Source organism: Pinus tabuliformis, chromosome 2_2 (genome assembly GCF_031772625.1).
Source record: "Pinus tabuliformis cultivar Carrire ecotype Pingquan chromosome 2_2, CPIR1, whole genome shotgun sequence".
Classification (NCBI taxonomy): Eukaryota; Viridiplantae; Streptophyta; class Pinopsida; order Pinales; family Pinaceae; genus Pinus; species Pinus tabuliformis.
In genome coordinates this window covers 257,158,422-257,230,510 of record NC_142300.1, presented here as the reverse complement: position 1 = coordinate 257,230,510, position 72,089 = coordinate 257,158,422, and the positions used below count along the sequence as shown (strand labels likewise).

The window sequence follows — 72,089 nt, the reverse complement described above, 5'->3', positions numbered from 1 at the left end:
TAGGCACTCAAATTACATTTTGGTAATTTATGATGATAAAATCCCTTCAATAAATATGATATTTATTATGGTTCATTAGATTTCTTTGTTTTGATGAATGCTCCTTAAAAAATTACTAGACACTACCTATAGTACAATGATTACTTACTATAAAATAGATACACTACCTATAGTACAACAATTAGTAGGTCAATAATAAGTCAATTCAAAAAAGCAACTTCAAACGGAACCTTAACCTATGTAAAATAACATAACATTTTAAAATTCTTATGGAATTTAACATTCTTAAACCTATAAGAAATCAAATTAAGTTAAATATATGTTTGTTATTAATAAATTTAACATAAAAGATTTAAATTAAAATATATTAAGTATTAAGAGCCCTAGTTATGCATGGTTCGACTGCCAAGGAGCCTCCACTTGGTACCCTGGTTGTCGTATGCCTAGGGTTATGCATGGTTCGACTACCTGCAAGGAGCCTCCAGTTGGAATCATTCCATGGGAATATGGATCGGTTATATGGTGCAGATGCCTCTTCCAAATGCAACGGTCGTGGTGTTAGATCCTGGTACATCATGTGTCTTGAGGTGATCTCCCAGGGTTGTCAAGCTGGGAGGGTTAGTCTGTCGAGTCCTCAAATGGTTCACTTCTGTCTTTCTCTATTATGGTTCTCTACCCGCTGCTTTACCTCGCCACAGTTTGCCTTTGATCAAGTTGCCCACTTCTGGTTGCCTTCGAAATTGGTTCTTTTCAGTGGTACAACACGATGTGCGCTGAGACACAGTCTCTGTTTTCAGAAAGGGTTTCCAGCTTGGATAGTATCTTCAGGTAAGCGCATATTCGTTTTACATGTTAAACTTAAATATTTTCTGAGTTTTACAGCTTTTCTCTTGTTTTGTCATCACATACTCATCTTGTTTTCTACTTGAATGTGCAACCCTGGTTGGCTATGGTGTGGGTCTTCGGAGTCATGCCGAATTGCGGTTGGGTCTACCAGTTTCTTGGCGCCCACTACCAGGTATGTGTTTGTTTGTCGAACTAGGCTAGGGATATTAGTTAACATCCTTCATCTGTGAACTGGATGGAATACTAACCCTGTAATGTATTTTTAAAAGGTTTCTTTGGCCTAAGGCTGAGGGTTTTGTTATAATAACTTAGAGGGACTAGGCCGAACTCAGACGAATAATTCCTCGTTTTCAGACTTTTTTTTTTGGTTATGAAATTGCAGTATTGTTTCCAAGAATGCGCTTGTGTTAAGTTATTGATCTATTAAAGCCACGAGACTAGGGTTTCTATGATGGGCATTAAGGGCACGAGGCCCAACGGCCGCAGAGTACATACTCATTTATTCGTTCGTGGGTGGTGGGAGATAGATATTAAGACCCTCATTCTTATGAAAAGTGGGAGACATACGCAGGAAATAGCAGGAAACAACGGGCTAGGCCATCTTAAAATGGAAACAAGACCGCTGAAACCATCGAAACTTGTTTGGTGTAGAGGCCGAAAATCTTTTTGGCGCTAAATTGTTTTAGTTTTTATATGCTGGGGCTTTCACTGTTATTTTGCAAACGAACTCGAAGCTGAGCTAGAACTTTCAAGGAAGACAGCAAAGGGTTTATTTTCCATAGGTATTTTCTGTTCAATTTGATGTATTTCCCTTGCAAAGATGTTGGCCTTAAGAAGTATTCTCTGCCATGAATTTAAAGAGTTTTTAGCTGCACTATCTCTAACTTCAAATAAAAAGCAGGATCTGTGATAATCTGATTTCTTCATATTGAAGAAATGTTTTGCAAAAGTTGTCTTTCCTATGCCACCTAACCCCACTATCCCCAATATCTGAGATTCCCCCTTTGATGTTGTTGCAACAAGACTATCTCTTCAAAATCTTGAAGCTTAAAATTCAAGCCTGTTGGATAGTCGGCCACGGGCAACTCTGCCTTTTTCACTATTTCTGACATACATTTAACCCTTTCGTCTTGAATTTTAGTGTAAATTTAGGGCAATAATGTTTATTAGGGCATAATGTTGTTTCTCTTTGTAAATTTATTAAATAACTTGGTGTTATATGGAATCTCGTTACATATAACATAGTTCTGAGCACTCATTGTTAGGTTGGACATGGAAGCCTGGTTCGATATGCTGAAAACCATCTACGAGGTTGAGATGACACTAAGTACATTTACTTTTAATCATTTAATGATGGCCCATTTTACGCTCAATAGGTATAAAGAGATCATGAGGATTTTCAGGTAAATGTTAGAGAAATTCCACGGCTTTGATCCACCTAATAAGTATGAGGAGGTCATGAAACGTTTCAGGGAAATGTTAGAAAAATGTCATGAGGCTGATCCTCCTACATATGCTACTACAGACCAGTAGCACCCCCAAGAATCTCGTGTGTCCTCTTGAAAGGTTTCGATGGAGTTGGTTGTTTTTGGATGTGTTTTGTTCATCTTACCTTATTGTTGAGTCAACAAGTTCTTTCTCGTGTTTCCAGCAGTACTCGATTTATTTCCATGGAAAAAACTTATAATTTGCTACAGTTGAATCATGGATTACGAGACAAATTTGTGATAATCCAATTTACTATATCAATCTAAATTTTTGGTGGATTTTCTGCATTATTATTGGCCCCTCAAAGGGTATTGAGGTTTTATTTTGTTTATCAATGGGAACCTTGTATTCTGGGGACCTTTATACATACATAACTACTCATTCTCAATCTGTTGTGGGTTTTTCTGTAGTTTGCTCATAAACCCATTTTAAAATTTTAGGTTGCACCAATTTTGTGGCCTCTCGGTCTTCCATGAGTTCAACACAAAATGGGTAGAGTTGAAGTTGGTAGTACATGGAAGGTCTATTCCCATATTTATTGTCGTCTCTCAGGATGGTTATGTATAGATGGAAAACATGGTTTATGAAGTTTTCTGGACAATGGAAAGGAGGAGAGCTTCAAAGATGCAAAAATCTGCATGCAGTGGTTTCTGAGAAAAGAATTGTTTGAAATGATGCCATATTTCCCTCTTTCAAACCTCTTCCCACACTTATCTTGCAAGATATGCTTGTAAGTTCCTTTATATGTTCAAACTAAACAACATAGCATTTTATATTTAGGTATTGTAACCATGATTAGGGTTTTCAATCTCAGTCTAAATTTTTGGTGGCTTTTCTGCATTATTATTGGCCCCTCCAAGGGTATTGAGGTTTCGTTTTGTTTATCAATGGGAACCTTGTATTCTGGGGACCTTTATACTTACATAACTACTCATTCTCAATTTGTTGTGGGTTTTTCTGTAGTTTGCTCATAAACCCATTTTAAAAATTTGGGTTGCACCAATTTTGTGGCCTCTCAGTCTTCCATGAGTTCAACACAAAATGGGCAGAATTGAAGTTGGTAGTACATGGAAGGTCTATTCCCATCTTTATTGTCGTCTCTCAGGATGGTTATGTATAGATGGAAAAAATGGTTTATGAAGTTTTCTGGACAATGGAAAGGAGGAGAGCTTCAAAGATGCAACAATCTGCATGCAGTGGTTTCTGAGAAAAGAATTGTTTTAAATGATGCCATATTTCCCTCTTTCAAACCTCTTGCCACACTTTTCATGCAAGATATGCTTGTAAGTTCCTTTATATGTTCAAACTAAACAACATAGCATTTTATATCTAAGTATTGTAGCCATGATTTGGGTTTTCAATTTTATGTCATCAGCCCCTCTCTAGGCACTTGGGTTTTCTTTGAAGTACATTTCTATAAATTAACATATACATTAGCCAAATCTATTTAAATTTAGGTTGGATATTTAGAGTTACAATAATGCATACATCGACCATTTGTGTGAACTCAAGATAGATATTCATCCTCGAGTTTCCTATGTCTAGGTGCATTCTAGATCTTGATTTACATGACATTGTGTTGATTTCCTTATTTAATGCGCCATGAAAGAGATGATGGCTCATCTCATTTCCATGAATGTTGTAGAAGGAACCTAGGCTCTTTTGGTGCAAACATCATACTGTTTAGATGTATCTGAGTTTACAATTTTTCTAACATGGATCTGAAATTTCACTTGGGAACTGGAAAAATGTAAATTTATTTCAACCTGAAGATAGTGTTAATCCCCAAATACAAGGAAGGAATTGGACTGTCTTTTTTATTCTTAGGACTATTGGATTTTGTCTCTTGAAATTGATTTCTGAAACTAGTTCTGATCTCAAAACTTTTTATTAAATTGCTTGGAATATTATGGAGGATATTTATAAAAACGTTTGAGTACAATCGGAGCTAAATTTACAGTAGGTAATATGGGGAGTAATCCATGGAATTGAAAAAAAAAAAGATTCTGACCCAATATTATGAATTAACAGGGGCTAGTGTATTTCCAATGAATCTCTAGCCATCCTTCTTGCAAAGATTCTTTTCCAAATACCAAGGATCTTACTAGTAGGAATGGAACCTCAAACAATTTCTTTGTTCTTAGTGACATTCATACTGGAATATTACCAAAACTAATTCTACTACAAGTTTCCCTATCTCATTTTTCTAACATATGGGTTCACAATATTCTCCATACTTTTACCCATATTATCATCTAGTTTTTTCTTAAAACATTTGGCCTCAAAGTACCTATTTCTCTATCTATCACTAGGTAGTGAATTTAGGTCATCTAGTCTAAATTTGGGGGACATATATTTCAATAGTATGGAAATATCGATTGAGTTAGGTGCTTCTCTTTTCATTGTATCTATTTTCAATGTTTATAATTTAGTGACATCAACATTATCATTTTGGTACTTGTTGTTTTGTATGTAATAGTCTTGATATATACTCTTTTCCATTCATAGTAGAGTAGTGCAAAGGTTTCAGCATGTTTACACCAAATATATTTGTCAATTTTAAAAGGTATGGGGCCACATGAAAAACAGGGTTAAAATCTCATTATTTTTTCAATGTTTTGTAAAAGTTGTCTTTCCTACACCACCTAACCCCACTATCCCCAATATCTGAGATTTCCCCCTTTTTTGTTGCTGCAATAGGACTGTCTCTTCAAAATCTTGAAGCTTAAAATTAAAGTCTGTTGGATAGTCGGCCACGGGAAACTCTGGCTTTTTCACTATTTACGACAGACATTTAACCACCTTATCTAGCAGCTCCATCTTCAGCTCCTTGCTAGTTGTTCAGAAGAAAATAAATATAACAGTGAGAAACAAATGTCTATGTCTATTTATCAAACATAAAATACTATAATTGATAGTGAAGGTTGAGTTTTCACCGGGTATTGCACGCCTCCAGCTCGAAACCACTAATGTCTGCAACACGAAAAAGTGAATTTCTCCAATCTTCAATAGTCTTGGAGTCAAATCATGGCTTCTCTTCATTAGTTTGAGTCACTTGATATCCACCATTCTAGGAGATGCACTGGGATGATCTTTTGCTTAGATATGTGATCATGTGTTTGGCACTAGACTCTAATTCGTTAGCATGAAATAGGTTTGAGAGGGGTGTTATGGAAATATGATTGATTCTCCTCTAAACATCTCAAATTTGCATAAATCTGCCCATAGGTATAATACCAAGCCATGATATTTGTAGCTTGGGTCTTTGAGAAGTATGAGGCATGAAATTGGCATTATTTGGTTTAATCCTGCACCAACATTTACTCATGAATTGATGAAACCAGAGCTCATGGGCATTCACTGCATTGTCATTCATTTGAATTCACTTATTCCATGTGTGGTTAACTATATTGGAGGGTTAAACATAATTCTGAGTTTTTATACCCTCTCTGCCACGAGTTATCTACATTATTTTATGTATTTTCATTTTCCAAGCATATTTCAAGGTTCTTTATTGCATATTGGTGCTCTTCTAAGGAAACACACCATATCGCTTCATCTACTAGAATAATTCTTTTGGCTCTGATTAGTAGTTTCCATGCATGCTTAATATGCTTCATATGCATTGCTTTTCAAATGCTGATTTCACAGATTGTTTGTGGCAACGAATCACCCCTAAGGTTTTTATGTCGCAGCAAATCATCTCGAGGTATGGTCTGGGGTTTTGAGGCAATCAAGATCTGCTTTGGAGTTGATTGTGGCTGCAATGAGATAGTGAAGTAATGTTTATAGGCAGCAAGGAGATATTCTACAGAGATTACATTGCATTATGCGACAACAATTTAAGACAGTGCATTACCCTTTGTAATATAATCCAAAGAACTCCTCAATGAAATTAGTATTACATGCATAGAAGTTTAAACCAACATATTTTAGAATAATTTTATGGTTTTACATGCTGTCATATATTTCAACATTTATTTATGTAATGATCCTAACGAGTGTCCACAAACTTTTCTTCATAGATTTCTATTACATTATTCTATACAAAATGGCAGACCAGGTATTTATGTTGCTTATGTTGCTTTTGGTATTTGTATTACTTATGTTGTTGATTTAGTTAGAGTTTGGATTTTTTTTTAGAAATTAACTTTAAAATGATACTTCAAAAGTTTGTTTGTGACTAGTTAAATGCTTGTCAGGACACTCTGATAAGCTTGCCTCAAAGTGTTGGACAGATCTTCAATGCTCACTCAACACATATTTGGTGTTACCGATTCTATTTTCTTATCGGTTATTTGATCAAGGTTTTCTTATTTTTATGTTATTATGTGTTTTTTTAAGAATTTACCCATGGGTGTTACTAATGCTACCATGGGGGTTCAATGATATTCACTACTTTCATGGAAATGTTAACAAATGCACGAGGGCAAGACACCGCTATGATGATGCATGGGGTAAGCTTGAATATTGTCTTTTATATTTTCAATTATCTTATATTCCTTATTATATTATGCTAATTTATGTTTGTGGAATGCAGGCAATTGCTAAAGTGATTCCAACCCCTATAACACCTTATAAAACATCTAAGGTAATGATAGTGGTAAAACTTGTTCAATATTTTTGTGCATTTAGTTAACTTATTTCACTATATATATTTATTAATATTTGTGTTTCTACTAAGTGTGCATTTTGTTGGCATGCAGGATTCATTATGCCCCTCAATAAAACCAATGTTGGCATGCAGGGATCGTTAATGCCCCCATATACATCTAATGTTATGCAAGATGTAAGATTCAACCATTTATTTATGTGAGTTTTATTATGTTATTTGTTGAGAAATCTAGGGCATATATTTAATAAAGTTTTTGCACAACGACTCCATTATTTATGAGGTGTTACGAAGAGCTACATCATCCCTTCAAATGGATCACCCCGTATGTTTTTTTCTTCTTGTACATACAATACTATTTTAACAAGTAACCCAAGCAATATGTTATTCCAAAACATGATGTCAAGTTACTTTTTTAGGGTTTTTATGTAATCAAGAGGCCTTTCTTGGGTTTCTTAAATTCAAACATTAGATCATACTCTTTTCCCTTTATGTCATTCTAGAGTTTATCCCATGCCCTAGAAATCAAATCATAGGGAACAAATACCTTAAGATTAAGGTTTCTAAATACTAGGGTATTTCTTAAAATATAAACCCATAAATTCAACCCTACTACATCTTATGATGGACCCTTTAAAAGAAAATTATTATACATACCTCATGGACACCTATCTGTACTGATTAGTATTTTGGTTGCCATGAATATTTGCAACTTTACACTACATTTCATTGATCATTTGCCACCTTCATGACCTTCTTTTAATGAGTCTTCCAAGATATTGTCATTCTATAATGGGACTTGCTTCTTCATGTGTTCATGAAACCCATGCCTCAGTCATAACAAAAATAATCTTCTTTTTCCTTTTTTTACATAAATTACATAGAATTGTGATTAGATATGTCATTATGAAGACCGAACCTAGTTACATATTTCAACATTATTCATATACTATTCCATCTTATTATTTATATTTGTGCCTTGTAGGATGTTTCTAGGGTGACTCCAACAAGTATACAATCTGTTGGTATAGAGGGTCATGTTATGCCATCTACACCTAGACCAGAACCCCATAACATTCCCTCTACATCAAATGTGGGTCTAGTCAGCATTCTCCCACCAGGACCAGAACAAGTTTCTTTGAGGAGTCTTATAGACTCACAAACAAGAATGTTAAGGCTCCTACCAGATATTCCTGCAAATGTTCAAATCAGACAAGAAATAATTGAACAAATTCATTTATGGGAAATGTCATTGTTGGAGATTGTAGCTCCCACAACAGATCAACAGGTAAAATTATTTTATTTTTTTTATAATTTCATTTGTTATGTTTAGGATCATTATTTTAGATATGAAAAATAGTTTCATATTTTGGTTGGGTTCTTAATAGTTCCACAATTTCATTGTAAATGCAGGAAGTAAGTGACACAATGCCTAATGTATCTATAAGGGAACCTTCCTCAATCCCCAAGACTACAACAATATCATCGGTGACCACAAAAGGAATGCAAGAAATACAATCTTGCTCACTTCAGAAGGAAATGTCTTGAAGGATGAAAAAGGGCTGAAATTTTATCACTTTATTTTTCGTCGTGCAGAATAATTATTTGGAAATACCATCCAAATGGATTGGAGGAAACAAGCCAATGCCAAAAAGGAGGAACTATTTGAAGATGTAGTAATAGCATTTGGTAATCCTGGATTTGATAAGGAACTTATTTTACATATTGCAAGTAAATACATGCACTCAAAGAGGTCCAATTTAAGGACAAAGTTGACAAAAAACTTGATGTATCCACGTCCAGCTTGGATCAAAGACCAAGTGACGTGGGATGAACTTATGAAAGATGCCAAGTTTAAGAGGAAGTCCTCAGAAATCCAAACTATACACCATCTGCACAAGGAGGAGCTAAGAGACGCCTACGAGATACAAGAAAAGCAACCAAAGATAGGGTGTCAAAAATTGGATCTCACAAATTAGGCTCTGGTGGATATATTAGTATTCGTGGTGGTATGGTAAGTGATATTTCCATCTATTATATTTTCTATTTTAGGCAAAGTAACCATGGTCATGTTGAGTTAATTGTATCTTATTAGTTATTTTACCTTATAGATATGATTATATTTGTTAATGTAGGTTCACCAGTCTCAAAAGGAAGCTTCAGAGGAAGACCTAAAATATGATGTATTACATGGTTCCCAAGGTCTTCGCCAACACATGATAAATCGAGGGGAAAAAATAATTACTGGTTATGGATCCGAGGTTAGTTGTTTATAATATTATATGAATAATGCAATAAATCAATTGGAGGTTTTAATGTTATTATAACAAGTTAAAGTGTGTGGTGTATAGGAATCAGGTGAAACATCTGGGAGTGAGCATGGGGAGGAGATACAAGCACATGATGATTTGCTTGTTGCACAAAATCATCCAATAGTCATTCCTGAACCTTGGAAGATTGTTGAATTTCAGCGAATGGGAGACAGAAATAATGAGGAGGGTTTTCAATGTGATGAGCATTCCACACCCACAATTAATGTAGCTCCTCCCAAAAAGAGGGCAAAAAGGATTGATATGTGTTAAATTTTAATAACTTGAACGTGCATCGCTCTAGCTTCTAAGGAGCGCACTAGGTTTTGAGGGTCCAAACATAAACTAATTATGTGTGCAACAAAACAAATTTTGAAGATACTTTGTTTTTTTGATGAGTACTTACATATTAAGGGCATCACTAAGACTGTTTCAGGTCCTAACTTGTATTATTTGTTTGATTATGATCAATTTGATATGCTTATATTTGTGTTGTATGTAGATGACCTGGTCCTAAAAGTTAGTTAAAAAAATTCTAGTTAGTTAAAAAAATTCTATCCCATGGTGCAAGAAGAAACTGGCAAGTGAAGTTGACATGAAGGATATACACCTCATGTGTTATTTCTTGGTCTTGGAGGTTTGGCTGAGTTGTGGTGAGGTGGTCCTCGAATAGGGGTAAGTAAGCAATTGAGATTCTGAAGAAGTTTCAGATAATGGACAATAAACCATAGGCTACTTTTATGATACATATTTTGAATTTATCAGTAGATTAAGATTCAAATTTGGTTGATTCTTCAGCGTACAAAAAGTATATAGGTTCCCTAACATATTTGGTAGAATTTAGCAGTCAAATTGTTGTGTGCATGAGATCCCTTGTCTCACAAACAAGGGGGGCACAGACACCAATTTATTTTCCAGCTTGGTTTCTAATATATGGTTGAGCTAAGGTTGCTGCAAATATGCTCCATGGTCTGAGGTATGCGAGGTACTTAAAGGGCACACTGGCATAGTGCTTTGAGCTGCTGCATGCTTTAGTGGATTTTGACAGGACCGGAGATGCAGGTGGCAGGAAGAGTGATTCATGGTTTTGTTTCAGCTTGGGTTCAAATATAATATCTTTGTTAGGATAGGATACCCATGTGTGCAAGTTGAAGAAGTCCCTTTCTGGGCTAAAGTAGCCTCTTATGCTTGGTACTCATGGATTTATGAGTACTTACAGATTATGGGCATCACTAAGACCGTTGCAGGTCCTAAATTTTATTATTTGTTTGATTATGATAAATTTGATATGCTTATATTTGTGTTGCATGTAGATTACCTGGTCCTAACAGTTAGTTTAAAAAACTCTATCCCATGTTGCAATAAGAAACTGGCAAGTGAAGTTGACATGTATTATTTCTTGGTCTTGGAGGTTTGGCTGAGTTGAGGTGAGCTGGTCCTCGAACACAGGTAAGTAAGCAATTGAGATTCTGAAGAAGTTTCGGATAATGGACAATAAACCCTAGGCTACTTTTATGATACATATTTTGAAGTTTTCAGTAGATTCAGATTCAGATTTGGTTGATTCGTCAATGTACAAAAAGTAGATAGGTTCCCTAACATGTATGGTAGACTTTAGCAGTCAAATTGCTATGTGGATGAGATCCCAATACATTGTCTTAGTCATCTTAGCTGTATAATGCACAGTTGTACGTTGTAACACTAACATAGGCATTAGAAGCTATGCTACTAGAAAGGATTAAAAGTAAAGTAGGATGCTAAGACATTAATGTCTTTGCATGTCAAACACTATGCTGATACTTATTTCATTATTTACTTTTGAACCATCATATGCTAACCATTTTCGATGATGCTAAATTGAATGCTCTTTTTCCTGTTTCCTAGGGCATATTACCAGAGATCCTAGAAGAGTTACTGGCTGCCAGGAAAAGAGCCAAGGCAGACCTAAAGGTGGTGAAGTAAGTGCTTCCTATGTTCATGTTACATGCTTGTATTTTTCCACTTAGCATCTCAGTTTTTAACTTCCTGTAATCTTGTTTAGGAGGCTAAAGATTGGTTGGTTGGTGGAGGTACAACTTTATTCCTATGCTAGTTCCAACTTCCATTTGTTGTCAAACTTAGATCTAAAAGAGATTTATATGGTCTATCTCTTAGGCTTGACATCAAAATCTTAAAATTTTCAGGTGCATTCGGAATTGGAATTAATGCCAGAGACGTTGTATCTCACTGTGAACATCATTGACAGATACCTTTATATTCAGAGTATTGCAAGGAAGAATTTGCCATTACTTGCTATCGCTGTAATGTTTATAGATAGAAAATATGAAGAAGTTTGTCCTCCACAGGTAGGATGACTTGCTGACATCTGTAAGAAAGGATGTGTATATATCTAGTTAAAAGAACACTTTGATGGCTGTATAAAAGTACATACACCAGCAATATCTACTCCTACAGAAGATTACGCTTTATACTAGAATCAACACAAAAATTATATTATAATAGGTAACACAATATTGATAAGAGCTGGTTTATACTTGGCTACAGGTCAATGACTTCATCCGCATCTTCCCAAATGAATGCATGTCAGAACAGATAATGGCCATGGTAATTAGCTCTAACTGATAATTCTTTGCCATTGATTGCAACATAGTCTCCAAACATTTAGATTGACTGATCAATTGATAATAACTCTTCGCAGGAGTTTAAAGCAATTGAACTTCAAGCTTACAGTTCCCACTCGGCCATACGTATTGCTCCTAAGGTTTCTAAAGGCAGCTAATTCCAACAAAGTGGTAAAGTTTTGAATGACACCACTTTTTATATTGTTGAAAGCAGCCTGTGTGGCATTGATCAAATCTACTTTTGAAAATGCCTCATAAAATCTAGCATTCATAAAATAGATTGTACTGACAAGTCGTACTATCTATTATTCCGATGGAAAATCTAGCATTCTTCTTGGTTGAACTGTGTTTACTTCAATACATAATGAGCAAGTACAATCCATAAAATTTGTGTTAATGGCTTTGAACACTTATCCGCTATGGAAGGCTTGTTTGTTGATGTGGTTTTTGAAATATTCAATGTATTTTTTAAGTTGTTTGTGCAAGTGTTTTCCATAACAATAGTGAAGGCTTATCTGGATCTCAAAATATTGTGCATAGGTGATGCTTTTCCCTCCTCTAGTTAGTTCATTCTTGTTTATTGTGTGCTTTTACAAACATTTTGCAGTATGGTCCACTTTTTATTGTTTTTGATAATATATCTCATGTATTTGATACTTGTATACCTTTAATCCATAAAAAACAACCCAAAAATATCAGAAATAGACACCTATTAATATAAACTAGTCATCAAATTTCAAGGAATATTTTTTCATGGGGCTGAAATCCTATTAAAATTTGGAACAAAATGCATATTTTCATATTTATGAGATGTATACTTTGTTTACTGAACTAGATTTGTATGTGTTCCTATTGAAATCTTGTTACTATGTTTTAAATTGTGAGAAGCTTGATGGCTAAATCTTGTTTGCTTTATGATCCTTAGTTACCATTTGTGAAGTGTTTTAAGTAACTGGTTACGGCTGATGTTATGCTGGATCCTTTATCGAAGGTTCTTAATGTAGGTTCTGATTATAGCCGGTGTGATAACTTGCCAGGTACCGAAGGGACTATCACATGCTTTGCATCATACTTGGTGTACACCTCAATTTTCAATTCCATTATGGCATTAGCTGGGAATATCAATGTAAGACTTAAATTCTAAATACTGGGCAGCCAGACATTATGTTTATTTTATCAGCATTTTGTATCTTAAAATGTAGTTTGTCATCGTTGTTTTATATATCTTACGATATTAGTTTTCATTATTTTGTTTTATATTTTGCAGTACTATGATGTTCGGAAGGAGTGCAATGGTGGCCTGTGCTATGATTTTTAAAATATGGAGAATTACTTAAACTTCCATTAGGGATGCCCTGGGGGTTGGTAGCCGAAAACTTGTCTCCTGTAGCCCCTTGGTTTATGAAGTTATGCTTACTTCCTGGATGCGGAATATGGAAGTTGGCATTCCAACACTCTTGGAGGATGGTGTTAAGTTGCTAGTTTATGCAGGAGAATATGATCTCATTTGCAATTGGTTAGGTAATGATACTGTATACATATAACATATTTTTTTTGTTTTGGAGAATGACTTTATGATTTAGGTGTTAAGTCTGTTATTAACTTATTTGCAGTTGTGTTTTTCAGGCTTGTCAGTCTAATCTTCAAAATTGAAAAGTTAATTGTTCAAATTATGTGTCTTTCAGGAAATTCAAGATGGGTGAATTCCATGGATTGGTCTGGAAGTGAGAATTTCAAGAAGGCACCTACAAAATCCTTCCTTGTAGACGATAAGGAAGCAGGTTTAATAACCAATTATGGACCACTCAGCTTTCTCAAGGTAAAAGGCACTCGATGATCATCTTTGATTTCGTTGTACAAGTAGATAATTTCTTCCTTACAGAATCTTCTATTTTGCTGCACCAGGTTCATGATGCAGGTCATATGGCCCCGATGGATCAGCCAAAAGCAGCCTTGCAGATGTTAAAACACTGGACACAAGGAAGTATTACTGACGACAATTCTCAAATTTTAAAGATAGTGACGGAGATGCCAGAGAAGAATTTCGAGAGTTAGTTATCTGCTTAACTAGGAGAATTGCTCTCTTCACCTAGATTAATGTAAATATTTCTAGATTTGCAGTAGTGTGCATCCCCAAAGATGTGTGTTTTCTGATTTGGCAAAATAATTGTGCATTGGGACCATCAGTCTTGCTAACTTGTGTCAAATCTTTTGATGGACACTTTTTAACTGTATAGAAATAGTGCTTCTTATTGCTTACCAAGCATTGTGGAATTATGATTATACATGGTGTTAAAGTTATATTCAAGAACATGAATAGTATGTCCTGTGTTCTTATTCCAGCATGTTCTGATGTCCTAATGGCTGAAAGAAATTGTAAATTGGATGAAAGAAATTGTAAATTCAACAAAAATATTTGGTTAGAGTCTCGGGGAATTCAAAGCATGATGCTCTTAGCCTACATTCAATTTTATTGACAATGACATGAAAACATTTATGTTGTTTGCAATCATACAATGGATGCCAGTATTGTCTACTTATATTTGAAGTGGAGGCTATGTGGTTTGGCTGTGTTTCACTTCTCGTTCGTTCTATTATTTTATTGTTGAATATGCCTGTTTCCTCTTTTTGCCTCTTATCCCTTTATAAGCCTATTGGACATTAAGTGCTTGGCATGGCAAGATATGTCCATAAAGCGCATGGACTATCTACAGTCCATCAATGCTTGCTGTTGCTGCTGTCTACACTGCTCGATGCACTTTGAGGAAGGATCCATGTTGGAACAAAACACTTACCCTTCATATAGGCTACTCTGATGCAGACCTGAAGTAAGCCTTAAAATTTTTAAAGCACCATGCTTTTAATGATTTTGCACTTCTAAAGAAATCCTACTCCTAGACATTTTAGATTTCTTCATCAATTACAGGCAGGCATTGTTCATCAGCTACGGCCAGAACATTGTTTCTTGATCAACTATATGTTGGAACTCAGATACTAACACCCTGTCTGAATTGAATCTTTATCTAATACTAATGTGCATACTAAGCGTCTGGAGGCGTACGCACATTTTGTTAACTCTGTACATTGAGGTAATTACATTTATGTGCATTGTTCCAGGGAATGTGCATATTTCATGGTTAATTTTCACCTAAATACAGGAGGAAATAAGCTGAGAGCTATTCATAAGAAGTATTCAGATCGTTGTAGCAAGTCTATCTTTTAGAAACTCTCAGAATTTCAGAATGAGATTGCATCACATGACATCGGCTGACATAATACATGTTAAATGGTCTTTTTTGGATTGCAGAACTGATGCTTATGGGATTCATCTTGTTTCTACTGACCATTGGAGAGAAACCCATTTCTAAGATTTGTATACGGAAAGGAATGGCTTATAGTATGCTTCCATGTCAAAAGGAATAATCAATGGCTCCTGCTATCGATCATTGTTCTGAGGTGGACACCAAGCTCTATGTTGCGTATTCGAATTTCCCAATGCTATTAGATGTTACTTAGATCGTGTTAGTCCATTTGATATGATTCAAGATATTTATGATAGTTTGATAATTATTCATTCCCTCTTGATTCAAGGGTAAGTATCCTCTGGTCTCCCTCACTGGCATGAACTAGCTCCACTACTTCATCTTTACGTTGGCAACTGTCCATGCGTTATATAGTGTCCTAAACATCGCCCTAGCAAGGGAAAAAGTAAGTGCCATGGGAAATAATTGATCTTCTCCCATGTCATTCAGTTTAAATTTTTCTCGGTTTGAATTTGCTTTCATATCTTCATGCGTTCGAAACATATTTAACTCAATAGTTTGAATTATGGACATTTAATTTTTTTAAATAATTTTTTATATTGTCTCTAGAGAGACAATAGTTTGAATTATGGACATTTATTTATTTTTAAATAATTTTTTATATTGTCTCTAGAGAGACAATAGTTTGAATTATGGATATTTATTTTTTTCAAATAATTTTTTATATTGTCTCTAGAGAGACAATAGTTTGAATTATGGACATTTACTTTTTTTTAAATAATTTTTTATATTGTCTCTAGAGAGACAATATTTTGAATTATGGATTTGTCTCTAAAAAGACAAAAATGTAATTGTCTCTAAAGAGACACAAATGAAATTGTCTCTAGAGAGACAAATCAAATTGTCTTTATAGAGGCAATAATAATATGTGTTCTATATTGTCTTTATAGAGACAAATTTTTGAGACATTATATTTTGAGACACTCGCTTAGAGACAATATTTGAGTTTCTTTTTATCTTAAGTTAAGACAATTGACTCAAATATTATCTTAAATATTGTCTTAAAACCCCCCTACATGTAGTAGTGCCTGATGACACCCAGAAGAAGTTAGATTCGTCAAACTTTTCTTAACACACCACCTTATCCAAACATCAATGTCCTCTCCTCTATACTTGTCTGCGTGTGTGCAGGGGAATCCCAGAGCTCGCAGATAACAGGGGGGAGGGGTCTCAAACTCTTACCCCCGGGCCTTTCATTATACCCATTCCCCTTACTATGGTTTATATGCAAGTCGTCCCGCTGCATCTCAAGCCGAGCCCGTAGGCCCTTCCTAAATCTGGCAGGACGCTTGAATTGATTCCATATTCTTGCACCCTTGACTTCCAGAGAGAAGTCATGGCCTCACATGTCCCTCTGGTAAGTTTTCCACACACGCTTCCTGGCTTTGCCTGAGAGCCACTGCTCTAGTTGTAGCCCCATTGATGGGACCAACCCAACACTTTACAGTCTGTCGTAATTAAAATGATTAATGTGGTGATTATATGTTTGGTTGAATAATTCGGTTGTGATTACGCGTGGAAGGAATGCGCCATCAGATATTTTGGGTTTGTATTATGTGGCATTCAATTACACAAAAATGAATGGGTACTTGCCTCGGATTTCGTATTCTCGCTCATTCCTATGCCTGAACCCTTTGTTCGTCGTTCATTTTGGTCATTTGATGTTGGCTTGTCAAGGGTTTGCTTCGCTATGCTCTACAAGTTTTGTTGGGTAGCTTTGCTACGAGTCTTAGGCGCACCTCTGGTTGTTTTTGTAATGTCTCTTTGCTGTGAATGTGGTTTTTCTTAAACCTTGGTTCGTTGGCAGTTGTGGTTTGCCCTATAGCCGCCTGGGTAAGTGATATTTCTGTTGTGGTTTGTTTTCCTTCTACTGTTGGTTCAACATGCTGCTGTATTTCAAGTTTTGTGCTGGTATTTCTCATTCTGGTTGGCAACATATTGATTGGATTGTCTCCAGGCTCAATTCGATGGCATTCTTTCGTCCTCGGCTTAAAACAGAGGTGGTCTTCCTTCTCTGTTTCAATTTGTGATTCTCTTTCCACAGCTTATGACCTGGTTTGCTCCTTTGTCTCCACAGTTAGTCGGAACTTTGGGTGGAATGTCTGTCTTTAGCTCTCACTACAAATTCTCAGGTAAAGTGGATGCAACTTTCATTGTTGGTTCTCTCCAGGTTCTGTACTTTCACTTTGGCAACATTACATTTGCTAACACCTGTGTGTCATTCGCTGTACAGGTGTTGAGGGTTTGCGGTTGGAGGTCTCGGCACTGTATGCCTCGGTCTGGTCCAGTAAGATTTGTTTCTTTGTATTTTCCTCAGTCTTGAGTCTTGTTTTAGTTTAGGCTGTCTGGTCTTATGGCTCAATGCTTGTCGTTTGACTCACGCTGTGAGTGATGCTCTATCGTTTTGAGGTCTGGACTTCCACTATTTCGTTGACTGCCATCTTATGTATGTGGATGCAATTTTCTCTCGAAGCCCGCACCTAGGGTTTGTTGTTCACGGTTTGAACGTTTAGGGCTCTTTTTTTACAGTACTACTATGTAACTACTATACACTAGACTTTGCAATTTTGAAAGAAAAATCCTTCTGGAAAATATAATGGAATTTGGTTTTGATTTACCTGAATGACATTTGCTTTTGGTTTACTCTGAATGCCTGGCCTGAACTGTAGTTATGATTCTTCAGTTTTGCTTGTGATTATATGAACGTGCACGAACGCTGTAGATATGCTGGTAATTTTGTATGAGTGTCAACTTATATGTATGGTGGAAGTTTTCGTTCGGCCGTGTGTTCTTGGCCTGTATCGAAACTGTTTGTATCACTGTTGGTCTATCTTCACTGTTTTCTACAAATGAATTATAAACCCTCGTATTGTATCTGTTCTTCTGTCTCGTTATGGGAACTGGTTCTTTTTCTAAGGAAAGAAAAAATAATTAATTTCAAGAATCTATGTACAGTTAGTTGTCTACTCAGATAGTCATCAATTGGAAAACACAATAGAGTACAGTAGAACATACAGATGGAAAGAACTTAGTTTCTCTGTTATTGTTATTATTCAAGTGCGAGAGGTATTGAACCCCTCACATGATTTGTCCTGTTACATTTATATGTTTATGGTTCCAGTTAATGAAACTGTACAATTGCCTTTCAGTTATAGACTTTACAGTTATATGGTTATTAGTCATTCGGTTCTGTCCTTATGACAAGATTTTCCTTTTAAACACATTTGTCTTTTTCTTTTTAAAACTAATGAGGACAATTATTAATTGAAACATGACATTCAATCATCAGCAACCAGGAAGGAGGTCACCCACAGAATCAACGCGCTTAACCCTAACCGATCAAACCTACCCTTAACTAATTTAGAGATTAAAATAAAAATAAAAATCCTACCTCCTATTCTGTCAACTAACATAAAGACAAATAAAAAGTTAACTCAACTCTTCGACCTAGAAAAGACCGACACTTGGTCATGGTACCTGAACTGGATGCTCCTGCATCAGGCTCCCGGGCAAAAGAAAATCATGACTCCGGTCCATGAGCTCCTCAACTGAAGAACCTGTCTGCTCAATCTGCCTGGCATCGAGCCACGAACTGTCCTCGATAGGACGATTCTTACACTTGACGAGGTATTGCAGAAACTCCTTCCACCGAGTTCGTTTGGCCACCTAAGTATCGAGAATGCACTCAATCTCAGGAGGCTGAACGTAAGGCCTCGGTCTCATCCAAGCTTCTCCTCCATGCTGGGTATTCCATGTAGGCAACGTGGTTCCATCTTCTTCCTTCTCTTCTGGGTCAGCCGTGTAGGGAAACAGATCTGCTACATTAAATATAGGTGAAATGCCTATTCTGGGTGGCAGCTGTATCTCATAGGCATTTGCCGAAAATTTCTAAAGGACTTTTCAGGGTCCTATATTTATATACTTTAACTTATTGTATGTACCCCTAGGGAAGTGTTCCTTGCGCAAATGTGCGAGGACTTCATCTCCCACATTAAAATGTACTTCCCTTCTCCTCAATTTTTCTTGTTGTTTATACTTTAGGCTGCTTTCCTGTAATTTGATTTTTACCTGCTCATGAAAATCTCTCATCGCGTTAGTGAAATCTTCCCCATTTGCGCTTTGCCTCTCTTGCAGCCCAAGATTTCGCAACTCATGCACTCCGCGAGGATGCATGCCGTACAGGATTTGAAATGGACTGAAGCCTGTGTTGCGGTTAGGCGAGTCGTTATAAGCAAACTCTACCTGTGCCAACAATCACTCCCACATCTGCAAATTCTCTCCAACTAGGCTTCGTAGCAGGTTTCCTAGACTCCTGTTTACAACTTTTGTTTGTCTGTTGGTTTGCGGAAGATAAGCAGAACTGTAACTCAACTGTGTATCCATTTTCTTCCACAGGGTATGCCAAAAGTGTCTTGTAAACTTCACATCCTTGTCCAACAGAATAGACTTAGGCAACCCGTGTAACCTGACAATCTCTATAAAAAACAAGTGGGCCACGTGAGTGGCATCGCTGGTTATTCTGTAAGGTATGAAATGCGCCATTTTCGAGAATCTATCCACTACTACCATCACCGAGTTGTAACCTCGCTATGTCTTATATAGACCTAAGACAAAGTCCAAGTTGAATGAGTCCCACGGTCTGCCTGGAACAGGTATCGGTGTGTATAGTCCAGTGTTTTGACTGTGACCCTTCGCCAACCAGCACACTTTACATCCGGCCACAAATCACTGTAAATCTCTTCGCATCTTTGACCAAAAGTAGAAATGACTGCGCTGCTTGAGTGTCTTGTCCATGCCGAAATGTACAGCCAGACCTCCCCTATGCTTCTTCCGAATAATATTCTCTCTCATCGAACAGTCAGGCATGCATAACTGTCCTCCCTTAAACAATAGTTTCTCCTATAGGTTGTAATCCAACCATGGACTGTTATCTCTCACCAAGGGATTCTAACATGCATCATAGGCCTCCTTAAAATCTGTATTAGTCTGGTATAAGTCTTTTAAGTGCTCAAAACCCAGCACTTGTACAGTGATTTCCTGCAGAAGTAGAGCTCTCCTACTTAGTGCATCCACCACCTTGTTGGCCTGCCTGCTAATATGCTTCAATATGAAGTTGAAACTCTGCAAATACTCCACCCATTTGGTGTGTTTGTGGTTCAACTTGTGCTATTTCATTACATACTGTAGTGAAGAATTATCTGAAAATAGCACAAATTCGTTTCCCAACAGATAATGCCTCTAGTGTTTTAATGCTTGTATAACAGCATAAAACTCCTTATCATATGATGAATATTTCTGTCGACTTTCATTTAACTTCTTGCTGAAGAATGCTACAGGCTTACCCTCCTGGCTGAGTACAGCTCCAATAGCTGTACCGCTAACATCACAGTGAACCTGAAAAAGCTTCTTGAAATTTGGAAATCTCAGGATCGACCTCTTACTGATCTTTCTCTTTAATAACTGGAAACTTCTCTCCGCTGCATCTGTCCATCAAAGAGGCTGATTGGCCTTTTTAATGGTGTCCAACATAGGTGCACAAATTTCGCTAAAACTCCTTATGAATTTTTGGTAAAAACTCACTAGTCCATGAAAGCTACGTACCTCGAATAAAATTTTCGGAGATGGCCAATTAACTATCATTGCAACCTTCTCCGGATCCATCTTCAATTCATTTTCCGTTATTACAAAGCCCAAATAAATCAATTCCTTCTGCAGAAAGGTACATTTCTTCAAGTTTATTAGCAGTTTATTCTACTGTAATTTTTCCAGCACCTTCCATACATGTTGAAGGTGTTCTTCCCTTGTCCTACTGAAAATTAGTATGTTTTCCAGGTACACTATCACAAATTTCTCGATTTACTCCTATAGCATCTCATACATCAACCTCATAAATGTACTGGTGCATTGCTTAGTCCAAATTGCATGACCAGCCATTCATACAGTCCCTCATTCATCTTAAAGGCTGTCTTCCATTCGTCCCCCTCTCGTTTCCGAATCTGATGGTACCCGCTCTTCAAGTCTATCTTAGAGAAATATGCTGCCCCGCTTAAACAATCCATCATGTCATCCATTCGTGGCAATGGGAACCTATATCGGATGGTGATTTTGTTGATGGCCCTTGAGTCTGTGCACATCCACCACTCTCCTCCCTTCTTGGGGGCGAGAACCGTTGGGATTCCGCAAGGGCTCAAACTTTCCCTTATCAATCCCTTGTATAGCAATTCTTGCACCTGCCTCCTAATCTCTTCATTGTTCTTGGGGCTCATTCGATATGCCACTTTGTTTGGAAAACTGGCTCCGGGTATGAAGTAAATATGATGACTTATACTCCTTTTGGGGGGTAATTTGTCTCGCAATTCATGCACCACTATATCCATAAATTTCTGCAACATTTTCTGGATTTTTGTAGGTAAGTCTGATACCTCTGTATGCAACAACACTACCCTTGCTTTCTTTACAACTGCATAACCCATCTCATTGTCCTCAACTTGTTTCAGAAATTGTTTTCCACTAACCAACAATGCTCTTGGTTCACTTTTCCCTGTTATCCCTTCTTCTTTGATGGGCACAAGTGTATACTTAATTCCATCCTTGACAAACTTATAACAGTTCGTCAATCCATCGTGTACCACTTTACTATCGTACTACCAAGGCCTGCCTAGCAGTATGTGACATACATCCATCGACATGATGTCACAAACAACTTTATCTTTATATCTGCCTATTTGAAACTCCACCTCACACTGTTCATCCACTAGCAACTGATGGCCTTTTTGTAGCCATGAGACTCTGTAAGGGTTGGGATGTTTCAAGCACTTCAATTTCAACTTTTCTACCATCTTTGTGGACACTAAGTTATGAGTACTACTGCTGGCAATAATTAACTTACAATACTTACCTCATGACTTACAAACTATTCTAAACAAAGCCTTCCGTTGTGTCTGTTCGGTGACCTCCTTGACTGGTTTTAACAACAGCTTGTGTAGCACCAGGCCTTCCCCTATCTCTAGAGCATTTTTTGCTTCTTGGGGAGGTGTCGCTGCTTCTTCTGGTTGTGCAACATATGCACCCCGCTGTCTAGCTTGATCTGCCTCTGGACATTCAAACGATCCATGTCCCCATTTATGAAACTTGTAACATTGATAACCAGTCCCTCTTCCTCGGCCATTTCTCCTGCCTCGCTGTGATGACCGACCACCTCTCGCATTATCACCTCTGTCTGCTGATCCAAAAGTTCTGGAACTGTTGCCTTCCTTATAACTACTAGCAGCCCACCCTCTGCCATATGACTGGCCTTTTCCCCTTCCAGCTCCTCGTCCTCTTCGAGCATTCTGCCTTCTAGTAATTTTCTCTTTAGATTTCATCGCACTCTGATACACTTCTTTAGTGTTCTTTGGAGATAAAATAATGATTTCATCTAAAATTTATAATCTTAACCCATTTACATACATGGTTGTTCTTTCCGCGGTATCCTCTGTATATCTGGTTCGTAAGTTGACTCGATAGAACTCCTTCGTGTACTCCCTTACCGTCATTCCTTTCTGTCTTAGATTCTACACTTACCTGTGTAGTGCAATCTGATAATCTTTTGGCAGAAATTTGCCCTTCAACATGGCCACCATCCTTGACTAGGTTTCAATCGGCATCTTGTTCAATCTCTTTCTCTGAGTCTGGACACTATCCCACCATAGGGCTGCGTGTCCCTCCAATTTCGTCGCAGTGAACCTAACTCTGCGGTCTTCGCTGACCTCCTCACACTTGAAATATTTATCCATCTCACTGGTCCATTCCAATAAAACCTCGATAGACAGGCTGCCGTCATAGGTTGGGAGTTCTGGTTTGGGTTTACTGCTTGCCACTAAAACAGACCTCAACAATCTCACTTCTGGGGTCTCACCTTCCGATCCATCTGTTGTTGCTTCAGTTTCCTCTTCGCTGTCATTGCCTACCTCTGGGTCTCTTCTTCTCCCTGCCTCCACTACCTCCAAATGGGCAGCAAGAATTATGATCTCCTCTCTCAGTCCTTCCTCCGCTATCCTTCGAGTAGCTTTGCCATGACTTTGCCTTCCTATTTCCATGTCTTCAATCAATTTCACCTTCTCTGATACCACTTTGATGGGACCAACCCAACACTTTACAATCTGTTGTAATTAAAATGATTAATGTGGTGATTATATGTTTGGTTGAATAATTTGGTTGTGATTACGCATGGAAGGAATGCGCCATCGGATATTTTGGGTTTGTATTATGTGGCATTCAATTACACAATAATGAATGGGTACTTGCCTCGGATTTCGTATTCCCGCTCATTCCTATGCCTGAACCCTTTGTTCATCGTTCATTTTGGTCATTTGTTGTTGGCTTGTCGAGGGTTTGCTCTGCTGTGCTCTGCAAGTTTTGGTGGGCAGCTTTGCTGCGAGTCTTGGGCATGCCTCTGGTTGTTTCTGTAACGGCTCTTTGCTGTGAATGTGGTTGTTCTTAAACCTTGGTTCATTGGCAGTTGTGGTTTGCCCTGTAGCTGCCTCGGTAAGTGATATTTCTGTTGTGTTTTGTTATCCTTTTGCTGTTGGTTCAACAGGCCGCTGTATTTCAAGTTTTGTGCTAATATTTCTCATTCTGGTTGGCAACTTAGTGATTGGATTGTCTCCAGGCTCAATTCGATGGGATTCTTTTGTCCTCGACTTAAAACAGAGGTGGTCTTCCTTCTCTGTTTCAATTTGTGATTCTCTTTCCACAGCTTCTGACCTGGTTTTCTCCTTCATCTCTGTAGTTAGTCTGAACATTGGGTGGAATGTCTGCCTTTGGCTCTCACTGCAAATTCTCAGGTAAAGTGGATGTAAATTTCATTGTTGGTTCTCTCCAGGTTATGTACTTTCAATTCGACAACATTACATTTGTTAACACTTGTGTGTCATTCGCTGTACAGGTGTTGAGGGTTTGCGGTTGGAGGTCTCGGCACTATATGCCTTGGTCTGGTCCAGTAGGATTTGATTCTTTGCATTTTCTTTAGTCCTTGGTCTGGTTTCAGTTTAGGCTGTCTGGTCGTATGGCTCAATGCTTGTTGTTTGACTCACACGGTGAGTGATGCTCTATCGTTTTGAGGTCTGGACTTCCACTGTTTCTTTGACTGCCATCTTCTGTATGTGGATGCAATTTTCTCTCAAAACCCTCACCTAGGGTTTGTCGTTCACAGTTTGAACGCTTATGGATTTGTTTTTATAGTACTGTTATGTAATTGCTATACACTGGACTTTGAAATTTTGAAAGAAAAATCCTTCAGGAAAATATAATGGAATTTGGTTATGATTTACCTAAATGACATTTGATTTTGGTTTACTCTGAATGCCTCGCCCGAACTGCAGTTATGATTCTTCAGTTTTGCTTGTGATTATATGAACGTGCATGAACGATATAGATACACTGGTAATTTTGTATGATTGTCAACTTATATGTATGGTGGAAGTTTCCGTCTAGCCGTGCGTGCTTGGCATGTACCGAAACTGCTTGTATCACTCTTGGTCTATCTTCACTGTTTGCTACAAATGAATTATAAACCCTCGTATTGTACATGTTCTTCTGTCTCGTTATGGGAACTGGTTCTTTTTCTCAGGAAAATAAAAAGAATTAATTTCAAGAATCTGTGTACAGTTAGTTGTCTGCTCAGATAGTCATCAATTGGAAAATACAATAGAGTACAGTAGAACATACAGATGGAAAGAACTTAGTTTCTCTGTTATTGTTATTATTTGAGTGCGAGAGGTACTGAACCCCTTACATGATTTGTCCTGTTACATTTATATGTTTATGGTTCCAGTTAATGAAACTGTACAGTTGCTTTTCAGTTATAGACTTTACAGTTATATGGTTATTATTCATTCGGTTCTGTCCTTATGACAAGATTTTCCTTTTAGACACATTTGTCTTTTTCTTTTTAAAATAACAGGACAATTATTAATCTATGACTTATTAGCAACAGACAAAAAAATAACCCTAACCAATCAAACCTACCCTTGACTAATTTAGAGATTAAAATAAAAATAAAAATCCTACCTCCTATTCTGTCAACTAACATAAAGACAAATAAAAAGTTAACTCAACTCTTCGACCTGGCAGAGACCGACACCCGGTCATGGTGCCTGAGCTGGATGCTCCTGCATCACCCATCCCCCTGCCCACAACTCTTCCCTGACTCTCCCTAAAACTCCCAGCCCCCCTGGAATTGTCGTGCCTCTATCCCATGTCCACTTGGCCTTAAAAACTAATATTTGACCAGCATAGCCCCGCAACCCACTTTTGGCCCCCATGCAGTCATGGTTCTAGTCTAATTGGGAGAAAATATATATGCAAAACTAGGCCATGGCCTACAGTTATAGCCCCCATTTCCACCCATAACATTCAATTCCCCATTGCGTGGGATGCTTGCTCCTTCCTTCCCCCTAGTAGAACCCCAACCAGAACATAGATTCAATACTGAGGCACGGCCAAATTACATACCCGGATTCACACATCTATCCGCAACCAAGGTTTCACTCTTGCCGTTGACCTTCCCCGTATTTGTATTGCCACCCTTCTCCACAACCTTTCTCACCTGCCCTGGATGTCGAATAACCTTGCCTACTCCACCACCTTACCTTAATCCCTTCCACGCCACCTTGCCCACTTACCAAACATGCATTCATTTCGAAGGACACTGCACCCCCTGCCTTGAGCATGTGGGCGGCGACGATGATTATGGATTGAGTACTACACATCTGCACCCAACCTGGCCTGACTCACACACCCGCATCCCAATCGGGGGTGATTAATAGTAATATTAATTAATAATAATAGTAATATTAATTTATAATAATACTATTTAGTAATAACAATAATTATTTTAAAATGATTATAGTAATCTTTAATTAACAATAAATATCTTTAATTTACAAAATATTTTATTTTTAATTATGGTTAATTAAAAATTATTATAATCATTTTAAAATAATTATTGTTATTACGATTATTATTATTAAAATATTAAATAATTACTAATAATAATAATAATAATAATAATAATATTTTTATTGTAATAGTTTTTTTGTAATATTATTTTTATTATTATATATTTATCAATGGTAGATATAAATGAAACTTTTGGCGTATATCACCAACATTAATATTTTTAATGTGGTTATGCTAGTATACCATATGTATCATTTATGTTGAACATATCATATATGTATATGGGAACGAGTTTTAATAATAAGATATTGATTAGTAAAATTATAAGAATGAAAAAGTTAATAAATACTATAGAAACAAGGTTTTATGGTTAAGATTAAAAAAATTAATTAAATTATAATTTTATTATTAAATATATATATATATATATATATATATATATATATATATATATGATTTTTTTATTATGAATATTTACTCAAATTTTACTACGAAAATATTGGACATGTAAATATATTTTGTTACAATGCTATGAGTTAATACCATAATTTATTATAGGTTATTAAAAACATAATTCGTGTTTATGGCAAATATGACATTTTTTAATTAGTTAATTAAATAAAAAATAGAAAAATTTTAATTATTTTTAATATAAACTTTAATTTTTAAGTTTGTAAGAGAGAAAAAAAAAAACCTTTGCCATCCACCTAATAATTATTAATATTTAAATTAAACTTAAAAAACTAATTCTAAAATAAATAAATATTATAAACAACATATTTTGACGCTGATAACTGACATCCCACATTGTTGGGTCATCATCTCTTTATGTGATTGTTGTTTTGAAAACTCATTCCACATTGGGTGGCATTATCTCTTTATGTGATCACTGTTTTGAACACAGGTTGTCAATTTGGAAAACTTGACCCAAGAATGGATGACGAAAAGACTTATCAGTCACGACAATATCAATGGGAGATGCCATACACTAGTGGCTAAAATCTGTTTCTTTTCTAGAGGCGTGGTTTGACAATCGAGAATGCCGAGAGTTGTTGCTGTTACAGAGCACTTGGGTTCTTCAGTGAATCATCCCCACTGATTTCATTGATCTGAAAATCTACCTAGTTGTTCAACTAAACGAATGAAGTCGCTCCCCATCCTTTCAGCAAGGGTATTGTAATGTGGTTGTTAAATGTTATAATAATTAATTAAGAAAATTATATTGCTAATTGTCACGATTATTACATTAAATAGAAACAATAATCACATTAATTATAATATCATAAGCGAATCTATATTCCATCCAGCATAAAAAGTGGGATCTTATTTCGAGACATTAGTCATAGGGATTCACCAAATGATCCCTCGGTGAGGTTTGGAAAATAATTATTACTAGGATGGAATTTGATACTAAATTGTTATTTAGTGTGGTTTGTTTGTCATATTAGTTGTTTTTAGTAAGATTTTTTTGGAAATTTTTGGGTGGATTTTTTTGTCTAATTTTTCAGTTGGAATTTATGGAAATCACAAATTTGATGGGTAATCAGTGCACAATCAAAGTTCCCTATGGGTTTTCAGTGTGTTGAATCCATATATACAGTCAAAAAACCAATGTGCTGAAAATTGACCATGGTCAACCATTTTTGAACATCACATTGTGAGAAAGGTTGTCTCAATGTGAAAATCAATCATGGTCAACCATAGTCCAACGTCGCATTGTGACAAAGATTGTGTCAATATGAAAATTAACATTGGTCAACCATGTTTATTTTAGGGTTTATAATATTTATCTTAGGATTTATATACCTTGGGTTTATAATATTTATTCATTGGGTTTAATATTATTTTCTTGGGTTTATAATCTCTTAGGTTTTTAGTATTAATCCTTTGGTTTCATTATTCCCTTGTGTTTATAATATCTATCTTAGGTTTTATATATGTTGGGTTTATAATCTTAATCCCTTGGGTTTATAATATCTATCTTAGGGTTTATATATCTTGGGTTTATAATATTAATCCCTTGGGTTCAATATTATTCCCCCAGGTTTATAATACCTTGGGGATTTAAAATTAATCCCTTTGGCTTATAGTCATTGCCAACTATGTGCAACCATGGTCCAATGTCACATTTTAACAATGATTGTCTCAATATGAAAATCAATCATGGTCAACCATCGTCAAATGTCACATTGTGAGAAATATTGTTTCAATACAAAAATCAACCATGGTAAAACATAGTCAACCATGTTTTTTTTAAGGTTTAGAGTATTTATCTTAGTATTTATAATATTAATTCGTTGGTTTTTTAGTATAATCCCTTATATTTTTAGTATTAATCCCTTGGATTTTTAGTATTATTCCCTTAGATTTTTAGTATTAATCCCTTTGGTTTATAATCATGGTCAACCATGGTTCAACATTACATTGTGACAAATATTTTCTCAAAATGAAACTCAACCATGGTGTAACATCACCATGTGATAAATATTGTCTCTATGTGAAAATCATTCATGATCAACCATGAACAGACAAGGTCCAACGTCACTTTGTGACAAATATTGTCTCAATATGAAAATGAACCATGGTCAACCATGTTTAGGGTTTATAATGTTTATCTTAGGGTTTAGATACCTTGTGTTTCTAATATTAATCCATTGTGTTTAATATTATTCCCTTCAGTTTATAATACATTAGGGTTTTAGAATTAATTCCTTGGTTTTATTATTCCCTTGGGTTTATTAATCTAAGGGTTCATATTCTTAGGGTATTATATTATTCATAGGGTTTATAATATTAATCCTAGGGTTTATAATATTAATCCTAAGGTTTAATATAAATCTGTTGGGTTCACAATAATGTTCAGCCATGTTCAATGATGGTCCAATGTCACATTGTGCCAAAGATTGTCTCCATACAAAGATCAACTATGGTCCAAAGTCACATTTTGACAAAAAAATTCTCAATATGAGAATTGACGAGGTAAATCATAGTCAATCATGTTTATTTTAGGGTTTATAATATTTACCTTAGGGTTTATATACCTTCGGTTTATACTAGCACAACGAGATTAAAAATATTAATATGGTTGATATATGCTAAGGGCTTCATTTGCATCTACCATTTATATATAATAATAAAAATAATATTAAAAAAAACTATCATAATAAAAATATTATTATTATAATTAATAATAATTATTAATTTATATTAATTATTATTATTTTAATTTTAAATTATTTATATTAATTATTATTATTTTATATTAGTTTATATTTACACATTGTGAGACAGATTATCTCTTGTTCCAACATCACATTGTGACAACCACGGTCATCCATGGTTAATCGAAGTCCAATGTCGCATCGTGGCAAAGTTTGTCTCAATATAAAAATCAACCATGGTTAACCATTGTCCAACGTCACATTGTGACAAAGATTGTCTCAATATGAAAATCAATTATGTTCAATCATAGTCCAACATCACATTGTGACAAAAATTGTGTTAGTATGAAAATCAACCGTGGTAACCATGTTTATTTTAGGGTTTATAATATTTAACTTATGATTTATATACCTTGGATTTATAATAGTTATCCATTGGGCTTAATATTATTCCCTTAGGTTTATATTCCCTTAGATTTTAAGTATTAATCCCTTGGGTTTATAATATCAATCCCTTGTGTTAAGCCCTAAGGGATAGTTCATTTGGTTGAGTTCCTCTTGCTAAGTACCTCACTTATTGGGAGGTCACGGGGTGAAATATCCTTGATGCCCTTAGAGTTACGCCTTGCTAATTTGGTCAACGGTTAGATCCCTTCAAGTTGATCTACCTAGAATGTCCCATGGATGTAGTGGTCACTAAGTGTGTGTGAACCACATTAGAAAAATATCAATCCTTGGGGTTATCAATCTACGGGTTCGTATTCCTAGGGTATAATATTATTCACAAGGCTTATATTATTAATCTTAGATTTTAATATAAATCCCTTGGGCGTATTATTTAATTATTAAATATTATTTAATTATTAAATATTATTTAATTATCAAATATTTTATAATTTTTTAATATTTAATTTAATTTTAATATTATTTGATTTTAAATTACCTAATACTATTTAATTATGTAATAATAATATTAATTAATAATAATAGTAATGTAATAAGCATGTTTTTCAGATTAATCACATCAATATTATTTGGTCGACATTTCAAACCAACGAATGTGGTTCATCCTCATGATAAATGTCGATCAAATAATAATGATGTGATTAATCCGAAATACATGCTTATTACGTTATGGATCAGAGAAGCCTAAGATCTAACATAATAATAGTAATATTAATTTATAATAACACTTATGTAGTAATAACAATAATTATTTTAAAACAATTATAGTAATCTTTAATTAACAATAATTATCTTTAATTTACAAAATATTTGATCTTTAATTATTGTTAATTAAAACTATTATAATCATTTTAAAATAATTATTGTTATTACGATTAATAATAATAATATTTTTTTTATTATTGTTTTTATTATTATATATTTATCAAGGGTAGATATAAATGAAACCTTGTGCCTATATCAATCACATTAATATTTTTAATATGATTGTACTAGTATACAATATGTATCATCTATATTGAATATGTCATATAACATGCATAATTAATATTGAGTATATATATATATATATATATATATATATATATATATATATATATATATATATATTTGTGTGTGTGTTTTAATAACAAAATATTGATTAGTAAAATTATAAGAATTAAAAAGCTAATAAAACCTATAAATTTAAGATTTTATGATTAAAATTAAAAAATTAACTAAATTATAATTTTATTTTAAATTATTATTAATAAAATAATATATATATACACGATTTTTTGTTATGAATATTTACTCTCATTTTATTATAAAAACTTTTAACATGTAAATACATTTTGTTACAATACTATGAGTCAATACCATATTTTATTATATGTTGAAAAAAACATAATTCATATTAACCATAAATATGAATTTTTTTTAATTAATTAATTAATTGAGAATTAAAAAACCCTTAGTTATTTTTAATATAAATTTTAATCTTTATTTTTAAGAGAAAACTAAAATAAAATCTTTACCTTCCAATTAATAATTATTAATAATTAAATTAAACTAAAAAAACTAATTCCAAAATAAATAAATATTATAAAGGAGATATTTGGAAGCTGATCCCACATTGTTGGGTCATTATCTCTTTATGCGATCATTGTTTTGAAAACTCATTCCACATTGGGGGCATTATCTCTTTATGTGATCACTGTTTTGAACACTTTTTTTTCAGAGGAAAAAACGAGATAGATTTTGAACACACGTTGTCAATTTGGAGAGCCTTGACCCAAGAATGGACGACGGAAAGACTTATTAATCACGGCAATATCAAGGGGAGATACCATTCAGTAGTGGGTAAAATCTGTTTCTTTTCTAGAGGCGTGGTTTGACACCAGAGAATACCAACGGGCCGAGGAAAGTGGCATATGGGACAATCGACATATCTATCGCTCAATCGTGACCAACCGACACAGATGAAAGCGCGAATCATGGCGTTGAGTAGAAACGGGACTTGTTGCTGTTACAGTGCACTTGGGTTCCTCAGCAACAGCATCACCACTGATTTGATTGATAGAAAAAACTACCTAGTTGTTCAACTAAACGAAAGAAGTCGCTCCCCATCCTTTCGGTGAGGGTATAATAATATGGTTGTTAAATGTTATAATAATTAATTAATAAAAATATATTGCTAATTGTCACGATTATCACATTAAACAGTAACGACAATCACATTAATTATAATATGAGAAACGAATCTATTTCCATCTGGCATAAAAAATGGGATCTTATTTCGAGAGAATCAGTCATAGGGATTTACCAAATGATTCCTCGGTTCCATCTGGCATAAAAGGTGGGATGTTATTTCGAGAGAATCAGTCATAGGGATTTACCGAATGATTCCTCGGTGTGGGAAAATAATTATTATTAGGATAGAATTTGATGGTAAATTTTCTGTTAGTGTGATTTGTTTGTCATATTAAAAACTTTTTAGTGAGTGTTTTTGGAAGTATTTTTGTGGGTTTTTTGCGGTTTAATTTTTCTAAAATCTGTAAGGAATTTATTGAAATAACAAGTTTTATAAGTAATTTTTACACAATCAAAGTGCCTTCAAATTTTCAATGTGTTGAATCCATATATATAATAAAAAAATAATTTAAATAACACAAATCAAGATTTCCCATCAAATTTTTCCCAAATCCTAACAAAAAAAATCCAAAAATTCATATTAAAAAACTCAGTTTATGAAATGACATTAATGATTAAAATAATTGAAACAAATATTACTATGCTTCATATTTGACATTCCTACCCTGATTAAGTATTGCTATCACGATGGTGCCAATCACGAAGCATTTACGAAGGAAATTAACCTGCCAGGCTGCTCTGATCTTCTACTATTAACCCCATGATGGCCAGTTTGTGAACGCACCATAACTCACCTTTTGAGCGCCACTATATATGTAGTCTTTTCCGCCGCCATATTTTCCACTATGACCCCAATTATGGATAGTCTTTTCAAGCCACCTCTTCTCTTTTGGATTTCTCTATCCGTCTTTTAGTTGGTGTAACCCTAGAGCAACCATCGGAAAGAACAACTATGCAACTTTTATTATACAATCCGAAACCCCAATGCCCACTATCAGTGGTTTTCTGAGTTCTCTATCCGTGTTTTAGGTGAAACAGTTATGCATCTGAAATATAGCAGTGAAGCTAACGGTTTGATTTCTCTCCCTTTAATAACATTGTCAGCATATTCCAAAACCTATCATAAAGTTAAGCTCAAATCATTTTTCAATCAGAGTGCCCATGTGTTCCATTATCTGCAATAAAATTATTTTAAAATCATTTTTATTTTTTACCAATCACTTTTACAATACTAATTTTTTTTAGTATACTAATAATTAAGTGAGAATATAAAATATTTTTAGACAAAAATAATTAAAATAAAATATTTATCAATATTTTTTTTAGAATAAATGAAACAAAAATATTTACATATACGTTAATATAAATTGTTTTGAGTGGGTTAATGATTAAGAGTATGTGTTTGTTTCTAAAAATCACATATTCAAAATTAAAAAGATAAAGTGTGTGTTTTAATAAACATAGCAATCAAATCCCTGTAAGAAAATATGGAATCAAATCCATTTACTGAAATGGTTCCCTTATAATAAATGAAACAAAAATATTTACATACATGTTAATATAAACTAATGAAACAAAAAATATTTACATATATGTTAATATAAACTGTTTTGAGTGGCTTAATAATTAAAAGTATATATTTGTTTTTAACATATTCAAAACTAAAAAAATAGTATACATTTGAATAAACATAAATCCCTGTAAGAAAATATGGAATCAAATCCCTTTACTGAAATCGTTCCCTTAGAATAAATGAAACAAAAATATTTACATATATGTTAATATAAACTGTTTTGAGTGGCCTAATGATTAGAAATATGTGTTTATTTCTGAAAATTACACATTCAAAACTAAAAAGATAAAGTGTATGTTTTAATAAACATAGCCGTAAATCACTGTAAGAAAATATGGAATCAAATCCCTTTACTGAAATGGTTCCATGGTCCCAAGAACAAAATGTGAAATGCTATGTTGAAATGGAAATGAAAGCCTGCCTGTCTTGCCGTCAGGAGCATAGCACGTCCGAGAGAAGCTTATACCGACGACCTAATCCACCTTTGGTGGTGCTTCTCTGGCTAGGAGTATGGGGTACGTTTCTGCAGCTTTCACTAGATAACTTGCATTCTTCTGCGAGACTCAATGACTGGTTCTCGTTGCTTCCCCCAATTTTAACCCGGAAATTAACGCCCTTCGCATTACCCTTTCTGGAATTCGCAATGGTTACGGATCTAAGTTGCTTTATCGCAGTTGTGGATGGCAACATGGAAATTTTTTGACTGCAGGCATCTACCTTCTTGGCCTTCCCGCTTCGCATTTCCTGCAATTCTACTTTCCTTTTCTGTCTTGCTTGGAAGTCGAGACACCAGTCACATTCATTTAGGCCATCTAATTCCAGCTGATCAGAGTACAACCTGCTACAATATCTGCAAGATTTTCTCCATAATGCGCAAATCCGAGTTAAAACAACTAATTTACTGAATATCAGAGGGAATGACTATAATCGAATCGAAATTATTGGTATAGAGAGAACTCACATGTGTTGAAATCGGTGGTGGCATCTGTGACATCTGAACAATCTTTCCTGAAATCCGATGTCGCCACACATGCAGCATTCTGTTCCTTTGTGATTCATAGTATTTCTGGAGCTACTGCATTTAATTGACTTTCGTTCCTGATCCACTAACGAGCGGGAGCGATCGTCTTCCATGGCTGAAGGCCTGCACAATATACTACCAAACTCCATGCTGCCATTCTGTTTTGTAAACATCATCTATGCGCGTAATTATATCAAGCCTCAAAAAAAATATCAAACTGTATTTGCGCGTATGAAATGTCAAATTAGACATAGATAGCGATTGAAAAGCACGTGAACCTGATCGTTGAAAAAACCCGAGATTTAAAAAAAGCTTTACTTGGTTCCCACGGTGATAAGCGTGTCGGTAGATCCTTTTGAAAGCGATGTCGAGGTTCGCACGAAGTTGCTTTGCATTTTTCTTCTCCAAAATCGATGATGTGTCTGCTGCTCTTGACACGTACTTAATAAGACAACCCTGTCCCGTTAACCTAGACAGGTGGCGTGGGTCAAGCATCTTTCGCTTACGCGTAGAACAGGTACACATAACCTCTGGCCCTTGCTGTTGCTCCAGATTGTCATGTATAACCATTCAGATTTAACAACAACATTCTCAGAAGTCCAACTATGCTTCGGAAATGTGGTAGACGCCAACTGTCGATACTACACATAGCTATTTATTTTACTTTTAAAAGAAAATATATATTTCTATTTATTTTCTTTAAGAAAAAATAGATTTTTGATATTTCATAACAAATAAAAAAAAATAATAACAGTAAATTTCATATAAGATATTCATATATATCTTATATGGTAAGTATATCTTCAAATTTAACTATATCTTATTTGAATAGGAAAAGGCAAAGCAGAGGACATGACACATTACTAGTAGATAGTTTTGAGATGGAAATTAACTGGACATCTAATAAAAGAGCTTTTTTGTATAATATATTTTTTATGGTATTATTTTTCATAAATGTATGAAGGAATTCCACATTATCATATTGCTCTTATAGGTCGCTGATTTCCTTTGCCGCGATTCTAAATGAAGGATCGTTAAGCTAACTCTTCCATAGAACGAGTTCACAAGGATTTTTGAATCCCTATACATTCTGAATAGTTTTACGTGCTTCTAGCTGTAAATTTTGTGCCTTCGCTAATACCTAGTTTGCATTTAATTATCAAATTTTAAGAGAAAAAAATGACTATACCTGCACCACAAACATCCCTTTGACTGGCTCCATCAAAGAATCTCCATATTATACTAGTCGACAACTCCATATCTCTAATAAGCCTTATCTTCTTCTCTTTTAGTTGTTTCACTTGCTCAAGATAAGATACTTTTGCATTATGAGCAATAACTTCAAAGAACCACAAATTCTTCAAATAGGCAGTGGCTTTTCCCTAGCGAAGTTCCCCACAATACAAATATTGAAAGGAATTTAAGGGAATTGGAAATAAACTTTTGATTCCAAGTGGAGAGACAGTCTTCAACCGAGCTTCCTTTCCACTGGGCATCAAGGTTAAAACAAGAGAAAACCACCTTCCAAACAGAAATTACAAAACAATAGTGAATAAATAAATGAGCAATAGACTCCTCATTCATCTAACATGGAACACAAAATCCAAAACCTTCCTATCCGTGCTTAACAAGAATATCCCATGTCAATATTTTTTCTTCCAACAACAACCAAAGGAAGAACTTGCATTTAAGGGGGCCTTGTCCCTTCCATACTGATATGTGCCACTATTTTGAAGAAGCAAGAGGACTATGTTAAATCAGCACATCTATCTAGATCTGGTTGTTATAATTAGACTTTGTTTATTCTTAGACCACCTATTGATGTCTTCCTCCTCCTAATTAATTATAATACCGACATTAACCTAATTCACATACATAAACATGAGAAACACCTAAATCTTAAAATTAAAGCCATTCTTGACTATCCTGAGCTACGTCTTCTCACCTAGAAACGTCAACGATAATAATATAACATGAATGCTTTAAGAAGTCAACCAACGTATCACAGAGTTTACGACAACCATTACATCCTATCGAGTGATGATGACCATGAAAAGTTTTAGCCCCATTCCCAATCTTCCATAAAAGCTATTTCTCCAATGCTTGTAGACCGCTTATCAAATACCTCCAATTCATAGAACCTCCCCTAGTCACATTTGGCTCTTTTGTGTGAAAAGCAACAACCAACATGTATTTCAAATATGTCTCCCTCATTACCATACTCCACAGACTATTGTGAAGAAACATACGCCAACAAATCTTGGGTGCAAGTGCTAGTCCAAATTTCTCCATATTACGTAAGCCCAAACCCCCTAGAGACTTCAGAAGCACCAGATTATTCCAAGACACGAGAGTTATTCATCTCACCTTTCCATTCCAAATAAATTAAATACATAACTTTTTGATAACACCTAAAATATTTTTAGGAATTTTTACTAAAGTCAACTAGAAGACCGAGATTCCTTCCAAGACCGATTTCATTAAAGATCAAATGACCTCCTAACGAAATCCAATGGTTGCACCAATGACAAATGCATTTTCCCACCTTTTTAACAAGCCATGACCAATTTCCAATTTCATAATTATTAGGGTCTAAGAACAATTGAAGATATTTAAAGACATCATTTAAAGAACCAAACCTGAGAGGAAATATTTCTTGGATCAAATTTACTTCGGCTTCATCCAAATTGTTGTTGAAACAAGATGATTTGTCTAGGTTGACCTCCATGCCCGAAAATGTACAGAAACAATGGAAAATACCTTTAAAGCTTTTCTATTCATAAATAGTCCCCCAGCCAAAGAACAAAACACCATCTACAAATAAAGTCTGAGTTATCGCCATTTCCTCACCAAATGCTACTTCTTTGATTCTACCCTTTGATTTTACCTCCAAAATTACTCTACTCAGTCCCTCAATTGATGGGTAAAAAAAGAAAAAGCGATAAGGGGTGACCTTGACAAATGCCAGGTGATGATGTGAAAACTCTAATAGTTCACCATTAACCAGAACAATATAATTGGATGATCTTGAACTAACCCAGTTGTAACAACCCTCGTGAAAACCTTGTAATAAAAGTTAAAAACAATAACCACAGTCGATGGGACACTTATGCCAAGCTAAATGTTGGGTAGGACATCCTAGTGGGTGTTCATTTAGCTGTTTATGGCTAAGGAAATTGGAAAAGACAATGGCTAAGGCTTTGGAAAGGAAAAATGGCATTTTGGCACAATTATTTATGAAAATAATGGAAATTAGGAGAAAAAGGAGGTGAAAGGTCACATGTTGCATGTGAGGACGAAAATGAAGGAAAATAATGGAAAATCAAGAAAATAGAGGCCTCATTCATAAAAAGGCTTCTGAGGATCAGTTGGTAACCTTATGTCAGTTTAGTGTTGGAGCTCTCTCTCATTATTCTCTCTCTCTCTCTCTCTCATACTCTTGGATACTTAGAGTTTTCTTGGATCACTCTTGAATGGTGTGATATACTTGGATTCTTGGAGCAAGAAGCAAAAGGAAGAGAAGGAATGCATAAGAAGGCATCGAGATCAGCAGCTGCATCATATTTGTTTTGCAAGTACGGATTGCATATATGATTTCTTCACTGGTTTTGGAATGCATGGCATATGCATGTGGTTTCTTGGTCGTGATCCATCATTTGCATGAAGGATTGCATGGATCGATAGTGAATTGCCTAGCCTTTCCATTTCTTGGATAGCCATTGTGTTTGTGGGCTTACTTACATTGTTTGTTGTTGGTTGGTTCTCATGTTTCCTTAGCATGGGTTGAGTTATTAGTTCCTCGAAGCCCTGGTTAGACAAACGCTCTGGAAGCCTTGTAACAACTTGGGTTGTGTTACTAGTCCTGGAAGCCTTGGTTGGAAAAATGCGTTGGAATCCCTTGGTGGGTTGAGTTACTAGTCCTGGAAGCCTTGGTTGGACAAAAACTCTTGAATCCCAACGACAACTGTGGGTTGAGTTACTAGTCTTGGAAGCCTTGGTTGGAACAAACACTCTATAGGCCTTGGAAAGCTTGGATTGAGACCAATTTGATGATGGTGTTGTGATGTCTGACCATGAGGTGGAATCACTATTTTATTGGTTGAGGCGGATGGCCTCTCGAAGCCCTGGATGAGTTTTTTATTGATGTGTTCTATGAGATCCCACATTCATGCTTGGAATATGGCATGGGGGTGATTGGTTGAAGACAGACTTGGCTCAACCAATCTATGGTCAGGTGGAACATGGTAGTCCCATCTCCAGTTGGTTTATTGCATTCATTAACTATAAATTCATTCCCTTGATTTTCATGTGTAGAAGTACTGATGTATACATGGGTTTCCATGGTTGATATGTCCATTGTATTTTCGTTCCTATTATGTTGGTTATATGTATATTTTGTGATAGCATCTATGTATGGCTGTTATCATGGTTTTACTTATATCTGAATGGATAATGTGTCTATGATATAATAAATGATAAAGAAACAAATTACATGAGGAAACAATGGTTCATGGCGATTCTCAGGTAAGTATGAGATCCCCACACGTAATTATGTTGTTTACACATGTAGATTACATATTGATGATATGTTTGACAAAATTCATGCCATGGCTAGTGGGGGTTTGGTTATGGCCTTGTTTAGCTTATTAATTTTGCATCCTTGTTTCCTTGTATTCTTACCAATTTTAAGTGATCATTTCATTCTAGGAAGTGTCCTAGGCATTGGGTTGAAAAAGGTGGCTCAAATCCTAGATTGTTAACAAACCAGAGCGTTAGCCCACACACTAAATCACCTGGGCAGTGTCCAGGGAGAATTATAACTCGCGTGGGTAGTGTCTGGGGAGAGTTAGAACTCATGTTGGAAGTTTCTAGGGAGCATTACTCTGGCCTAAGTTGGTTAAAACAGTAGTAGGACGGAGCAAGACACTGTTTGAATGGATGACTTATCCACTGAAGGTTCTGTGGATGATGTTGGATGACTGTGTGTTATGCTCTATCGATTCCACTTCCTTAAGGTCACATAGGAGGTCGAATCAGATCATAGTAGCCTCTTGTCTCATGTTTACTCCGGTTGGCATGGTTACTTGGGTGGATGTGGGAGGAGGGTGTTACACTAGTATCCATAAAACCACACCAAAGTTCAAACCAATCTGAATCAAGACAGATGTGAGAAAGTGATAGGTCCTTATAATACTAGCGTAACCCCTTTTTGGTATTAGTGAAAACCCCTTATTATATTGTTGTGCCCATGTAGTCCACATATTGTTATTATTGTGCCCCATAGAAGCCCACTATTGTTATTGTTGTGCACTTACATTATTATTGTTATGTCAACTCTAATTATATTATGACCCCTTAGACTCCTATATATAGAAAGGAGCTCTTTTCATTTGTATCATCCAAGAATTGCTCATTTGTGTAATGTAAAGGAGGTTTCCCCTCGAAGAGTCTAATTTCTAAGTCATTGATATATCTTTTCTATCTTTTTGTGAGTTGGGTTCATAACATTTGTTATCAGAGCATTGGATTCTAGGGTTTCACTACTCCAAAAAAGGTCACCGTGGAAGTTTCGCTATAATGTTTGTTTTGCAACGTTTCAGAAGAAAAAAAAACCCATTTGAGCAGAAATCTCGTTGATCCTCATGTTTGAAGTTCAAATCTTGTCTCACTATATTTTCAGATATATGATCTGAGGAATTTAGTGCTTTTGCAAGCTCCAATTCCATCTCAAACAGGTCATCGTGGAATTTTCGCTATAAGTTGTTTTCTACGAAGTTGGAGAAACTGAAATTAAAATCCATTTGAGTTGAAATCTTAATTACGCTTGGGCCCAAATTTCAGATCTTTGTTCGCCATATATTTGGTGATAAGGTTCAAGACATTTAGGGCTTTTGCAGGCTCTCGAATTACATCCCAAACAGGTGATCTTGAGAAAATCATCATAACTTTCTCTTTGAGTATCAGATTGAAATTTCGTAAAATGTTATGAAAAGATGATAGATTTTAGTTTTCTTAGCATTACTTTCAGGTCTGAAGGTTGAAACATAGACATGTGGAACTTCGTAAAATTTCGCTCTACTCAAAGAGTGTATAATCATGTCATCTTGGGAGATTGGGCATAATGCTTTCTTGGAGAATCAAATTTTGATCAGAGTGGTGGCGTTGGAAATAGGACTCAGAGGGCTACCGCATTTCTCAATTTCAAACCTTGGAGATCTGAAATTTCAGAGATACATCAGATTCAATATCGAGCACCTACAAGGTGAAAAAATGTGTGTAGTTTTTTTTAAATTTTGCATAAGTCTAGTTTGAAACATTAGTTTGAAGGAATTCAAAGAGAATAGTGAAGCATAATCATCATTAATTGATGCCCTGAAGAAATAAAATGGAAACACTAGTAAGGATCCTGAAAGCTCTAGCATGACTCATGAAGAAGAGGAAAAATGCAACATGATATATCAAAATTACAAGACCGAGTGCAACAAATTTCAATCTCACAAAATGTAACAGAAGCTAAGATGGATGGTTTAAAGAAAGGCATGGAAGATAAGATGGATGGTTTAAAGAAAGGTGTGGAAGCTAAGATGGATGGTATGAAAGAAAACATTGAAGATTAGAAGAAGGACATGGAAGGCTCAAAGGAAGGTTTGACAAAGTTGCTACAAGAAAGGCTTCCTAATGGAGAAAAGGTAGTAGAGAAAATTCAGAATGGGAACACAATAAATGTTAATCATGATTAAAAGAATTAAAACATTGAATATTTGATGAAATACGTGGAAGGCTTGAAGGAAGGTTTGACAAAGTTGCTACAATAAAAGCTTCCTAATGGCGAAAAGGTAATAGAGAAAACTCATGATGAGAACAAAATAAATGTTAATCATGATTTCATAGACTCTAATGGTGGATTGAAGACCCACCATATTCCAAAGATAGATATTAGGAAGTTTGATGGCAAGGATCCCGTAGCTTGGATACTACAGATGGAGAAATATTTTGATCTCCATAATGTGCAAAACACACAAAAGGTACGTAAAGCAACTTTATATTTGGAACCAAAACAATTTGTATGGTATAGATTGCTTTGCTCTTGTAAACAAATTGTCACTTGGGAAATTTTTACGGAAGAAATGATAGCACATTATGAGGATACAAAAAGAAACACTTTTTTTAGCCAATTGATAAATCTCAAACAAAAGGCTTCAATGATGGAGATGGAGCACATTGAGGACTTCCAAAAATTGAATATAAGGGTAAAAGATATTCCACAGGAGCATAGGATTGATGTGTTCATAGGGACTTTAAAAGATAACCTCCAACATTAGGATCGCCTCTGGGAACCTGATTCATTGGAGAAGGCATTCAGGTTGGCAAGAAAAATGGAAAGAAAAATTATGGCAACAAGGAAGCCTACCAGTCATAATTATAAATATGGAAGTGATGTTTCCCCTAGCCTTCCACAACCTACAAGGTTGACACCACAAAAATTGGAAGAAAGAAGAGAAAAAGGGCTTCGTTACAGTTGTGATAGCAAATACACTAAAGTTCATAAGTGTGCTTTGAAGAAATTATTTTGCATATATTGTGAAAAGGAGGAAGAAAAGGAACAAGAAATGTCAAAATAAGAGGATATAAATGAGGAACAAACCCTAGAGAAAGAAGAAATGAATCCAACCATATCGTGTAATGCATTAGCCGACATTACCACTCCTCAAACTATCAAGATAGAATGACATATCAAGAAGAAAAAGGTAATAGTGTTGATTGATTTAGGAAGTACCCATAATTCTATTCATTATAAGATAGCTAAGGAATTGAATTAGTTCCTATATCTAGCACCAGATTGTCAAGTGATGGTTGCAAGTGGACGTACCATAAATTTCTTTAGAAAGTGCCATAATATCATGCTATGCATGGGAGAATATGTATTGCATAGCCCAATTCTTTCCATTCCAATGGGTGGGGCTGATGTTGTATTAAGAGTCTAATGGCTATAATCCTTGGGTACAATATCTTTTAAATTTGAAGAACGTTTCATGAAATATTCTTTAGAAGGAAAGAAAGTTGAATTAGGGGGTATCACAAGGAAACTGAGAAATATCATTAGCTCTAACGGAATGACAAAGCTTCTAAAGAAAGAACAATGAGGCATAATTGCACAACTATGTTTGCTAGAGGTTCCCACATCAAAACCATCTATTTATCCAAATATCAAAAAATTCTTAGACAATCATTCCAAGGTATTTGAGACTCCCAAAAGCCTCCCACCTATTCGTGATCATGATCATGCTATTCATTTGATTCCAAGAAGTGCTCCTCCAAACATCAGGCCTTACAGATATCCCTATGCCCAAAAGAGTGAAATTGAATGGTGGTATAACACTTCCTTCCATACTACAGAAAAAATGACCGCATTTATGGCACTTTATGGATATTATCCACCATCCATCACATCATATTTAAGATAAAATCCTAATGTCTAGGTAGTGGAATATCACATTGAGCATCAACAACAAGTTCTCCAAATATTAAAGGATAACCTCACTTTCGCGCAAAATCGAATGAAACAACATGTAGATCAACATCGCGAAGAAAGGGTAATTTTACAAATAGAATAATACAAACAAATGTCCCTCAAGCAAGCTAATAAGGACAATAAATTATCACCAAAGTAATATGGTCCTTACAAGGTGCTGCAAAATATTGATACTATGGCATACAAATTGGAGCTTCATGTACTTCCTAAGTGCCATTAGTTTTCCATGTTTCATGCTTAAAGAAGGTTATAGGTGACAAGCTCCAAGTTCAAACAATATTTTCAGAAATTGACAAGGAAGGAAAAATCATATTGGAACCTGAAGCAGTGATGGAAAAAAGAACCTGACAACTATGAAATCGATCAATTTCAGAGTATCTCATCAAGTGGAAGAACTTACCCATTGAATGTTCCACATGGGAGGAGTATATTCTACAGAAGCATCCAAAACTATTCAGGCATTGAGGACAACACTTTTTTAAGGAGAGGGGCATGTTAGGTCCCTATACTATGAGTGTAACCCCTTATTGTTATTAGTGCAATGCCCTTATTATATTGTTGTGCCCATGTAGTCCCCATATTGTTATTATTGTTCCCCATAGAAGCTCACTATTGTTATTGTTGTGCCCTTACATTATTATTGTTATGACCCCTTAGACTCCTATATATATAAAGGAGGTCTTGTCATTTGTATCATCCAAGAATTGTTCATTTGTGTAATGTAAAGGAGGTTGCCCCCTCGAAGAGGCTGATTTATAAGTAATTGATCTATATTTTCTCTATTTTTGTGAGATGGTTCCATAATAGAAAGGACTAGTCCACTTTCTCAAAGGCTTTCCTCATGTCAATATTCATCACAATAACTGCAATATTTCTCCATATAATGAAGTGTGTGGCTTCCTGAAACAACCCAATAATATCACGGATGTTTCTATTGAATAAGAAACAAAATTAGGCCAAAAACATATGATTTGTGAAACCAATCTCTTAACATGTTATCAAACACCTTTGAAATGTGTTTATATAAAGTGTTGCACAAATCTATTAGCTCATAAATTTACATAATTATGTGTTATAGATGCAAACACCTTTGAAATGATTTTATATAAAGTGTTGCACAAATCTATCAGTTGATAAATCTACATAATTATGTGTTAGAGATGCATATTGTTCACTTAATTTTCACTTTTTTAAAGCAATTTAGACTAATTAAACTAGTGCACAAAGAGATATTTTTTAGAAAGTTTTTCTTCCTAAAAAGAATAAGAGTGCAGAAGATCATCTTGTTAACGAAACTATAGTTATAAACACAATAATATCGAGCGGTGGATACACCTTTCAAATAGAGAATAGTTTATCGATGCATAAGATTTTTTCGGACACATCAAGTGTAGGCTCATAGTCAAGACTGAGCGCTATGGACTGAATTATCCAACCACTGCTTAATATTCCTTCCATGAAAAGAATTCTGGTTCCTTTATTCATCACAGACACAATTTCACCCTAACCACCCAACTCGCTATGTTTCTTTCCACATAGGAAATTTCGGAGGGTAGATAGATTATTATTTATCTCACAAAATATATTAGCATGTATAAGTGTATAAACAATTGCACAACTCTCCTACATTTTGGTTTTTGTGGGGAACAAATTACAATTTTTTTGGTGAGAATGAGAATGTAAGTTATTGATTTGTAAATTTTATTTATTTATGATTAAATGGATTAGTTTAGTGAAACATATTTGAAGAATTTTAAAGTATACAATTTTTATTAGTATAATTTTTTACCAAAATCTTTGATGGCATGTTCACTAGGTTATTTGGCAAATGAAGGAATATGTGCATGCACTAAAAAACAATAATGTTAATACCGATCCATGGGCAATAGGTATGTTGGGATTAGCAAACCATTCTTTGGCGGCGTCCCCTCCTCATTAGGCTGGGGTGGTGGAGGCCTCAACATATAACCTTATTAAATTATCAAGTGTGTTCTCCTTTGTTCACTCTCTGCTGGTTTGAAAGGTTTTAATGACCCTGAAAAAATCACCCAAGGTCGAGGACCCTAGGTTCCTGCGGAGTATTAATGGTACCTCGAATAACAAGAACAATTTTAGTATAAATTTGTGTGCCAATTATACCACGTGTCCTCCCTTCGACTCTCCTCGGGAGAGAAATTTTCATTTGTGAGGAAGTGGTCTTCTCACCTCATGGGTTTATAAGGGGGTACTAGGCAAAGGGTGGAAAATGTGATGGCACGTGGTGCTCTACAAGTGTGTGCAGCCTCTGGGCCAATTTTCAAACTCACCATCACTCTCGTGTCCTCATCACTCTAGGGCCTCAATTTCCCATGTATATCGTTCAATTGTCCAGTCCTGGTGTGCAGGGTGTGGTACCCCAAAAAAATTTCAAATTGGTTTTAGTGTGTTCCTTTTCTCTCGTTCCTTATATTTACAAAAGGGTTAAAAAATCTCTCTAACCTACATTTTGAAATGGGCAAGTGTTATTTATAAGTGTATTGCTAAATTTCCTTTTGGTTAGTCTCGAGAGGGCTACAATACCATTCGTCTATGTCTAGTTGTGTTGTGTCACCCTCCTTTACAATTACCACTACTTGCTTGGTGTGCCAAGTTTATTTCTTGTCTTTCTCTATTGTCTAATGTAGTCGACTATGGTGCAATTTTCTTAGAGAGCCTAGGTTATATCATTCAGGAGGAGTTACTAATCAATCAATTCACTCTTCCTCATATATATTTTCTACCTAGGAGATGTTTTTCTACAGTGTTGTGTCAATAGATCTCCATTGTCAATATCATCTCGTTGCAAAAAAATTCATATTCGACTTTTGGCCAATCACCTAGGAATTTTGTAACTTGGCCTAACATCCATGTTGTTGTTTTACTCCATAGTCTACCTTGTGTACTTATCCTAGTGACCATTCCGCCTCGTTAGAAAATGGTCAGTCGTAGAGGAGCGTACAGTTCGAGGGTAAATTTACATCGCAGAAAACTGTCTGGATGGACCTATGTGGCATCCTTATCTAATATAGTACCACTAGAAGCTCATTAGGAGATTCAAACATTGGAATCTCGGGAATTTGGGGATAAACCTTATTATATTGATTATGACGTTAGAAATTAGGATCTAAAATGGATCCCTCGCCCTAGTAAATTTAGAAAGCGTAAGTTGTACTTTCGACATTCAATGGCAAGTTATCAGCAGATTGACTCCTTACTTAATTTGTTCATTATATATAAAAAGGTGGACAATTATAGGCTTATTGTAGGGAAGAAAGACTTAAAGTGCCTTCTAAGAAGCATTCGATATAGTTTAGATGACACTCTTATTTGTCTTCCGAGAGTGAAAAGAAATGTTTTTTTTTACTCAGACTTCGATTCAAGGAAATATTAAAATTCTCTTGTAGTGATCGACACTCTGGTTTTCCACAATGTGCTCCTTCTCAATTGAGTCCCTAGAACAAATGGAGACCCAATGCCACTGGTGATCTCAGATTGCAATTTCATGTTTTTTCTTTTTGCTTTTTGTGGTTGGTCGCTACAGTGTGGTCGACTGGTTCCAGAACGATGCTTTCTTATCATTGCTCTATGGTTTTATGTTTGGTTGTTATAGTGTTTGCATGTCATGGTGGCTCCATAGCTACTCGAACTTATACCATCACAGTTGTGCAATTATGGTCCTACCATAGCTTCATCATCTATGCTCATACTATAAGAACTTTTGGTTTTGTCATTTTGTTCATTTTTGTACTCATAAACAAGAGCCTTACAATGCATGTATTGAATAATTCTAAATAGAGAAGATATTTGATGCAGTGGTTATGCCATAGGAAGTCTTTAGTAGCATCGTGGGAAGGATAGGATATCGAAAAGTCTTTAGTACTAATATTGCTCTCAAGGTACTTACCAGTCGTCATGAGTAGGAATGTTGAGCATCATGTTGACAGATTAGTTTAGTCTCATGTATATTTTGAAAATGAATTTTGATTAATAGAATTTTTCTGCCAATTTATAAAAATAAATAAAAATTTACCAAAAATAATTTGGGGCATTTTGATTGCATTGTGTAGATTATGTAGTTCATACTTTCTATTCCAACAAATAGTTGAGAATTTTTCAATAAAATTAATTAGTAATAAAATAGTTGAAATATGTCGATAGTAGTCCATTTCCACCTTTCTAATGCTATTAATAAGTGTATGGAAGGTGGAAAATGATGTCAACTAGTGTATTTCAACCAACTTATTAATGTGGTTGTGCTAATCGATACTCTACGTGGGTGGGTTGGATTAATAGGCCATGGTTGATTATGAATATGTTCAAGTTATCATCGAGGAGGGCTATTATGGTCAACATATAGTTGACTATGGATAACCATTATTTTCCACATCTAACTATATTTGACTATGATAGATTATGATTAATTATGGTTCATCATGGTTATTCATGTTTGATCATGGTTGGCCACGATTACTCATGGTTGAAAATGGTGTTAGTTTCAGTCTTTGCAGCCTTCCTCCAGTGATCAAACATGCTCTTACAAAGTGATTTTAAGGTGTTAAGGTCAAATTTTGTCATTTCAGTGAGTCTTCAAGCAAAATTTGGTCACTAGGTATTAGGTCTAGGGTTTGCTTTTACTCCTTTCAAAGTTGTCAAAATGTCAGCCCATTTCACCATTTAGCTGAGTGTACCATCATTCAGAAGGTTTCCGTCATCGTGTCAAGTTCCACTCGGTCACTTTACACCTTTTTCATGCTGCAGTTGTGCCTAGGTAAGGTTCATTTCCCTCCCCTAGGGTTATGAAGGTAATTTCTCTTGGATGGTCAAATCATCAGCAAAACTTGTATCCTGATGTTCATACACCTTCCCCTATCCTTAATGTACCTTATTAAACACTTCCCATCACTGAGATCCCCCAAATTCCTCATTTTCGCACAAACCTTAGTTTCTTGCTACAACTTGGCAATTTTGTAGGCTAGACCTGTGTTTTTCCATTTTGGACCCCTTCCCCTCACTAAATATTTAAAATTCCACTTTTTCCTGCTTCCTAACATCTCTCCCTACTTCCCAAAATTTTCTCAAGAATTTAGAAGCCCCTTAACCCCTTCATTTCGCTTCATTTCGACAAATCCCTTGTTCTGCACATTGGGGTAGGTTTTATTCAAACGATGTTTCTGAGCAAGAAAGATGAACTTTGGAAAACTGAGAGAGGGTTTTGTCCAAAATAGGCCAAGGAAGAAAAAACTCCTTCACCGTTTACACAGGTGTCATGGTTTTAGAGAAATGTCAAAAATACAGTTGCCTCGGGAGAACTGATGCACCTCTGAAGTGACCTTGGGAAAATCAAGTTTTCTCCTAGCTTGGTTGGCCAAATGACTTGATTGATGAGTCAAATGATAATTATACACAAATATATTTCCAATGGGCTATCATGAGCTCAATTTGGCGTTGAGGAAGACATTCAAAAGTTTACTATAACAGCACTCTGCCTTTATGTAGCCTCATTTTGCACATTTTGATCAGTCTTGGGAGATTTAATTTTTGACAAGGAAAATGAGCTCCAAAGTGAAAAATTCTAGCTGTATTGGAAAGTAGACTCAAAGAACTTTCCCACGAGCTATCCTGCACCCAATTTGGACATCAGGAAGGCCTCGAAAAGGCTCCTGCAAAAAGGCGCTACGCATAGAGATGGCGCGGCGCATTGGGCTGCCCTCCACAGTGCAAAAAATACACTGGTGCGACACATAGAGATGGTGTCACGCATTGGGCTAAAAATCTTGAAATTCACTCAAATATTCCTCCAAATTGCAAATTCTTCATTCCACAAGTAAGTTAATACCTCCATATTTCCAATGTATGAGTTTCCATCAGTGTTTATGGTGTTTCAATAGGTTAAAAACAAAACCCTAGTTCCTTGCAAAGTTGTGTTGAGAAAATTGCCTAGGGTTTGCAAAATTGCAGTTTTGCCATTGTATCCCCATTTTCATTTTTCTCTCACTACACTTCACTCATATTACTTTCCCCCTCCCCTTTCATTCACACTCACCTATCCCCTTATCCTTAAAACTAAAAACCCTAATACCTAATCCCACTATTCCCAAACCCTAGTCCTATACCAAAACTCCCAAAGTACTCTCTAATTCCATATTCCATTAACTAAAACCTACCCCAATAGTCCCTAAATCCCTCATTGTTTCCACCCTCCACAGTCCCACATATCACTGTTTCCCTTGGTGGCAAAGGTCAAGGCACACCATAAAATCACCTATTTTGCATCAAGACAGTTCATCCACTAGTAGAGATGGCATCTGATCCGTCATATGAACATGAAGAAGAGACAAATTATGACTCTCCCACAGAGGTACATGGACCCAGGAGGCCTCATAGAGCTGGCAAAAACATAAAGAAAAATCGCCAAGCGACCCAAAGAAGGAGGGTGGAGTTCACTTCACTTGAGCAAGAGATCAACACTGATCGAGAGATTTGGAATGAGAGGGTCAACATTCATCTTGAGAAGCTATTGGTGAAGGCAAACAAAGACGAGTACATGCTCAGCCACATGAAAAATCATTATTGGGCACGAACTCATGTTTGCAAAGCGAGGATCAAAATCGTGAAGGCAAGCCTAAGGAGGGCACTAAAATGATGCAAAAGGCATGATAGGCTCCAAATCTTGGCTAAAGCTTCTTTGGCTGAGCATGATACTTGATGATGGACCTTCAGTCCGAATTTCAACAAATTTGGAGAAAATTTTGTCAATTTTGAATTTTTTGGCTTCAAAACAGATTTTCCTGCCCAACGTGTAGCGCCATTTGGCGTGCACTTATAATTTGGAGATCCTCTGGAGGAAAACTTTACATTTTTGGATTTTTCATCAAAATATATGCATGCTCATGGATTACCTATGGATTTCATCAAGTTCTGGGTTGCCTAAAGGGTCAAAAACACCCTAAAAATGACCTCTCTGCCACCTTTTGCACCCACAGAAAGCAGTCTTGGGAGATTGAATTTTTGGAGGAGCAAATTACATCCAAATCCAGAAATTCCACTTGGGTTGGAAAGTAGACAGGCGGGGCTTTCCAACGAGCTATAATGAGCTCAATTTGGACTTCAGGAAGTACCTAAAAATCAGCTCCAAAGTTGTGTTATGCATACAGGTTTTGGGCACGGTGCATAGAGAATTTTGGCCTATTTTTCACTCAGCAGCTCAGAATTTCGCCCAGTTTCGACCAGTTTTACATTTTTATGTAACTCTTGATCTACCTTGATGTAATTTCATGAACATGATGTAATTTTGGCACATATTTACTTGTTTTAGTAGATTCATTCATTAAAAAGTGAAAAACAACCGAATGAATCAGTTTCCTAACATATAGAGGCAAGTTGTTTCATTGCCTATCTTTCAGTTCCTTGTTTAGATATGGTTGAAACAGCTCCTAGAATGATGCGCTCGACCCCTAGAGGAATGGGAAGGAGTTAGGCTTGTCTATATCATGTAATTTCTCAGTCATTTTCAGGGTTGGACACTTGGGATTGCTTGGCACTTCATTGTACATTCATCTTCAGCATTTTTGGTAAAGGAAAGACCAGGGTTTTGCAGCACTTGTTGCGATCCTTGTGGCTCTATGTTCTGATGGTGTTTTTCTTCATGTAATTGTAAGTTCATTGATGTTTTATGTATTCCATTTCCCTTCTCTTTGCTTCTGAAATTAAACAAATTGAGTGACAAAGGTAGAATTCATGAGTTTGTTGTGCTTTGCCTTAAACTTTGTTTAGTTTTACATGTTTTCATCTATTTGGAGAGGATTCTTGTAGCCTATTGCCCTTTTCAGCTCCTCAGTGGTCTTATCTATCCATTCATTTAATCTAAAGCATCAAAACTACTGCCTACCTTGCACCAACCGGAACTCTACAAAAATTTGGCCTCATCCCCGGACCCAAATTTGCCTTTCCCTTTTCCCAAAAAAACTCCCAAAAAATCAAATCAAATCCTTGAACTTCATACGTAGCCTAATATCAGTTTTTATTTCAGTCATCTCAAGCCCCATCGATTATCTTTTGCTGAGATTGACCTGGAGAGAGCCCTCTCCTGTACCTAGAATCTTACCTTTTCATCCTAAGGTAAATCTAGGCTCTAACAAATGGTAGACCAAGGTTTACTATAGTCAACCATGGTGACCATAGTTGACTATAGTTGAACATGGTTGACCTGGTAAATCTAGTAAACGTAGATCAACCTAGTAAACCTAGGTCAAACTTACCTAGTAAACATAATAAACCTATGTTAACATAGTAAACCTAGGTTAACCTAGTAAATAATAGATCAACCTAATAAATATTGTAAACCTAATAAGAGTAGGCCAAGCTAATAAATGTAGTAAAATTAGGTCAACATAATAAACATAATATACTTAATAAACCTATAAAACCTAGGTCAACCTAGTAAATCTAGTAAACAAAGGCCATCCTAATAAAGCTAGTAAAACTAGGTCAACCTACTAAACCTAGAAAGCATAGGTCTACCTAGTAAACCTAGGTCAACATAGTAAATCTAGTAAACTTAATTAACCTACATAACCTTGTAAAACTTGGTCAACCTAGTGAACCTAGTGAACCTAGGTCAACCTAGCAAACCTAAGTCAACCTAGCAAATCTAAGTCAACCTAATAAATCTAGTGAGTGTATGTCAACCTAGAAAACCTAATAAATCTAGTAAAGCTAGTAAAGCTAATAAACTTAGGTGAACCTAGTAAACCATATGTCAACCTAATAATCCTAGTTCAACCTAGTAAACCTATGTTATTCTAGTAAACCTAATAAACTTAGTAAACTATGTCGACCTAGGTCAACGCAGGTCAACATAGTAAGCCTAGGTAAACTTGGTAAACGTAGCAAACTTAGGTTAACCTAGAAAACCATGGTTAGCCTATTAAACCTAGTAAACTTAGGTAAACCTATGTCAATTTAAGTCAATCTAGTTAACCATGGTTGAACATGGTTGATCTATTAAACCTAAACCTAAACCTAGGTCAACCTAAAAAACCTACAAGATCTAATAAATCTAGGTCAACCTAGGCAACCTAGTAAACCTATGCCAACCTAATAAATCTAGTAAACCTGATAAGCCTAGTAAAACAAGCTCAACATAGTAAGCCTAATAAGATTAGGTCAAACTAGTAAACCTAGGTGTACCTAATAAACCTTGGTCAAACTAATAAACATTGGTGAACATAGTAAATAGTAAACCTATATGACCTACTAAACCTTGTAAACCCATGTCAACCTAGTCAACCTAGGTCAACCTAGAAATCCTAGTAAATCTAGTAAACCTAATAAACCTAGACCAACCCAGTAAACCATAGGTTAACCTGAAAAACCTACTAAACTTAGGTCAACTTAAGTCAACACAATAAACCTATAAAATAATGGCTAAGCTAAGAAACCTAGGTCAACCTAGTAACCTAGTAGACCTAGGTCAACCTAGTTAATCTAAGTTTATGAATGGAATGGAATGAAATACATATTTATAACCAAAAAATTGAGATATAGTTGAAGTTCGACTTCAATTAATAAATGGAAAATGTTGAAAATGAAAGCATACTATTTCAAATGTTGGTAGCTTATCTCTGAGAGGATATGTGACGACTACCTGCCTTCCTGAACTATTTAACAATGAGAGTTGGACACATTTTTAGCATGAAGAAACAATGATATACCCTAAACATCCAAAAACCTAACATCAAGAGATGAAGCACCAAAGGCTTATGCTTCCCAATGGGATATGCTAGAACATCAACTTCCTTGGGTCGTAACTTTGGCATACGATCTTTGATTGAAATTCAGGACCACCATTAGAAAGGTCTAGCTAAGGATTAAAAGTTTTAACTATCAACATTATTTTATGATTTTCATAATTTGTTTCCCCATAAAACATTATTTAGGTCCTGAAAACGACTTTAAAAGTTTGACAACCTAAAAACTATGAAAAATAAAAAACTACCAAAATAAGAAATTGTGCCGTGAGCAAGTGGAGTAAGGGGCTAGCCACCAAAATCCACTTGTATCAGTCCTCTGCCTAGGAAGAAATGGTCTCTATTACGTTGATTTCCTCCATGATATTGGGGAAATTTTACTAAAATAGGCCCCTAGTGAGCCACTTTCTTTGGTGCAAGATTTGGCTTCCTTCGATGATATGATATAGTTGGACCCTTTGTTGGTAAGTGATCTTAGTATGTGTTTCCATGATATGCTTAGTTGTGGCATATTCAATTCAATGTAGGTTGATATTCTTAGGTGTTAGCTATTTTTCAATTTATGATGTTTCCAACAATGGTGGAAAGTATTGTCGACAACAGTCCACATTGAACATTGGGCGCAGGCCAAGGAATTGGGGATGCTTACCTCAAAATGATTTTCACCCATATGCTTGGTGATAGTTTATGGTGCATAAAAGAGTGGTAAAATATTTTCATGGGCCCCTACAATGTGTTCCTTTTTCAGATGCAACGAAACCTCGTTTCGAACTTGAAGTTACTTGTTTGGCACTTGATGTTTTCATGGCATTTCTTATACTTAGTATTAGCTTTATCCAGTATATCATGGATCTACTGGCAGATGTGCTGAATTAGTTCAATAAAATTGGTAGCTTTGTCAGCTTCAGATTGAACATATGTAGATTATGCGTGTGTATTTGCAAGGGGTGGTGCAACATCAATGGGACTTAATGGTTGAAATCACATGGCCATTTGAAAGGGGTTGTGGCTAGTTGAGCTATGGAGAGGTTTATTGTAGTTTTGATAAACATAGGGGATAATCTCATACCATGTGCATGGATTATTGGAGTTGTACATGTGTAAAATGTGCATGATCATATTGTTGACGACCTCTATCTAGCCATCAGTCTAGGGGTGGAAGGAATTTGATTTGGTGAGCTTGGTGTCCAATAATGACTAGAGGATTAACAAGAATGCACTTAGGAACCTTCTATCCCAATGTGGTATGATGGTCTTCAGGATCCCAAAATTCAGCCACACTCGTTCGAATAACATCTTGGAAATGGCTTATGTTGTGATCCTCTTTATGTAGCTAGCTAGGTTGGACATCTTAGAAAATATATCAAAAACAACAAACACACAATCATTACCATGCTTGGTAGAAGGAAGGATATAAATATATTCCATTGATATGGATTCCCAAGGTTGGTTAGGAGTAGGCTGAGGGGTGCACATGCCTTTCTTATTAATGGCTGGTATGTAAATGGTGCAAGCGATGTAGGACTCAATATACTTACAAACATCTTGTCAAAGTTTCAACCAATAAAAATACCTTTGTAGTACTACCACTGTCTTCTCCACACCAAAGTACCTTGCTACCTAACTGTAATGTTCCTCCTAAATCAGATTGTCACGCTTGATTTAAGGAACACAAATGTGTCCTGGGTATCATAACCATGTATCCTAAAGGTGGATGCCTGGATTTTTATTTCATACCATAAACATCTAGTATGTGGTAGAAAATTTTGAGTCATGTTGTATAGTTGTGGCCATCCAGAGGTCTCATTCCCACAAGAGTCGAGAATAGTGGCCAATGCCACAACCGGGGGGAAATTGAAGCAATATGTGACGTGATTGGTGCTACCCTTCTTCTATTTAATGTTCAAATTCACTTGTTTCAGATATGTGGACCATTTATGATGCTGTTTGTTCTATAACTTCTCGTGTGTCTACATAAATTTAGGAGGTCAGTGATGCATGTCAGTGATCATAACCTTCCTAAGAATATAGCGTTTCCATTTCTAGTAGGGCTGCATGATGGAATAGATCTCCTTATCATATGTGTTTTATATCGAGATAGAATCAGAGAGTTTCTCACTTTGATAGGCCACCAAATGTCCTTGTTGAATGAGGACTGCATGAATAACATAGTCATATCCATCTATTTCAATATCAAATAGCTATTGCAGGTATGGCAGGGTGAGGACTAGTGCAAAGCAAAGGTAGTGTTTTAGTTCATTAAATGCCTTCCATTATGAATCGAGCCTAATATTTTATTTTGATCAACCATTGGTAATTTTACCTAAGGGATAAGTGATATAATACAACTCCACCACAAATATTCATGAGAAATTAGCACAACCAAAGAAGTTGCAAATATTTGTTCGAGTCATCGATCCTAGCCAATCCCAAATGACTTGAACTTTGGCTGGATCCACATGCACACCTTGATCATTGATAATGTAATTGAGATATTGGACCTTGTCCATGTCGAAGGAGAATTTTTCCAAGTTAGCACATAGCTTGTCTTGTCGTAGAGTGTGAAGGACCTGTTGAATATGCTACAAGTGCTCTAACTAATTCCTATTGAAGATGAGGATATCATCCAGATATACAACCATGAAAGAGTTAGTGAAAGGGTGCAAGATATCCTACGTTAGCCTCATTAAAGTTGTTCGGGATTTCGTTAAACTAAAGGGTATGACCAACCATTAAAAAATACCCTCCTTGGACATGAATGTGATCTTCCAGACATCACTTAGTTCTATTGGGATTTGGTAATAACCAACCTTCAAATTGATCTTACTAAAGTACTTGGCCCCTTTGATTTGATCAAGAGGGTTGATAATCTAGGGAATCAGTTACTCATTCTTGTCTATGTTTTTCTTCAGATCCTGATAATCATCAATGCAAAGTTTGTAGGTCCCATCCTTCTCTTACATGACTACAATTGGGTTTCCACAAGGTGAGGAACTTGGTAAAATGTGCCCTTTTTGTAGAATATATTCAATATGCTGCTTTATTTCCCCATTTTATAAAAGAGAGAAGTGCTATATTGGCCCATTAGGTAGAGGTGCACTAAGGGTCACATGGTTTGAATGCTTGACCTAATAGTGCAAAGGTTCCCCCATGGGTGAGGAGAAGATGTCTTTGTATTCTACCACAAACGTATCCACATGCATCTTTTGTGTATAGGAGTCATGTGTAGAGGCCATGGATGGGACCATGATATTATCCTTACTTTGAGAATGAATCAAGAAGAAGAAAAATGTCCTAGTGTAGGAGATGACCTTACTACATTGCTTAATAGAGATCAAAGAAATGGTAGTATGTGGTGTTATGTCTCGCATCCTATATACTTGTCTTCCCAATGTAATAATAACACTACGAGGTCTAGATTCATACAAATCATGAAACTTCCACAAGTATGAATGTCCTAATAGAACATCACAAACTTCACGGGGAGCAACTTCACACAATACTTCGTCCTTGAAAGGCTTGATGATGTAGGGTAGATGACACTATTGGCTGACATGGATATCTCACCCTTGGTGGAGCGACTTGATGGTGTATGGATGAGGGTGTGGTGTTTTTTGTTGAACCAACCACTTAATGACCTCTGCTGATATGTGGTTCTCTTGACTCCAACTATCGAAAATGAAATGAAGTGGAGAACCCTTCACCCACATTTTCTAGTGAAATATATGCTCACCTTACTCCGGATCTTCAAGCTCACTTTGTTGGATCTTGATGGTGGAAAAGGTGGAATTGGGTTCCACATTAATGATCTATTCCCAATTGTTTGTGTCCGACTTAAAGTTGGAACATATGTCTGACTCTAATATTTTAGCTTTGCCATCAATGACTTATTTGCAAAACATTCATTGGTGTTATGAGTGGGGATCTTGTGGAATTTTCACCACATTCTCATCTATTTATTCATCTTCTCATTACCATTATTTGTTTGTGGCTTTGATGGGTTGTCTTAGGGTGGTACACGCTAGATTTGTCCCTTTTTCTATGGTTTGGGGTTTCCCCTTCCCTGCTTCTGTTTTGAAGGATTTGGACATCCAAAGTATCACTTATTAGGTTTTTTTTTTTTTACAATATATTATTATGTTGAACCAAGCGAGGATATGTACAAAAATCCATTTTTTTCTAGATGTATCTATTTAGACAACCACGGCACTTGAACACCACATGTCACTCAGAGTCCCTTATACCCAGCTTGGTGGATAAGGTATGAAAGATATTTGTGAACTCTGGGATGTCTTGGACCATTTCTTGTCATAGTGTGGTCCATCTCATGTACATCCCTAAAAGAGTCCCAAGTGGGTTCGACTAAAATTAATGTAGATTCATCCATGGACCTTGTCTTATAGTATGTTTCCCACCATTTCTTAACATGGGGGGTACCATTAAGGAGTAAAAAAGTAATATTTTCTCTATCAAAAAAATTATGGACCAAAAAATATAACTCTAGCATATTTAACGATTTTTATGGAGCATCTATGTCTATCTGACCTTCAAATACAAGAATATCAAAAGAAAATTGTACCTTATTGGGTGCAACACCTTTCAGGTAGCCATTGGATGAAGATATGACATTAAAGGATTTTGGCAAAAGTATCCATCATGTATTTCCTTTGTCACTTGAGAGATTCTTCAAGAAACCATTTGATAGGATCGCCAACTCATTCATGTTTCTTTTATTTTTCCATGGGAGTCCATTTGGGTCAGCAAGGATAGTCTTGTAAGGGCGCAAACATTTCAAGTCATAACTCCTTATACCCTGACCTCCTTGCAAAGACGCACAGGAAAAAAAAAGAAAGGTAAGATAACTCTAATACCACTAATCTTACTTTATGAAGAGAATGAAATGAAATATAGATTTATAACTAAAACATAGAGATATAGTGAAATTCAACTTCAATTAATAAATGGAAAATCATAAAATTGTATACACTCAAAATGAAAGAAAACTAGCTCAAATAATGGTAGTTTATCTTTGAGAAGAGATGTGAAGGATACTCACCTTCTTGAACTATGCTATAATGAGGCTCAAAGGACTTTTTATATTGAAGAAACAATAAGATATCCTAAACATCCAAAAACCTTAACCTAGGAGATAAAGAGCCAAAGGTTTATGGGCCTTCATGGGGTAAGGTGGAACATCAAATTCCTAGGGTCATAACTTTGGCATACAATTTTAATTTGGCGTACCCGATAGCCGATTGGAAAGGTTTATCCAAGGAGTACATAATTTCCAACTATCAACGATAGTAGTAGATTTTTGTGAAAGATCAAGACTTAAAAACTACAAAAAGAGAGAAAAATGCCAAAATAGGAAAATTGTGCTATGAACCAGTGGAATATGAGGGTGGCCACTGATATCCACCTAGATCACTAGTAAATCTAGAAAACCTTTTAAATGTAGGTCAACCTAGTAAGCCTCTAAAACCTAGGTAAGCCTAGTAAACCTATGTCAACAAAGGTAAACCTAAGTGAATCTAATAAACTATTGTTAAGTTAGTAAATCTATGTAAGCCTAGGTTAACCTAGTAAATGCAGGTTAAGCTACTAACCTAAGTCAACCTAGTAATGCTAGGTCAACCTAGTGAATCAGTTAAACCTAATCTATGTAGGTCAACCTAGTAGACCTAGTAAAGCTAATAAAACTTATAACCTAGTAAACATAGGTCAACCTAGTCAATGTAGTAAATATCGTAAACCTAGTAAATGTGAGTCGAACAGTAAACCTAGGCCAACCTGGTAAACCTTGGTATACTTAGTAAATCTATTAAACCTAGGTCAACATAGTAAATCTACTAAACCTAGTAAACTTAGGTAAACCTAAAAAATTAACAAACATAGGTCAACCTAATAAGCCTAGAAATCCTAACAAACATAATAAACCTAGTTTAACCTAGCAAACCTAGGTCAATCTAGTTAAGCTAGTAAACTTAGGTAAACGTAGTAAACCTAGGTCAACCTACTAAACTTAGTGAACCTAATAAACATAGTTAAACCTAGTAAACCTAGGTTATCTATGGTTGACATATTAAACCTAAGTCAACCTAGTTGACTATTGTTGACTTAGTAAGCCTAGATCAACCTAGTAAACGTAGGTCAACCTAGTAAGCATAGGTCAACATAGTAAACATAGTTCAGACTGTGATGGTGTTTATTGTTTGTTAAATTGTGATGTCATTTGTTCTTTATCATGTTACAAAGTCATTTGTTCGTTTTTACTTTGAAAGTTATTTTTTGTTTGTCACATTTCATTTTCATCGCGTTCTGTCATTGTCTGTTGATTGTCACTTGATGACCCTGCTTATTGTTCATCACACTGCAATGTTATTCCTTCTTTGTCAAACTACAACATTGTTTCTTATTCATCACATAGCGACACCTTTGCTTTGTCCAATTGTGATGTTGTTTGTTTTCTATCACATTACGACATTGTTTGTTGTTTGTCACATTGTGACGTTGTTTGTTTTTCATCACATTGTGATGTATGATGTTTATCATAATGAAAACAATATTAAATTTAATTCCCATGGTGATTATGGTGGACTTTGATGCTCATGTTAAGTATGGTTGACAATGTTAACCATAGCCAACGATATTCAACCATAAGAGAAATGTGTTAATGTATAGTTGACATGTTGTCAATGTGTTAATATGTAAATTAATGTAGTAAGGTATTGATAATATGTTAAGATGTAGATTAATCTCTAGTGTAATGTGTAGATTGGTGTGTTATTAATATGCATGATGACTAGTTCTTCCACATTTTAAAATCTTGTTTCATAAAATGATGAATGTCTATGAATCTAACCTTTGCCTTTTGCTATTGTTATAGAATGATTTTTTTTTCTTATTTCCCTATTATTATCCATCTCATGACCTTTTGTAAATATATATTTACATAAATATTGACATATTTTTTATTAATACATTGTGATGTTAATATTTATTTTTGATTTTACAATGTAAATTTTTGAACATTGTTGTTTGTAGTCAACAATGGTTGACAATGGGTGAACAATATTTACCATGGTTGTCAATGTTTAAAATAGATAAATATGGTTTACCATGTTCATTATGGGTGACAATGCTAACAATGGATGACCATAGTGACCATGGTTGGCCTTAGTTGAGCTATATTGACCATGATTGAATATCATTGCACTATTGAAAAAAGTTATAAAAACATTAACATTAATATTAATAGTTATAAATTATTATTATTATTATTAAACCTTGACCATTGTTTACCATGGTTGATTATGGTTAACTATGGTCATTGACTATAGCTTAATATGGTTCAATGAAGTTGACTGAAGATGACTTAGGTTGATGATTGTTGAATAAGGTTGACTATGTTAATTATAAAGTTCGTCTATGTTTTCCAATGCCATCATGTTGTGGAATTTTTATTTGTTTGCAACAAGGAAACATCATTTTTGTGTAAATTAAAATATTATTAAAATGCGTTATTATGTGTAGATAAATGTATTATTAATGTGTTAATGTATATATTTATATATGTAGGTATGTATGTATTGTAAATTTATTAAGATTTAAATAAGATTGTAGAGTTATAAATATTATTAATAAAGTTATTAAACATTATTAATAAACCTTAATATTAATATTATTAATAGACCTCAAATTTTACTAGCTATCTACTTTTTACCAAGCAATGCACATTGAAACCGTGTGAACATTCATAATTCATAGTATCAGAAGGTTTATTAATAGACTTTCAATGTTTGTTAATACTCTACATATTTATTATTTGATTCTCACCATCACTTGGGGTATGACACAGTGGATAATTCACATCACAATCCATTATTTCTTCCCTCCCTCAACATTTAGGGGTATGATATGCTACCCAAACACCATAATAGATACCAACAGATAGACCACAGAATGTTGTAGTTGATGGGTGTGGAGCATGATTATCTTCCTTATTTAGAGGTATCGCGACATCAGACCCCAGTTTGTAATGTGGTGGCAACACCACTCGTAAGATGTACGCCGCTAGGGGGGTCCAAGGGGGCGACGGTGATTATTTGGAGCCCCACCCTGGTGGGGGATCGGGGCCAACACCCCCAAAGCTAAAAATAGATGTAAAATTTCCTTATAAAATGTTGTAATTTCATAGTCAATCCGGGCCATTCATTAGGTGGAGATATGATGGTAGAAGTTATGTTTAATTTAGGGTTTTTTCCCTAGAAGGAAACCCCTCACTATATATGAGGGAATTGTATTGTGTCTATGTAGATCTGTATTCTAAGTGAGAAAGAGAGAGGAGATTGTGTGAGAGCGAAGAGGGAATTTCAACGGATTTGTTGTAGATTGTATCTCTTCATTTTGTTAGATAATATAAAAGGAAGGACTGGTTGTTTCTCCATGGAAATAGACCGAACTGGGTGAACCATGTATATTTGTGTCTCTCTTGTTTTATTCATTTTATGTGTATATATTTCTGCAATATATTTTATGTGTTCCATTGCTCTATAATTTATATTTTTCTAACAACTGGTATCAGAGTCGAAGGTCTATTTGGCTGATAAACTCGCAGGAGAGAAAGATTCCTAGCTCGAGTGGGTGCAATGGCAGAAGATGGTCGGTTTAGGGTCGAAACATTTAACAGCCAAAACTACTAGTTGGGGAAGATGCAAATGGAAGATTATTTGTATTAGAAATATTTGTTCCTACCCTTGAGCGGAAAGACAAAGAAGCCAACAAGTATGACAAACACAAAATGGGATATTCTCGACATAAAGGCACTTGGAGCAATACGGCTATGCCTAGCGGTGCCAGTAGCCTTTAATATTTCAAAGGAAACGAAAAAAAAAGGTTTAATGTTGGCATTGGTCAAACTATATGAAAAATCCTTAGCCTCAAATAAGGTGTTTCTTATGAAGCAATTATTTAATATGAATATGTCAAAAGGTGGATCTGTTGCTGATCATTTAAATGAATTTAATACAGTTACCAGTCAGTTAAGGTCTATAGCGGTAACTTTTGATGATGAAGTTAGGTGTTTGTTATTTCTGTTCTCATTGCCAGAAAGTTGAAATCGTTTAGTTATGGCCATTATTAACTCTATCTTTGGATCTAGTAATTTAAAGTTTGATGATTTTGTTAGTGCAATCCTTAGTGAGGAAATGCAACAGAAAAGCTCCGGTGAGACATCAGGTAATTATTTTACTGTAGAGACTAGGGGAAGAAAAATGGAAAGAAGGAAGAGCCTAGGATATTGCAGTAAGTCAAGGAAAGGCATATCCATGTCCACATTGGGGATAATACGTTTGAAATGTGGGAATAAAGGACACCTGAATAAAGACTGCAGGTCTCGGAAGGGAAAAGAAGGAGACACACTAAAAGAAAACAATCATGAAGTGAATGTGATAGGTGATGTGTTGCAAGATGATTTGATTCTTTCATTAGAAAATATTATTGATGTCTAGGGGGTAGATTCAGGGGCCTCGTTACATGCCACACCTGATAGGAAACACTTTCATGATTATGTTCAACGAGATTTTGGATAGGTTTGATTGGGTGATGATAAACCCTGTAAAATCATTGGAATGGATACATTTGTCATAAAAAAATAGAATGGAAATAAATGGTTGTTGAAGGAGGTAAGGCATGTTCCAGATCTAAAGAAAAATATGATTTCAATAGGGTAGTTGGGAGGCGAAGGTTGTGTAACTACTTTTATAGATAAAGCCTGGAAGGTCACTAAAGGAGCCCTGGTAATAGTAAAAGGAGAAAAGGTTGGTACATTGTATTTATGCAATGGTATTTCTAATTTTGTTAATTATTTAACCCCTACATGAGAAGATACGACATTGTGGCACCATAGGCTTGGGCACATGAGTGAGAGGGGGATGCAGATTCTTCACTAAAGAAATTTGTTGCCGGGTTTGAATCATGTTGATTTAAAATTATGTGAGAATTGGGTTTATGGAAAACATAAGAGATTCAGATTCATTAGAGTTGGGAAAGAAAAGAAGAGCGAAAAATTAGAGCTTGTGCATATAGATGTATGGGGACCTACTCAAGTATCATCTCTTGGTGACTCTCGTTATTATGTTACTTTTTTTGATGATGCAACCATAAAAATCTGGATTTATTGTATTCGAAATAAATTTGATGTATTTGATACTTTCAAGAAATGGAAATCTTTTGTTGAAAATGAGACAGGAAAAAGGTTGAAGTGTTTCAGATCAGACAATAGAGGTGAATAATGCAGCAAAGATTTTGATAGGTATTGTTCAGAGAATGGAATTTAGAGAGAGAAGACAATTCTAGGAACACCATAAGAGAATGGTGTGTCAGAAAGGATGAACAAGGCAATCATGGAGTGTGCAAGGTACATGAGATTGCATGTATGATTGCCTTTTCAATTTTGGGCAGATGCTGTAGATATTGTTGTTTATCTAATAAACAAAGGGCCTTCCAGTTCCTTGGATGGTGGTATTCTAGAGGAGGCATGGACAGGTAAAAATGTAAACAACTCGTTTTTAAATACTTTTGGTTGTGAAGCCTTTATCCACATTAATAAAGAAAATACAACAAAGATTGAGGCAAAATCAATGAAATGTACCTTTATTGGATACAGTGTTAATGATTTTGGTTATCGATTTTATTGATTATGAAAAACAATAAATCATTAAGACCATAGATGTCATATTCAATGAAAAGGTTTTGTATAAGGATCAGATGCAGGAAATGAAACAAGAAATAGAAAACAGAGAATACACATTGCTTGATGAGATCACAAAAAAGGTGAAGGTGCCTGAAAATCATAATGATCAACACCCACAACAACAACAACAAGCACCTCAAATGCTTGAAAGTGGCGTTAGAATATCTACCACGATATGTAGACCCCGTGAACGATACTCTCCTTCATTATGTTATATATTGATGACTGATTCTGGTGAACCAGAATGTTATGAAGAAGCAGTGTAGGTAGAAACCAGGAAGAAGTGGGAGCAAGCCTTGGAAGAAGAGATGGAGTCCTTAGCACATAACCAGACTTGGGACTTAGTCAGGTTTCCTGCAGGTAAAATAGCATTGCAGAATAAATGGGTTTATAGGTTGAAGGAAGAAGATGGAGGTAGAATAAGGTATAAAGCTAGAGTTGTGGTGAAGGGGTTTGCACAGAAAAAAGGTATAGATTTTGATGAGATATTTTCTCCTGTTGTTAAAATGACTTCAATCAAAACTATTTTAAGTCTAGTAGTGGCTGAATATTTGTATCTTGAGCAGTTAGATGTAAAGTCAACCTTTCTATATGGGGATTTGGAGGAAGAGATATATATGTAGCAACCATAAGGATATGAGGTAAAAGGGAAGGAAAAACTAGTGTGTAGGTTGAAGAAGAGCTTGTAGGGCTTAAAACAGGCTCCAAACCAGTGGTATATGAAATTTGACAAGTTTATGTCTGAACAAGGTTATACTAGATGTCACTCTGATCATTTTGTTTATCTCAAAAGGAAAAATGATGGCAACTATATTATATTGTTATTGTATGTAGATGACATTCTTGTTGGAGGTTCTAACATGTAGGAAATAAATGTGCTCAAAAGAAAATTGACGAACTCATTTGCAATGAAGGATTTGGGTGCTACAAAATAAATCCTTGGTATGAGAATAACTAGAGATAGGAAGAATTGAAAATTAACATTGTCGGAGAGTGAGTACGTAGAAAAGGTGTTGAAAAGATTTAATATGTAGAATGTAAAACTAGTTAGAATACCTTTGGCTAGCCATTTCAAACTATGTAAGGAAATGTGTCCCAAGACTTAGGAAGAAATCGATTATATGTCTAAAGTTCCATATGCATCAGTAGTTGGAATCTTAATGTATGCAATGGTCTGCACAAGGCCTGATATTGCACATGCAGTGGGAGCTGTAAGTAGGTACATGAACAATCCAGGAAAATAATATCGGATGGTGGTGAAGTGGATTCTCAAGTATTTGAGAGGTACCAAAAATCAATTATTATGCTTTGGTGGTTCAAACATTTCTCTACAGGGATATGTTGATGCAGATATGGAGGGTGATAGAGATAACAGGAGGAGAAAAACATGGTATGTGTTTACCGTAGGTGGAACAACTGTTAGTTGGGTCTCAAAACTGCAAAGTGTTCTTTCACTCTCAATGACGGAAGCAAAGTGTGTTGCTGCTACAAAGGCTAGTAAAGAAATGATTTGGTTACAAAGGTTTCTGGATGAATTGGGTAAGAAGTAGGACTTGGGCAGGTTATACAGTGACAACCAGAGTTCCATACATCTTGCAAAGAACTCTGCATTTCATTCCAAGACTAAACATATATAGCTCAAGTACCATTTCATATGGTCAGCGTTGGAAGATGGACAGTTGAAGATGGAAAAGATACACACTAGCAAGGATCTTGCAGATATGTTAACAAAATTTGTAACAGGGAGAAATTGAGATTCTGCTAAGTTTCAATTGGTCTTCAAGTATGATGAAGAAGATTAGAAACAACTAGGTCCAAAGTGCATTCATTATCCTGCAAATAAAGTAGCGCTGGAGTTGCTATAATCAGTCTCCAGGTGGGGGACTGTTGGGTGTGGAGCTGGATTATCTTCCTTATTTAGAGGTATCACCACATCAGACCCTTGTTCGTAATGTGGCAGCAACGGTGCCTATAAAATGTATGCTGCTAGGGGGGTCCAGGGGGGACAATGGTGATCATTTGGAGCCCCCCTCGGTGGGGGATTAGGGGCAGCACCCCCGAAGCTAAAAATAGATGTAAAAGTGCCTTGTAAAACGTTGTAATTTCGTAGTCAATCTGGGCCATTCATTAGGCAGAGATCTGTCAGTAGAAGTTATGCTTAATTTAGGGTTTTTTATCTAGAAGGCAACCCCTCGCTATATATGAGGAAATTGTATTGTGTCTATGTAGATCTATATTTTGAGCGAGAAAGAGAGAGGAAATTGTGTGAGAGAAATGAGGGAATTACAACAAATCTATTGTAGGTTGTATCTCTTCAGTTTGCTAGATAATATAAAATAAAGGACTGGCTATTTCTCCGTGGATGTGGCCCAAATTGGGTGAACCACGTATATCTGTGTCTCTCTTGTTTTATGCATTTTCTATGTATATATTTCTACAATATATTTTATGTGTTCCATTGCTCTGTAATATATAATTTTCTAACAACAGTTTCTACCTAAATGTTGTTAACCATAGTGGGATTAATTATTTCCTAATCCTAAAGATTCAATGCTTGACACACACTGAAATAGAAATATTATTGTGGGAAACAATACTTGAATTTGAAACTGGAAGTTCGGTAATAGCTTATGGTTTGATTGCTTCAAAGGAATTAGAGGGAGTGGGATTTTCCTCTACAACAAACTCGAGGGAGTGGAGTTCAAACCAACCTCATGGTAACGAGAAAATGTAGCCATTTATCTCCACCTTTGAGGGACGAAGAATGGAATGAAGGGATATAAAAATTTAAAAAGTGCATATTATATTTTCTTGAATCTTTTGTTAGATTTTGTAATAGGAGAAATGGAGAAGATAAGGTTTGAGATGAATCTCAACCCTAGATCCTAGATGATGCTGAAGAATATTCAGTGGAAGTGAAATCCCACCTATGTACCATTTTTTAAAACAAAATTAAAATTGTGGAACATTGATTCTAATATAGGAATGCTTGGTAGCAAAAAGTCAACAAAATTTAACTCCTTTTTTAATAATTGTATTGACTTGTTACACACACACACATACACAAATTTTATTAGTATTTTTACATCCATTTTTTAAGGATTTTAATTATTGTTGTACTTTAATTATTAAATGAAAATATTATTGTCACTTATTTTGGCATCAAAAAATTAAAATAATTTATATTTTGGTTCAATCTCATCTCTTTATACAATGAACTTTTCCACAGTTAAATATATTATCATAACTTATTTCCACATAACCACACCACTGTATTGGTGTATCCACCATTTTAAGTTTCACTTAATGAGAGCTCCCACTCTTTCCATAGTTCCACAATAATTCTTTTCAATTTGTTATGTTTACCTTCGCTCTTGGCTTTGTAAAAAAAAAACAATTAATCATTGGTTATGGGTATAAATGGTAACAACATTTTAAAAGCATTAGTAAATTTAATTGCAAATAGGTTTCTCAATGATAGTTTTGAAGAGAAAATAATATACATCAAGTAAACCCAATGACATGGAGGAATCTATCTCTTAGTATGAAATTAATCATATCCCCATTATTGTGAAAAATACATAATGGATGAAATATGTAATTACGAATTTAATTTTATATCTCTTAATAATGTGTCAATCTTGTATAGATTTAGTAATCTCAATATAAAGATAGATTGTAACTTTTCTTTGTTTAATACATGTGTGTTAATTATTTCTTTTGAGACACATCTTTGTTAAACTCAAAGAAATTTTCTAACTTATGGTAACTAACATGAAGATGATGGTTGAAAAAGTGGCAATGGGATTATCCCGAATGAGGAACATGCTCTTATTCTTATGAATGCATATATGTTCCTAATTTTATAGCTTTATAGTTTTCCAAATATCCATTGAGGATACAAAGTCAACATGAAGTATATATATCCATTTTGCATTCATAAGAATAAATGCAGATTCAAGTGGAGAATTTTTTATAAAATTCCAATAACTACTCTATTTCACCAATAGACCACATTGCATGTTTTGAGCTATATAGCATCATATTGTCAAAGAAAATTGACGAGAGCTTGAAAAATCACTATAAAATTCTATTGAACCAGTCTTCAATTGATCCCAAATAATTAGATTGACAGAATTTTATTTTTTCATAATTTGTTTAAATGGTAAATATAAATATAAATATAATTTTCCCATATTAAATTGTAATACTCATGATTGATGTGGAGCTTAGATAAAACTTAAGTCCAACACCATCATAGGAAGACACTCAAAACACCAACCCACAATCGACAAACATAAACCTAGAAATTGATGTTGGGATGGGATCTCTTAGTACCCTCATAAAAGACTTACAAAATATCATTGGGCCATCACAATTGTGATTATACACTTGCCTAGATACTATTGTATCTTACATGCAAATTCCCAAGGCCAATTAACTCACATTTTTTATTATAGAGACATAATATATGAACATTATAGGATGGGGCTACACAAAAACTAAGTTAGATACCAAAATATTTCAAAATCAAAGTTGGTGGAATTGTTTATTGACTTAAGAACAATATTACAACCACTAGTCACAAACAAACAATTTTTTATGGATGGTTTCCACTACCAACCATTTTCAAATAATTAAAAGAATAGGTGGTTTATGGTGTTTGATGAGCATCCCTACAATAATAGGGAGGTTCCCTTATATTTCATTTGAAAATTATGGGAAGAGTTTATTCTAAGTCACAATATCAAGTGCTTTGACATTAGTGAATTATATAGTGTGGCTTGTGCGTTAGCATAAGATAGAAAAAATTCTTCGTGTCACTTACTGATAAGTTGTCATCCTACTAAATGCATACCTAACACACTTGTCCAACATCCTCCCATTGTGAAAATATTTAACCAAACATATACATCCATATCCACCTTGATCTATGGCATATTGTAGTACAATATTTCCATAACATTATCTTTCCAAGAGAATCCTATAGATGATTTTGAAGTTGGGCTTGGGCCTTTATGTCATGAAGTAGAGTTCGACTAGGAGAGGGCACGTGGTTAGAATAGTCATTCCTATCATAATTAATGTGACCCTCACAAATGCTATAGTTATAGGAAGACTTGTTCTAGGCCAAAGAAGGCTACTAGAAACTTTCATGCATGTTTCTTGACCATCTTTATGTTCTTCTAACAATCCCTCCCACCCCCTTGGAATTCCCAGGCTGGTGGAAGGTGTTACTTTTAATTAAACCAACCTCCAAGGTCTCATTATGGAAATGGGGTTATGAAATTTCCTTCCTTTCCAAAGTTAGTAGAATGAACTTTGGATAACGCCATCATGTCCAACTTATCGAGAGGTTTTCAAGTGACATAAAACTTACCTTAATCTGAGTCTTGGTTTGAAAGTTATGCATGTTTAGTGTTCGACATATTACAGGGTTACACATTGAAACCACACAACCAATGGGTTAATTGCCTCATGGTCTAAACCTTTATCTGAGTTAATAGTAGGAACGCCTACCTCCCCGATAGTTAGTTGATCTATAAATGGCACTTTCCACATTAATTAATGGTCAATCCATTCATCATGAATTTTATTAATTTCATCCAAACCAAGGGTAATTAAATTGTACTTGGAACTAAGTGGAAGGTGCAAAAAAAAACATTTCCAATATGTAGTGCCATTTTTGACGTCCTTCCAACTATTACCTATGCTAAGAGACAAGAGTTAATTCTCCTGAATCTTTCAATGGCATGGTCCAGGATGTTGTGGCACATCTCATGGCACCACCTGGGAATACATGTGTTCACATAGAATCCATGTCATTTTCTCCACATCACACTACCTTCACAATGTCTTACTGAGATCACACTAACATTATACTAATGTACTCACCCTGTGATGTAGCATGCTATACTGGTGCCATGTTTCACCCACAAACTAGCCACTTGGCCCCCTAAAAGGGTCCTTTCTACTCACCATGTGTCACACAAATAACATTCCATTTATTCAACCTTACCATGCCATTCCACCTACGTGGTTTCCACATGGGTTCACCTAGCTCGAATTTACCACCATAGCCTACTTCAAGACCCACAAGGTCATTCCCTTCATTATCTTTCATGCTTTCTTGTTCATAAATAGAGTGGAATTTTGTTGTGCTATCTGTTAAGCATGCGTAGATATAACATGGTTCAAATGATCCTAGTGCTAATGGGTGGCACAACATGAACTTTCCCATTATTTGATGTTGATTCTTGGTGTCACACTTTCTGTCTTCCATGCCCATTCCAAAGGGTTATCACCTAGCGACTAGGTGCGAAGAGGTGTTAAGTATTAATCCATCAGATTGACTAAACCAAAAAACCATCATTAATAATAATCGTCATGATTAACACCAATAAAAATCTTTGATACAACCCCAATTGCTTCTACACTCAAACTTATAAATCCCACAAAACTTCTAGGAACTTACCCTACCTTCTCCGAAGAAAATGTTTTTCTAAACAAACAAATCTACAGGGACAAAGCCCTTATTCCACACTAACATTTGAAACATTAAGGATAGTCATGACACAAAAATAACTCCTTGGGCATAGCCACCATCAGGCAAAAAAATGATCCAAAACACGGTTGCACATCTCCATCACGTCAAGCACAATGTCATCATATTAACCACACAATGGATATCGAATAGAGTCCAATACATATACCAGTAAATAATATATTAAATCATTAAAACATTCAATAATCATACTCCCTAATTATTGATGGCCTTTCCAAACAATGAAATTCCACATAGTTTATTTGTTAACCAAGCACATAAAGCATTCATTCAATCATGTAAACAACAATGTAACTTAATAAAATAACAACAAGAACAACGTCCTCCCATCACTTCATAACCACGAGAGCATATACATAACATCTCATTACAGCCAAATATTAATATAACATTCCCCCATAAATATTGTTGTTACATGCATTTCCATAATACATAACAATATCTTTCATTGTATACAATGCAACATATTTTTACAAGTGGGTATACTTATCTAAATAACTTAGATGACTATTATCTAAGGGATGGAATTTATCTCTCCAAAAAAATTGGCCAACTAATATACAATATTTCTTACAAATGTCCACCCCTTAGCCAGATTCAGAGATTGAGGAGTTAGGTGCTTAGTGGAATTTCAACCTAATATTAGTCAACCAAGTCACATGAGAATACAGATCACATAGTTCCTCCACCTAATATTCAGGAGTCCAGAGCATAGCGTGTCTCCACAAAATATTTTTTTTTAGGAAATCCAAAGCACTCATAGCCCCACCCAACAATCACTATAGTAATATATAGCCCACAATATCTCCACTTGATTCACATTATTGGGATCTAGAGCCCATAATGCTTCAACCTACAATCTAGAAGGAATAGAGAGCAGACCATGCCTCCACATGATAGGTTTCATAGGAATCCAAATTCCACCCTCAGTGTATCCACATGTGAAACACCGTAATAAGTACCAGAGAAGACAGTGGTTCCACATGTTGGTTGTAAGCCACATCCTCCCACATTTACCCACTTTCATTGTTTACCCAGGGTAAACATGAGCTGAGGGTCACTATGATAAGACTCAAACTCATATATGACCTTAAGGAAATGTAGTCAACAACTTAAGACTTTACTCACCTCCATCAGGTTCCATAGGACCTCTAGGAGAAACCCAACCCCTTCAAGTGTCCAACCCATGAGTTAACTCTTTGTTTCACTGAACTAGAGCCTCAGTCACTCCCTTGCTAAAGCCTCTAAGAGATTGTATCCATCTATTTCCTCCCATAGGCTTGAATCCAAGTGATTATGGACCTTCTCGGTTAGTTCTATGTCTGGGAACCCAAATTTTGAGCCACATTTTTAGGGATAAGACTCGTGCCCCTACCCAGAACTCAATGAAACTTCCAGAAAAAATAAATCACATAGAAACAAGGCTTCCAAACCAAAACATAAACCATGACTTGACCTGACCTCTGCCAACCAAGACTGACATTCCATCAAACACATGGTGAACATACAACCTACAGGTCAAGAATGCATATCTGAACATAAGGATCTAGAAACTTGTCTAAGGTTTAGAAAGAAGGATTTATGCCTTCTCACAATAGCTATGATCACACCAATTAGGTCAAGCTTTCATTAACTAGACATTTATTGAATGAAATGTGATAGTTGACATACTTAGATGTGTCATATAACCATATAACCAAAATATAACCATATAGATAATAATGATAAAAAACCATTAAAGACACATAATAAAAATTACATTTACTTATCAAACACAAGAGAAACTTAGATCTTATTAACTATATGCAAAATCCAACCAAGTGAGGGACTTCCATGTACCACCCGACTGTAGATTGGGTTGAACCAAATATTTCTTTCAACCAATCACCCCCATGCCATATTCCAAGAATGAATGTGCAATCTCATGGGATAAACCAATACATAAACAACCAAGGGAATCGAGAGGTTAAAGAACCTC

General features: G+C 35.5%; 1 protein-coding gene and 1 pseudogene across 2 annotated transcripts; one reads left to right on the top strand and one right to left on the bottom strand.

The window, feature by feature from the left end:
• Positions 1 to 12,978: 12,978 nt before the first annotated feature.
• Positions 12,979 to 14,078, top strand: LOC149192270 (serine carboxypeptidase-like; annotated as a pseudogene). Its single transcript, XR_016254877.1, has 4 exons — positions 12,979 to 13,002; positions 13,144 to 13,397; positions 13,562 to 13,695; positions 13,782 to 14,078. The product of XR_016254877.1 is annotated as a serine carboxypeptidase-like (transcript).
• Positions 14,079 to 33,600: 19,522 nt separating this feature from the next.
• Positions 33,601 to 34,730, bottom strand: LOC149192269 (uncharacterized). The gene is made up of 2 exons (XM_089406352.1): positions 34,434 to 34,730; positions 33,601 to 34,322 (listed from the first exon to the last, which is right to left on the bottom strand). The coding sequence occupies exons 1-2, from the start codon at positions 34,667 to 34,669 to the stop codon at positions 33,905 to 33,907; spliced, it is 654 nt and encodes a 217-aa protein (XP_089262478.1). The 5' UTR covers positions 34,670 to 34,730; the 3' UTR covers positions 33,601 to 33,904.
• Between the last annotated feature and the right edge of the window lie 37,359 nt (positions 34,731 to 72,089).

Excerpts from the sequence above, each read along its gene's own strand:
- LOC149192269 (XM_089406352.1), bottom strand. The coding sequence starts at position 34,669 with ATGATGTTTACAAAACAGAATGGCAGCATGGAGTTTGGTAGTATATTG. Across the intron at positions 34,323-34,433 it reads CACCACCGATTTCAACACAT|ATATTGTAGCAGGTTGTACT; the intron begins GTGAGTTCTCTC and ends AAAATCTTGCAG.